Source organism: Pelecanus crispus, chromosome 18 (genome assembly GCF_030463565.1).
Source record: "Pelecanus crispus isolate bPelCri1 chromosome 18, bPelCri1.pri, whole genome shotgun sequence".
NCBI lineage: Eukaryota > Metazoa > Chordata > Aves > Pelecaniformes > Pelecanidae > Pelecanus > Pelecanus crispus.
The window spans coordinates 1,138,421-1,206,426 of NC_134660.1; the positions used below are offsets into that span (position 1 = coordinate 1,138,421).

The window sequence follows — 68,006 nt, forward strand, 5'->3', positions numbered from 1 at the left end:
GGATGCTGTGTGGTTTCTATGGCATGTGGTTACGACGCATATTTTGTTTTAAATAATAGTTTAATTTGGGCTGATGTTGAGAGCCTGCCAGGGCTGGAAGACGGAGCTGTTTTGCAGAAAGTACTCCCACCGATTTCCCTGACTCTCTCAGTTTTTTGAAAGTATTTCGCAATAATGAATCTCTGCCCTGTGTATGGCGCAGGGATCTGTTAATTTATTTGCTGGATTTTAAAGCAAAGATGCGCCAGGACCTCTTTCCGTTCGCTTTCCTGTTTAGGGGGTTGTGTATAGCGAATAGATAAAGCAACACTGGCGTTTAAAATATCTTCTGTTTTAACGATCCGAGATATGACCAAAAAATAAAACCAAACGGAACAAAAATCTGTTATGAAGCAGAGCCCTCCATTGCCATTAAAGGATGGGTAGCAGGATTAACAGTATCAATTATTAACAGCTTTCTTCCTCTTTAATATTTAATTCTGCATATTAGATCAAGTCAATTACATTAAGGAAATAGCCGTGCAAATTTGTAAGAGGCAGTACTTACAGGGGAAGATTAACCGGATTATTTTTTTTAAAAAATATTCAATATATTTCATTTTACGTAGAGGAAGCGTTCTGATGGCGCGCGCGTGTGTGTATGTATATATTTATAATGGTCCATTTAATTGGTGTAAAGGTTTATGGCTTCAGTCATAATTTCAGAGGAGGCAAAGGAAATAAAATAGAAGTACGTGGTCTGTCTATAAGCCTTCATTTTACTCTTTCCCGCCTCCCGGTTGCCCAACGGTCAGCTCCTATTTGCATGTGATTAGTAACTGCTCGATTATTTACCCGAAACCCACTTCACCTTTGGGTGCGACCTTCACCACTGGCGAGTCGCTGGGGGGGGGTCTGCTCCCCAAATGCTGCTTTGTCCCCCAGCCCCCCGCCAGCGGGCTAATTCCCGAAATGTCCCTTTTGTCAAAGATTCCCACGCAACTTCTCCCACACGCGAGGGTGACGGGCAGCCTGTTATTTATTTTTGGCTGCCTTTGCAGCCCTGCGAATGTCCACGTCTCTGGGTAACACTGTCCAGACCTCCGGCAGCAGAGTCCACCCAGCCCTCCGAGGATGTTTATTGTATCGCGACCGTTTCTTGCCACATAGCAAAAAATAGGCAGGATTTACGCAGAGGTTGCTCCAGACCTCCTCTCTCTGCTCTTTTCCTGCGCGACGTGTCTGTGGGAGTAAATCTGTAGCCACGTGGGAAAGCAGAGCTAAAAAAAACCCCAAACCAAACCCGAATATATCTAATTTTTGCATTGGTTTCTTTGTACACAGCGTGTGCAACGTGCAGCTGGGCGTTATGCAAATCTCTGGGTGCGTGTGGGTGCTCACCTGGCGTAGGTGGGCCCGGGGAGCCCTGCCAGGGGCACGTGTGCACCCAAACATACGTGTGCACAGGGTCGCGGGTGTGCGCACGGGCACGGGTGTGCACGCGGAATCGCGCGTCCAGGGGCGGGCGTGTGCACAGACACGCGTGTGCACACAGGCACACGTGTGCACACAGGCATGGGTGTGCAGAGACACAAGTCCGTGCACACAGGCATGCGTGTGCATGCAGACACGGGTGTGCACACAGGCATGGGTGTGCAGAGACACAAGTCCGTGCACACAGGCATGCGTGTGCATGCAGACACGGGTGTGCACACAGGCATGGGTGTGCAGAGACACAAGTCTGTGCACACAGACACGGGAGTGCAGGGACACAAACGCGTGCACACAGACACGCGTGTGCACACAGGCACGGGTGTGCACACAAGCACAGGCGTGCAGGGACACAAACCCGTGCACACAGACATGTGTGTGCACGCAGACACGGGTGTGCAGGGACACAAGTCCGTGCACACAGACACGCGTGTGCACACAGGCACGGGCGTGCAGGGACACAAGTCCGTGTGCACAGACACGCGTGTGCACACAGGCACGGGTGTGCACACAGGCACGGGTGTGCAGAGACACAAGTCCGTGCGCACAGACACGCGTGTGCACACAGGCACGGGTGTGCAGAGACACAAGTCCGTGCGCACAGACAGCGCGGGTCCGCGTGTCCCGGGACACCCCCACGCACACTCGGGAGGGACGGGGTGCGTGTGCGGCGGTATTTCGGGATCGCCCCCCCCCCCCCCAGCTGGACAGCCCTGACTATCCCGCAGGATTTTCCAATTTTCCTGCGGCCTCTGCTGCCCACTCCCGCGGTGGGCAGCGTTTGGCACCCGGGCGCGCACACGCGTGTGTATAATATAATCTTCATATTCGATGGCGTGATTAAAACCTTCTGAGAAACGCTCGCGCTGCACCGTATTGATCTTGCTGCTTTTCTTTCAGCCAACCCAGCTGCCAGCTGGCTCCACGCCCGCTCCTCCAGGAAAAAACGATGCCCTTACACCAAATACCAGACCCTGGAACTAGAGAAGGAGTTTTTATTCAATATGTACCTGACGAGGGACCGTAGACACGAAGTGGCCAGACTCCTCAACCTGAGTGAGAGACAAGTCAAAATCTGGTTTCAGAACCGAAGGATGAAAATGAAGAAAATGAACAAGGAACAGGGCAAAGAATGAAAAAAAAAAAACCAACAAAAAAAAAAACAACAAAAAACACCAACCCAACAAACCAACCCAACCCCAGAAAAGCAGCATCCCCCCCTTCCCCCAGCTCCCAGCCTCCGCGGCCGCGCACCCCCGCTGTAGTGCTGCCAGCTCCCCCAAACACGAGGGGAAAAAAAAAAACCCTCCCCGGTTCCCATCTCCGCCTGTGCATGCGAGATGTTGCTTATTCTTCTTTTTTATCTTCTTAGCATTGCCACATAGGAGGCAACTTGGCCAAAACTGCAGCTCCTTTTTGGAGACACATGCTGGGTTTTGTTTCTGTTCTCTTGTTTTCTTCCTCTATTTCCCCCCCCCCCCCGCCCCCTTCTCTTTTCTTCTCCCCACAGTGTAACGTAGACACAGGCTCCTGTCTGAGCAGCAGCTTTCTCCGCTTGCGTTTTCTCCATGGAAAGCAAGACGGCAAACACAACTGGCCACAAACACCCCTGGCCCGAGCCCCCCCAGACCCTCGCTGTCTTTCTTTCTCCACCTAAGGACAATGATTCTCTCCAACACGCGCAGCTCCCCGGCGCACACGCCGCACTCACACTCACACTCGCACGTCGAGGTGGCCAAGGAACCAGACGATTTAATTAAACCACTGCAAGACAGACACATTCGTAAGACTTGCGTTTAATTGCACCCAACAAATCATTTTCAATTCGCCAACTTTATACCGGGGTAGTCGCTTAATGACAACCCAACTCCCAACCGCGCTGGGTTTCTTTCTTTTTTTTTTTTTTTTTTTTTTCCTCCCTTTTTTTCCCCCCTCCCTAGTTTGTTTTATTATGCGGGATTTTTGTCTGAATCGTGCCATGGCAGATATGTGACTTTGACCTGAAAGTTTAGTAGGATCTTTACAGGCAAACCTCCTCATCTGGTAATTTTATACTGGGTCACTTGGAAGAGGAGAAAAGACGGGGAGGGAGGCGAGAGAGTGTGTGGGGGGCACTCTCAGAGCCGCATTGTAAATTATTTAGGAGAAAAAGGGGCGGAAGAACCCCTGCCAACTTATTCCTAACTTTTAGAGGAGAGGAAGAATGGGATTTTCTAGTTAAAAAACTACCTTAGTAGAGCTATAAGGGAGGGGAAGGTTGTGTTCTTAGTGCTAGCATATTTATAATTTATTGTGAATCGACTTTTCCTAAAGCAGTAGGCTGTTGCAGAGATGAAGTGCCAACCCTAGCCTGTGTGTATTCCTCCCCCCTCCCGTTCGCTGAGATGCTTTTAATACTTGAATGTCGGTGGGGTCTGCTCGGGGTGGGCTTGGGCTTTGGGGTTTGGGGGTTGGTTTTTTTGGGTTTGGTTTTTTTTTTTTTTTCCGCCTGCAGCGAGCTCCCGGCATGTTTTCCCTTTGCCACCCGCCTTCCCCCGGGCCCGGTGCCACGCCGGGGCCGGGCCCCGCCGCCTCCCCGGGGAAGGAGCCTCGTCCCGCGGGTGGCACCGGGGGACGCGGCGGCTCCGCGCTGCCCGCCCCTCCTCATCCTCAGCCCGAAGAAGCCTTTCCAGTAACAAATATAGAGCTTGCCGCTCCCACGTCATGCCGGCCGGAGCCGAGCCCTCATCTGACAGATCCCTGGAGCTTTCTCCAGCCCGCCCGTGCGGGACTGGTTTCCCTTTATCTCTGTAAGACTTAACTTTGTTTTGGGAAGGGGGGGGGGGGGGGGCGGGAGGGGGGGCCGGGGGGGTTTAGTACCAGTTGATTATATGGTGGGTATTGTAAACCGTGCTCGTGGTTGTGTTTCTGTGAATGTTGAAGCTCGTTTTCTGTTTCTACTGTGGCTTTTTAAGTATGCGAAGAGTTCTGCAGTTGATAGTGGATGGAAAATATCGAAATAAACCTCTCTCGTTTTCTTCGTGTGCAAATCTGTATATTTAGCTGCCAGGAGGCTTTCTAGGAACAAGGCGAGTGGAAGGTGGCTTATTTTAATAGGGTGGGGAAGAAAAAAAACAGAGAAAAGAAATTTATTTCTGCTGTATATCTGAACGAACCAGTGCAAATCTGATTTCAGAAGCGACTAAACCTGTGTATCCTGAGCGTTCGGGTTTGTGAGACCACTTTTATCTGCTGAACAGAGATTGCTCTGGGAAGAAGCGATAGGCAGATTTGCGTTTTTGGAAAGTGTTCCTGCTTTTTTTTTTTTTTCCCCCTGCCCCATGATCCAGAGATAAGAATCAAGTAGCTGCCCCTCGCTGCACTGAAATTTCCAGCACTTCGGTTCCTCTCGAAAGGGGTAAAAGAAAAAAAAATTTTCCACTGGACAAGAAACCAGACCTTAACAGTTTAAGACCATTCCTCAGAAAGTTTTGGGGGTTGTTGGGGTTTTTTTTTTAATGCCTAGACTTTCTCGTGTAAAACTTTCCATCACGAAGTAGCTCTTTGGGGGCTTCAAAATTTAACTGTTCTGTTGCTGGAGGGAGTTAACTGTAACTGAACCTCACCCTGTGTCAAAGCCCCTAATCTCCTTCCTCGAAACTCAATTAAGAAAAGCAGTTTCGGAGAGATTTTGAGCTGGGGAAAAAAAGTTGGTGGCAGCATATTTCTCTAAATCCGGATTTATTTAAAAAAAAAAAAAAAAAGATAGTGGGTTGAAAAAGGTGATTTAGCTGTGTTTATGCTGGGCAGTCAAATTTTTCAGTTTTGTTTGATTCTTCTCAAGGATGGATGAATTTCAAATCTGCTCCATGCTGAATTGATATATTCCTCATATCTCGAACTGAGTGCGGACTTGCCTAAATCCTCATTACTATATTTTTCAGAAGCGTATCCATGACTTAATTGATGTTTGCAACCCATCGGCCACTGGGATCTAGAAACGTTTTTCACTTCCCTTAGAATCGTGGTAAAGAGCGGATATTTTTAAGACGATGATATAAGGTTCTTTTTAAATAGAATTTAAAATGTTAGCTCATTTTATTAGGAAATATGCTTACTTTAAAAATGTTGGAAAAACTGTCTTCTGTAGCATCAGCCCGGATGTATTTTCCAGAGATGTTTAATGCTCCAGAATAAAAATCGATTTTAGAACAACAGCACCTATATGTCATTGTGTTATACTGCTTCATCTAAAATTTCAGAAATATTTTCATTGTGTTTTCCTGCGTTCTTTAGTGGCTCGTTAAGTGTATTATAAGAATCAATTTTTGCTTAGGTTTAAAAAAAAAAAATGTCCAGAGACAAATGGAGATCGTTCCTCTCCGGTGTAGCAAGTGCTTACTTGGTCCCACGCAAACTTGCTGCGTTTCCACTTTTTTTTTTTTAATTATTTTATTTTTTAAAATTGGAGATCGTCAGTCTCCGCTTACATTTACCGGTGGTTGCTTGGGTTTTATGTTCGTTCGCTTGTCTGTATGTCTGGGTTTGAGGGTTTAATCTTTACATTCCCGCACCAGCCTTAGGGGACCAGAAGTGCAGGCGCGGAGTGGACTGGCTTTATTTGACTTTCTTCGGTTTATTCCCCTACCGCCCGAGGAAAACGTGGCTAAAGAAAAATTAGAAACCCAAAACAAACAGTGGGAAACCCCACCCCGCTTTCCCTGCTTGGCATCGCCTCGGATTTGACACGCGGTTCCTTTTTCCAAGGGCTCAATGAGCGGTTCCTATAATTCCGTCTCTAAATTCGTTTGACATTTTATTGCTCGTGAAGAAATACAAGCGCTTGGAAAGTGTTTCTATCTCTATATTTAAAAAACAAACAAACCCTAAGACCTGCTCAGCCCTGCAGGAAGCAGGTAGTGAGAAACATAACCGAGAATCTCTTTCCACTAATTTTTAACATAATGGGCGCTCTAAAGGGCAATATTTCACTTCTTAAAAAAATCCTTTCTTTGGGGCAGCTCTGAAAAGAAAACAAAAGAAGAAGAAAGATATTTGGAGCTTACTGAGGGAAGAGAGAGAAAGGGAAGTAACTTGTCATAAAAAAAAAAGGAAAATTCAGTGCAGTGTGCTGCAATAAAAGAATATGACCGCTATAAAACTTTATAGGGTATAAATTTCTGAAGGTTAAGGAACTAAACGGCTGTAAAGCAAACAGTGCAAGAAAACTTTCAGGAACTCCTAAATTACTACAACGACTTGGGAATGTGGGGAAACCCAACGTGTAAATGCTCTTGTTTCTGCTTCAGGCACATACAAAGTTCCCTTTTTTTTTTTATTTTATTTTTTTGGCTAAGGGAGGGGGTAGTTAAAAGATTGGGGGGGGGGAGGAGGGAGAGAAAAGGTGGGGAGGGACTTTTGCTAATTTATTCTTCTCTTGCAGATGCCGTGAAAATCCAGCGCTCTGGATGATTCCCTTTGTTCTTTTTTTTTTTTTTTTTTTTTTTTTTCCTTTTTCCTTTAAAGCAATTCCAGGCTGCCAGAATGCTGAGCCATGCACACCACAACAACAACAACGCGCACACACACACGCGCGGGCACCCCCCACTCACACACTCGAAGTTCTGGCGAGACGTCTGGGCTTGGGAAGCTCTTTATCGGTTTACAGCCCCGGCCTTCCCCCTCCAGAGCAGAATGACCAATTGTTTAGTCTCGGAATTTGAAACAATAGCGGTTTTCAAAAGCAAACCCATTTTCCCTCTTTTATTGCGGGGCCGAGCGGCTGGATGGGGGCGCGGCCGCGCAGCCCCCGGCGCCGCGGGGCGGGGGGGAGGAGCCCGGCGCCCCCTCCCCCCCCTTTTTCTCGCTTTTGGCCCGTTTTATTTCCCCAGATCCGAAAGGGGGTACCCGTCCCGCTCCCCCTTTTTTTTGGTTTTTTTCCCCTGCCCCCCCCCGCCCCCGCGCGCCCTCAGCCCGGGCTGCGGCGCCGCGCCGCGCCGCTAGGTGGCGCCCTTGCTCCACGCTAGGCGCGCGCCTCCCGCGCCCGGCCGCGCGGCCCCGCGTAACACCTTGACTTCATCGCGGCGTCACCGGGCTGCCCCGCGGCGCGACATAGCGCGACAGGGGCAGCTCTGTCGCCGGGTTTCGAGGCCGCATCTTTTTTTTTTTTTTTAATTCTTTTTTTTTTTTTTTTCCCCCCCGCGGGGGTAAATTACGTCAGGCGGAGGGGGGGACCCCCAAAAACCAAAGAGTTAATCTGCCCGGCTCCGCGCTGGGATGCGCTGAGAGGTGGGACACGCATCTTTTTTAAATGTTCGTTTAAAGGGGAGGGGAAAAAAAAACCAACCCAACGCAGAAAGCGTGTTTTTTTGTCTGCTGGTCGTTGGGGTGGCGGTGGGAGGGCAGCTTAATTATCCCCAAAGAGGAGATTTGCGTCTGCAAGGGCTGGCAAGGAGCGTGGCTCACAGGTTTGGGGGAGAAGGGCGCGCACAGGACATTTTCCCCGGCTCCGTTAGGACGAGCTGCGCCTCCCCGCCCCTCCTCTCCCGTGCGGCAGACCCCCCCGCCGACCCCCCCGCAGCTGCCTTCTGCAAGTTGAACCGGTCATTCCCGTGTACTTGCTCCGTCTCTTGCAACGCCACTGCTCTTTGCCCAAGGTCTTCGCTTAATGTGCTGGGAAATATATTTAAACGCTACAAACCAGCGAATTAACCCGAAATGCTGTTATCTTACCGCGTTTTGTGATACGTATAAATGCTCCCCTGCTGCAGCAGCAGCAAAAATGTAAACTCCCAACTCCGTTAGCTCGCTTGTATTTTGGCCTTTGTTCCTTCAAAATTGCAAGACAAAAATTATTCAGACGTTGCGGTCCTTCAGCTACAAATTCGAGCTACAAACAAAATAGAAAGGAGCGGTGGCGGTAATTTCAATATAGGTTTTTCTTTCAAACTGTTACAAACAGGTATTTTCCGAATAAATGTTTCTCCGAAGTTAGGCAGGAAAATACGGCCGTGGCCCAATGAGCAGCATTCTGGGGAGGAATGTAACAAATTAAACGCATAGCCACAGCAGAACAGGATGCGATATGTTGTTTTAAAAAGCAAAGTCTAAGCGGCTCAAGACTCCCTTTAAATGCTATAAAATGAAATAGAAATGTAAACAGAAATAGATGGGGAAAATAAAGAAAAATCCTGCCCTCGTGCAGTCAGCAAAATGCAGAGTAGTGAAAAGTTAAGGTTTACCTAGGAAAGGATTTGGGGTTCTTTTTTTTTTTTTCTTTCGTGTGAATTCCTAATAAATCTTTCCTCCACTGGGTATTTATAAATTATCTTCTCTCTCACAGACACACGCGCGCTCGCACACACACACATCCCCACTTGTTTTTTCTTATAATAGAAACATTTTCCTTTCATCAGGAATCTGAGTACAGTATATGAATGATTTAAGATCCGCCATTGATTTCTGGTGCATTGGTGAGTTACCATCGCATCACGACCATAAAATTCGACTGCACTTGATAAAAATGTTAACTTCCAAGAACAACTTCACTCCCGCCTTCCTGGGGTCCACGTACGAACGGGAATTCCTGCTATTTTTTGCTTTACAAACTTGACTAGATGGGAGCCTACACCTCCAAATACACACGGAAGAAGATAGCTTCTTTTCTAGAAATACTTTAGTCGATTCTTCTTTTTTTTTTTTCTTTCTTTCTTGAAAATTCTAGCATCGAGCATCCCCACGCCGGGCTGCACAGCTCTATTTACTTATGTGCACCATTTCTGGGGGTTTATGTGCAAAGAGGAAACCAAAATCTGCTCAATCGACAATAAAAGTGTTGAGAAAAATAAAATGTTAACTTGTCTTTTAGGGGGAAAAAAGCCTTAATTATACCACTGCAAGTACTCCAACAACAATAATTACTTGAAAAGGCTCTTAGGCTCGACTGAAATTATCCCTATACAAAATAAAGGAAACGTATTTACTTAAATTATATCTCTAAGGATGGGTTTAAAGTTTTATTCCGTTACTATCTTCGTTTCCTTCCTTTCTTTCTCTCTCTCTTTCTTTCCGTCTTTCTTAATTCCCTGCCTATTCCCACTGCCAGCCTTAATTCCAGTTTGGTTTGGGGTTGTTTTTTTTTTTTTTCCCCAAAGCCCTGGGAAGACAGACTAACCGAAACATTTCAACTTTTTCCTCTTTTCCATGTTGTGAAGGTTGAAAATTGTCCCTCCGTTGAAGGCAGGCACGAGGGGAACCGTCTTTAATTCACCTTCCTCGCGTCCAAACCGCGCGGAGGGATGCAATGGGAAGCAGCAGAAATCTACCCAGGGCAAAGAGGGGGGAAAAAAAAAAATAACAGAGGTTTAAAAGAGTGTCTTTAACTCCTGTTGAAGGTTGGAAAATAGAGCTGGCATTGCGAGGGGCTCGGAGGGCGTCGTGGGCGTTAGGCAGGCTGGGGCAGCGCTGGGCTCGGGAGGGCTCGGTGGCGATATTAGCTGAAAAACGTCTCGGTAATATTTGCTGACTGCGATAAATGAATTTCAAAATCTACCCCCTGTGTGTTTAGATGGTGGAAAATTGCAGCGTTGGCATCTTAGGGGTAAGTTTGCTCCGTTGTTACCAAATGCCAATAAAACAGAAAGCCTCTCTGCCTTACCCCACCCCCTCGTCTCCCCAGTTTCCAGCAGAAGTATCGTGGAAAAAAAAAAAAAAAAAAAAAAAAATTGGAAGTTATTGAGGAGGGGGCGAGGTAGGGAACAGCCATCAGTTACCGACCATAAAGGTTCTGCTCGGGCTGCGATAAGGCGCACAATACTCGGAGTTCGCAATCATCCCCGACCACGTCTTGAGCAAGTCCTCGGCGGGGGAGGAGGCGGGGAGGGGGCTGCGGGAGAGACACAAAAAGTCAATGTTATATATGAAAAACTATCATCATTTTAATTCAATATTGACACCTCAACATCTCGCTGTAATGCGGACGGGTCCAATCGAAACCTCTGGTTTATAGCAGTAGAGGAACGAACTCGTAAAATCCTAACGGCTTTTATGTAGTGCGGTATAAACAACAACAACATCCCCGGCTTTATGGCGTTTTATAGTTTGTTAAACAGTTTACAGCCTTTTTTGGGGCTATTACAAATGCAATTCCCTTCATGTGATAGTTAAACCTTTATCAATAATAAGGAAATTGATCATTAAAATGTTAAATATGACTACCTCGTTTGTTTTAAAATATGTTTAGGGTAAGAAGCTGTATGATTTGATAACTTGTATTAAAATACCAATTACATTTATAGGACCTTTTAAAACTGGTAGCAATTAAATCGTGTTCTTTTACAGTTTTCCAAAGCGACCCTGACATTTAAAAAGGCTAAAACTGCCTCGTTAAAATTTTGAAATTAACGACTGCGAGCGCTTCTCTTTAATTTTCCAACACTCCCCAAAAATCAATCTTTTGGGTGGTCTAGGTATGTGATTTGTTGTGAGGCGAGCGATATCTCATTAATGTAGGTAGTTAAACATATTTAATCCGTATATTCACCCCACCTCCTTCTCCCTTCCCCTCTCGCTCCCTCTCTCTCTCTCTCTCTCGCTCCCTCTCCCTCTCTCGCTCCCCCTCGCTTGCTTTTCCTTCTTTATTCTCTCACACTCTTCCTTTCACAATCATGCAGTGCAGAGTCCGTGTGGAGTAAGGAGAAGCCAATAGGATGAGGTTTTGGTAATAGATGCAAATGATCATGAAAAGACACTGCAAAATATGAAACAACTCATTTGCGCTGAAGTAAATCACTGAAAACTGTTTATGAACTGGCATCTCTTCTTGGAAATGTAAAGCGAGAACTCTTTAAGTGGCGATTTTTTTTTTTTTTTTAGGGGTGGGGGGGGAGGAAAGAATTCAATATCATGCAGGCTTAGAGTTTTGATTATATCCTCCTTTTATATTCCTGGAAATCACAAACTGTCGTTGCTTAGCATCTTAGCGCTTTCTTTTTTTGCTAATAGATTCCCGTGGTCTGGTTTGGTTGGCTTCTTCTTTTTTTTTTTTTTTTTTTTTTTTTCCTTCTCCTTTTCTTCCTCCTCCAAACAAATATTCTTATTTAAATTAAAATGAGCTCTTATTTTGTCAACTCACTCTTCTCCAAATACAAAACCGGGGACTCCTTGCGTCCCAATTACTATGACTGTGGGTTCGCTCAGGATCTTGGGGGCAGACCCACGGTGGTGTACGGACCCAGCACGGGGGGCACCTTCCAGCATCCGACCCAAATCCAGGAGTTTTACCACGGAGCATCCTCACTCTCCAGCTCCCCTTACCAACAGAATCCCTGCGCCGTGGCGTGCCATGGGGACCCCAGCAACTTCTATGGCTACGACCCCTTGCAAAGGCAGAGCCTCTTCAGCGCCCAGGAGTCGGACTTGGTGCAGTACACGGACTGCAAGCTCGCTGCCAGCGGCCTTGGAGAGGAGGCGGAGAGCTCGGAGCAGAGCCCTTCTCCGACCCAGCTTTTCCCCTGGATGCGACCGCAAGGTGAGGCGAGATGGAGAGGACAGCGAGGAGGCATTTCCTGAGCCCATAAACAGCCCTCCTGCTTGCTTTCTGCCCCTCTCGCTCGCTTGCTTTCTTTCGCTCCCTTTTTCTTCCCCAGTGACTGTATTTTACTGCTTTATGGGGGTAAACTTTTGCACTTGTAAATTGCTTTATAGTTTAATTACCCTGAAGGAGACCTTTTCTTCTGGGGGCTGAGCGAGCCGGGCTTTCTGTGGAAGGAAGCGTCCTTAAAGTTTATGGCACTTTTATAGCCTTAAAAAGCCCCCTTCATTTTTGTTTTGCGTTTGATTTGGGATTTCGGTGGTGCTGCTGGCTCTCCCCGGGCTGCAGATCTTTTTTGTTGTTGTTGTTGTCCTTCCTTTCTTTTTTTCTTTCTTTTTTTTTTTTTTTTTTTCGGGATCCCAAAGAACCGGAGTCTGTTGTTGTTGTGGTGGTGGTGGTGGTTCGGGTAACACCCGGTGTGGAGGTGCAGGCTTTAGCTGGGCTGCTCGGAGTGGGCTGGTGGGTGACCCCCCTCCCCCCGCCACCATCACCCCTTTCCTTTATAACCATCTTCCCTTTTATAATATTCTACAGGAGCCTTTCCCTCTCCCTCTTTGCCTCCTGCCCTTGCTCCTGCGAGTCCTTTCTTCCTCCCCCTCCCGCGCCTGTGTGTGTGCGAGCGGGCGTGAGTGTGCGAGAGCGGGCGTGAGTGTGCGAGAGGGGGTGTGAGGGTGTGTGAGTGTGTGTGAGGGTGCGAGCGCGGCTGTGCGAGCGGCGGCGAGTGTGCGAGCGCCTGGCTGTGCCCACTGCCGAGCCTGGTTTATGTATCTTTCAACCTCCTTCTCTTCTTCCCCTCTTCCACCCAACCTTTGCAATTCCCCAGCAGCCGCTGGACGGAGGAGGGGGAGGCAAACCTACAGCCGCTACCAGACGCTGGAACTGGAGAAGGAATTTCTATTTAATCCCTACCTGACCCGCAAACGGAGGATCGAGGTCTCGCATGCCCTGGGATTGACAGAAAGGCAGGTCAAAATCTGGTTCCAGAACAGGAGGATGAAATGGAAAAAGGAAAACAACAAAGACAAGTTTCCCAGCAGCAAATGCGAGCAGGAAGAACTGGAAAAACAGAAAATGGAAAGAGCCCAGGAGGTGGACGAGGAAGGGGAAGCACAGAAGGCGGACAAGAAATAAAAGGATTTTTAAGGACTGAAAGGCAAGCGCTGCTGGGGTGGAAGAGCCCCCGAGCCCCACGTTAATGGCAGTTAATGTAAGGGAGGGGTGGGAAAAAAACCAACAATGCATAGAAAAGAGAAAGGAAAAAAAAAAACCCTTTTATTGCTGTAAAACAATATAGCTGTAAGCACCACTTCCCTGATTATCCTTTGATACAATGAACAGTATGCAAAAGTGATCGGGAGGTCTCTCCTGCCTTTTGCCAGTTATTAACTAGTGGTAGTGTAACGCAATAGCTTATGTAAAACATGACTGTGAAATTCTCTCTCTCTCTCTGTCTTTCTCTCTGTCTCTCTCTTCTTTCCTGGGGGGTGGGTTGGTTAACATAGCTTTCAATGCTATAGGAGTTACGTGAAATTACATTTGTGCACTTTTTTTTTTTATTTTCCACCTTTTTTGTTGTGGTTTATCTGTATGTACTGGAGGTAGCTATTGAAACAAACATCCCAACAACATGAAACTGCCTATTTATGCTATAGTTATCTCTCTCCTTCTCTCTCTTTCTCTCTTTACTTTCCTTACTTCTGTTCTTTCCTTTGGTTCGGGATTTTCTTTTTTTTTTTTTTTTTTTTTTACGATTTTTGAATGTCTCTTCCAAAAAAAGGGAAAAAAAAGAAAAAAAAGACAAGAAAAAAAAAAGCGTTTTTCTCTCCTTTAGTTAGCATGCGCACAGTGAAGCAAGTTGTAAAGTGATCTTTAGGTTAACTGTGAAAAAGAATGTATACTGTATACGTGAATTACTTTATTGGGGGAACTAATGATATATTTTGTTGTTCTTTCATCACTTTGTTCTATTGTCTAAACCTGGAAGCGGCGGAAGAAAGTTACAATAAAGTTTACAAGCGAGAATTCCGTGACATCATTCTTTTACCCTGCTCCGTTTCCTCCAGGACCACTTTGATAGAAAGGAAATAAAAGTCAATTGTGTCGGAGCTGCAGCCCCGGCCACCAAAGCCCCCCGTGCCCGGGGAGATGCGGGCGGGCCGGGCCGGGGCCGGGAGCTGCTGCGGGCGAGCGGCGGGGAAGGGGAGGGGGCCGGGGCAACTGCCATGGCTTCTGCTCTTCTTGTTGTTTCTAGCAGTTCCCGGGTGGTGACAGGTTGGGAGGCTGTGTGGAAATCCTTCCTGAAGGTAACGTCCGTGCGTTTATTCCCCCTCCTTTCTCTTTCCTCCTTTCTCCCTCCCTCCTCGCCCACCCCGCTGCCCCCGCAAGGCGAAGCCCAGCTCTGGGTCCCCCCCCTTTCCTTTCCTCCCGCTCATCTCGCTGAAAAAAAAAAAAAAAAAAAAAAATTGTCCGTCGCGCAGCTGAGCTGCTCTCTGCTCCTTGGCCGCCGAGCAGGGCCGCGGCCACCGGGGCTGCACCCCCGGCCCTCGCAGCGTAACCTTGGGGAAGGAGAAGCAGCACAGCCCCCAGATGCACAGCCACCATTGTCCGCGCTGCTTTTCCTGCCTGTAAGACTTTCTTTCTTTCTAAACCCTCCCCCCCCCCCTCTCCCCCCTAAACACAAAAATTGAGGCAGATCGCATTTTGGAAGGTCTCTCTGCTTCTCCAGCAGAAAGCAAATCAGCCAGCTGCTCAGGTTTTACTTCGAACTGTAATTGAGTCCCGCAGAACCGCTGACACGCTGAACAAGGGATCTGTACACTCTTTATTTTTCGCAACAAGAAAAGCAAATGCCAGCTCAATACGAAGCTCAAAGCCTGTGGCACTGGAATAAATTAGATATAGAGCTGAATGGCATTTGGGGGAAAAAAAAAAAAAAAGAACCCTGAAACTATTAGGTATCAATGAGACATTTGTCTTTTTTTTTTTTTTTTTTGGGGGGGGGGGGGGTGGCCGGGGAGGGGGAGAGGGTCAAGGGGGGCGGGGAGGGAATTATGTACAGTCTTGTGAAAAAGTACCTCGGAGCCGGGGAAATGGTGCGAAGGAGGGAATTTTAGAGGGGATCAATAAAGGCATAAATAGAGCTCCCTTCCTTTTCCTCCAGCAGAGAGAGACCGAGAGGGAGACGCTGGTTTATCAGCAACGTGCTTTTACCCCCCACCCCCCCTTTTCTCTTTCTCCCTCCGTCTGAGCTGAAAACTGATTACAGGTTGCTTATCGACTCCAGCACAATTTCACCCCTTCCAGCATAGATCTTGGAGGGTTTTATATCGCATCAATTATTTATCATATTTTATAAATCCAGCAGCACTACAATTTTTTGCCCCCGAGGAGGGAGCGGGCGGCGATTGGCGCCGCCGGAGCCACGTGCCCGCGCGTCACATGGGCCGGGAGGAAAAAGGGCTCCTTTTTGGTGTAAATCTGGACTCTAATTCCGTAATATATCACGGTACCTCGTAAAACCGACACTAAAACGTCCCGACCTACAAATCACCCGGCCAAATTATGAGTTCATTGTATTATGCGAATGCTTTATTTTCTAAATATCAAGCCGCAAGTTCGGTTTTCCCATCCGGAGTCTTTCCCGAGCAAACTTCTTGCGCTTTCGCCTCCAACACCCAGCGAGCGGGGTATGGGGCCGGATCCACGCCTCCCTTCGCCGCCTCCATGCCCGGGCTCTACTCCAGTGGCAGCGCCGTGCACCCCCAGCCCCCCAGCATGTACTCCTCGGGCTACGGCCTGGAGCCCGGCTCCTTCAACATGCACTGTTCCCCTTTCGAGCAAAACCTCTCCATGATGTGCCCGGGAGACGCTTCCAAGCAGAACTGCAGCAAAACGGACCAGAGGGACTCAGATTTGCAAAGCGACAGTAACTTCCGCATCTACCCCTGGATGAGGAGCACAGGTAAGCCCCAGCCTCCCGAAAGAGAGGAGCCCGGGGGGGGCGGGGGGCTGGGGGGAGTGTAAATTATTTGCTGGCGTGCGCGGGGGGTGGCGGAGGGGGAGGGGAGGGGGGAATTGTCCCCAACTCCTTTCATGACGTTTCACCGAAAACGCATCTTCAAAGGAGAGAGGGAGAGCGCGCACACACGCGCACCCACCCCCGCCATAAAGCCATCCTTTTAGCTTTAAATATTTATTGGTGTTGCCGGGGCTGTGTATGTGCCGTGCGAAAGGCAGTTTGTCTTAGGAAGGACAGACAGAGCTGCAGAAATAATGGCCAGCCCCTTCTTCTCCTATATTTACAGGATGGAGATTGTGCTACCCCCGTGTAGATATGGATTCTGAAAGAAACTGTTGATGGGAGGTGCTTGCAGGCTCGGTTTGTTTTCTGTTAGATTGCAAAACCTGCATTTGCCAGCCCCTCGCCACCGAGTCCCAGACACTGCAATTAGGCGCAGCGCGTTGCCATCAGAAACGGCAACACATCATCCCCCGTGCAATTAAAAGCCCCGCTCTCAAATCCGTGACACTCGGGCCGGAGTCCGGATGGATGGGTGGCTGGGTGGCTGGGTGGCTGGGCGGGTGGATGTGGGGGGCGGGGAGCACGTTTCTCCGTGTCACCTCCCGAAAAACATCCCCGCGGAGGGGTGCGGTGTGCTCCGCGCCTTGGGGAAGGCTCCTTGGGGACCCTGGGGTGCTGAGCCTGGCCCTGCTGGGGGGCTGGGGGGTCCCCGGGCCGCTGCCGCGGAAGGCCGCGCAGTGCTCCGCGCAGTGCTGCGCGCCAGCGGAGCGGGGGGGGACGCCCCACGCCGGGACGCGCACACGGGTGTCCGACCCAGCCCCGCCGAACGCGGGGCGGCCGCGCTGCCTTCAGGCACCGGCGCGAGGTATTAATGGCAATTAACGATTAATAAAGCCCCGGTCCGCCCGCTCGGAGCGGCCCCTGTGCACGCGTGGCCGTGTTTACACTGGTGGGGTCCCGCGAAGCGGGGGGGGGAAGGCGCTGCCGGCCCGGCGGGAGCGGGAGGAAGGCGCCAGTTCATCTTCCAGCCGCCCCGGCTTCGCCTCTGCCGTGCCAGGCTGCAACGTGAGAGCATCCCTGCAGCCAGCCTCCCTCCGCGGCCAAATATTCGGGAAGGGTCTTGTTAGGAGCCCTCGGGGGCGAGGGGAGTGCGGGCCAGGCTCCCTGCGAAGCAGAGGGGAAAGAAAACAGCGGGGCAGGCAGTGTGGAGCGGCTTATAAAGGCAGGAGTCACCCTCACGCTTATTTGGTGGTCAGTTCTTTCCATTACCTGCTCCATAATTCATTCACTTTTACAGTTGATTTATCAAAGACCAAATATTTCTGGTCGTAAACACTTCATCTCTGCTTTTATCTGACTTTAGACTTAAGAAGCCCCCCACTCCTTACCCCCCTTTTACCCTGTGATGCTGAGCATCAACATGAGAGAGGGGTTGGGAGCAGGGAAAGGCGCTCAAAAAACCCTGGATGCTCTGGGATCTGATGAGCCTAAAACCAGAGAAACTCGACCTCGGTCGTAAAAGCGGGGTCCTGTGTGTCCCGTCCCCCGTCCCCCCCCCGGTGCCCCATGCCCACTGTGCGATCGCTTGTGGAATTTCATCAGCGAGCAGAGATAGAGTTGTCATCCCTATTCAGCAGCAGTTTATGGCTCTCCCCTCAGCGGATTTTACAACCCACATTCCACGACCTGCACATTTTTACTTTACAGCTAGCCTGGCTATTTTGCTTTTTTTTTTTTTTCCCCCCCTCCTCCATTTAATGACTGGATCTTTTCTTCTTTTAAAAAGAAAGAGGGGGGGTGGGTGGGGGGAAAAGGAAGAAGAAGAGGAGTCTGGAGGAATGTGTGGAGGAGAGGCCGAGGGCTGCTGTTCGCCATCCCCAGCACTCTGGGAAAGCATACGTTATGCTATAGATATACATAGCATTTACACAGAAAAGCCAGGCAGGATCACAAACACCATATTGCAGAATTATTTCCAATCAGGCGGCGGGGAGTGCCGGGTGGAAGGCAGGATTAGGAGCTGGGCCCTCTCCAAAGCCCGCTCGCAGGCAGCTGGGGGGGGGGGGGGGGGCCTGGGGGAAGGGGTGAGGCGCTTCTCGTGTGCGGAGCCCCCCACAAGCACAGCCGGGGGGTAGCAGCCCCCCCGTCAGCCCCAGAAGTGGCTGCTGGGCCCAAAACAGCCCCTTGAAACAATTAAGAGCATCACACACCTTCCGAGCAGGCGCCCTGATGACAGCTTTGAGAGGACAAATAGTTGGATTTGCGTAGGCAGCAGGCGCCTCTCCCGCTCGACTGTATTTCTGTATTTATTCCCCAAACATCCGACATTTCTGGTGTCTAAACACAAACTAAAGCAGGAGCTCAGGGGCTGAGCGCTGCTACGAGGGCAGGAAACTTTCTGAAGTTCGCTGTTCACTCGGAGGCACGCAGAGGCACACGCACAAAAAGCAGCGCAAGCTCTTCCTAGAGGAAGGGGAATTGCAGCTGGGGTGGGCTGGGGGCTGCGAAGGGGCAGGGGGAGGTAGGGAAAGCCTCCAGCAGGATGAGGTGACCTTGCAAAGAAAAAGAAGGGCTGTCCCAGGTTGTGCAGTTCCTCCGAGGACTTTGTCCCCCCGTGGGACTGCGGTGGCTGGGTGCTCGCTGGGCTGCACCCAAAGACAAAAGCGAGGGAGCAAACCACGCCAGCACCCCCAAAACATCTCCCCCAAAGCAGCAAACCACGCCAGCACCCCCAGAACATCTCCCCCAAAGCCCCAGCTGCTCTAAAGCCGCATTTATTCCCCAGGCACCGACAGAAAACGCGGCCGCCAGACCTACACCAGGTACCAGACCCTGGAGCTGGAGAAGGAGTTCCACTACAACCGCTACCTGACGAGGAGGAGACGCATCGAGATCGCCCACGCCCTGTGTCTCACCGAGAGACAGATCAAAATCTGGTTCCAGAACAGGCGCATGAAGTGGAAAAAAGAGAATAAAACTGCCTGCTCCGGCTCCAGCAGCCAGGAAAAACCAGACGCGGAGGACGACGAGGAGGAATGAAAGGGGCGAGAGGTGGATGCAGGAAACGTGGAAACCCACGCGAGAAGAAAAGGGGGGGGAAAACACACAGAAAAAGACTATATATTAAAATAGATAAATGATAAGTGCATAAATAATTAAAAACCCTAGGAATGATACATTGTGTTTCCTGACACTGAAAAAAATACTACCTATATTAAAGTCTTTTTTTTTTTTTTTTGTACAATAGAATGACTATCTACCTATTAAATGTGGCTTTAGAGTCAGAATAGACACATTTTTCTATGTGAGTCTTCCTATAGTACAGGTAATTTGTAAATCTCCGTTTGTACTTCGCTGTGTACTTTTTGGTATGAAGTAACGTGGTCGTGATTAGCACCTTTAATTTAGAAAATGTGACCTGAAAGTCTGAATGCAAATTATACTTAGCGTATATAGTCCTGTACATAATGCGAATGATTATTACGCCTTCTCCCTGTAACCTCTGTGGTTCTTTTCTCCTTGCTATGCTCTTTTGTCTGTGTATATTTTTACCTGGATTTCTTCCTTGTTCAAGTCTCTACGAAAAAAAGAAGAGGAATTAATATTGTGCTACGTAAAATGTTGTATATCAAAGTAGCAAATTATTTAATGGCGGCGCGTTGCTTTTTTTTTTTTTTTCTCCCCTTGTCTGTGATTATTATTCTTCAAAATAAAAAGGAAATCTCCAATAATCTACCATCGCGTTGGGTTCCTTCCCCTTTTCTTATTAAAAATAACACACGGGCTTTTGGAATTGCTTTTTCCCATGTAAAATAAATATACTAAAAGATGCTTTTAGATTAATACGTGCCCCGACCTATCATCCTGAACGTCTCTCTCTTTTTTTCGGACAGTCACTCCTTTCGAAATTTGAGTCGCTTTGCAATAGATTTGGCGAATTCCCCCAGATATATTTGATATTCGGGGCTCTGGAGATGCGGGCCGCTCTCCCGCCCCTCCCCGGCCGTTGCGCTGGGCTCTTCCCGAAGGAGGTGGGAGCGTCAAGGAGGAGCGCGGCGGAGCCCGCACCAGCCCAAACACTCTGCGCGCCCCTTCATTTAATTCTCTTCTTCTTGTAACTAATTTGCAGAAACCCAATCTATATCGCCGTGCCTTTAGTATATATATATATATGTTTTTTTTTTTTTTTTAGATTCTCCCTCCGCCCTTCAATTACTTTACTACGGACTGGAACTCTTTCATTAGCACCAAATAATGTTTAGCATCAAAGCGCGCATAAAATAAATTAAAGCAATTAAACGCGGGGGGAAAAAAAAAATCAACAATGCAAAACAAAAGGCGAGTAAATTTAAGCACTTGCGCGGGGGCGCATCCTCCGCCGCCCTCACCCCCTCCCGCCCCTGCCTGTTTATTTACATTGCCAGGCTGCGCAGTAAAGCCGCGGATTCCTCCCGCGGAGGCTCCACGTAATTCACTCCACAAATGCGTTGCGCAAGATGCACAGGGAAGGGGGAAAAAAAAAAAAAAAAATGCAGCCAGCTTTGGAAGGACTTGGCGGTGGCAGCTTCCCACCTTCTCCCCTTCCCTCCCTCCCTGCTTTTCCGCCCCCCACCACCGCAGGGACCTCAGGTCCTAAGCCGGGGCGCGCAGGGCACCCTGCAGCAGGTTTTAGCCAAAATAAGGTGACACGTCAAGCATCTGCGCGCCCACGTCCATAATCCGGATTTGCTGCATATACTCATCACGGGAAGCCCATTAGGAAAGGCAGCCGCTGTTACGGCTTTCGCACACAAATTCCCACTTGAAGGGAAGGGGGAAGAGAGGGAAATCTTCCTTTTTTTCCTTGGTGAACCCCCTTGGTGCAATCTCTTTGCAGGAGCTCTCTGTGCGTGGCGGGGATGGGGGGGAGGAAAAAAAAAAAAAAAAAAAAAAGCAGAGGTTCCAGAAATTTCCCCCCCCCCCCCGCGCCTGGCGCGGCCGCCCCCCTGGCACGGCCCTCTGCGGCCGGGGGGCACGCAGGGACTGAGGAGAATTCCATGGGAAAAAAAGAAAAAAAAAAAATTAAAAAAGGCAACGCAAGCCCCAGCGACGCCTCCGTGCGCCCCACGGGCAGCGGCTCAGCGGCGGGGGCCCCACCTTGCCCCGGCGCCCCCCGCCCGCGCTGCAGGGGGCCCGGCGGCTCCGGGGGGCCGTGGCCGTGGGGAGCGCGGCAGGCAGGGACCCCGCCGGCTCGGCTCTGCCCGGGGCATGGGCACCCCGGCCACGCTTTTATTGCCTTTATTTGCCTCTTTTGCTTTTTTTATTTTTTTTCCTCTCCCCCCGCCCCCCCCCCCCCCGCCCCGAAATCTGCTAATCGCCCCTTTCAGCAGAAAGGATCCCAATGGCGTAAAAAAAAAGGCATCAAAAATCCCACCCGAACCCCACTGTTTTACTGTGCCTTCCCCCATTTAAAAGCCAACCCCAAGCTCTTTATTCTGGGGGGGCCGTTATTGTTCGCAGCCCAACGTGTGAGGCGTTACTCGATTATTTCTCTCCAACACCCCCCCCACTCGCAACCACGGAGCGGGGAAAAAATTCCCTGAACCCGCTTTCATATTCTTTTATTTTTGTTTAAAAAAAAGATGGCGGCTAAGAAAAAGACTGCTGTTAAACCGGTCATGAAGAAATGCAATAAATTCCTTGTTGTTTTATGAAAATTTACAACTTTGTGATAGAACTTTATGAGTGGCTGGGTTCTGGGATTGGCCAGAGCCGGTCATGTGGACTGCTAACCGTGAACATGAACTTTTTATTATTTCCCATGTGGTTATATTGCACCATTCTTCTGTCCGCTGCACCTTGGGTCGGATCAGTGTCCTCTATAGGGCTCTCGCCTCTTTACATTTTTTTACTTTTGTGTATAAGCTCGATAGGGCTAAAACAGGGGAGAGGGGCGGGGGGGACGCCTGTGCACACATCCACACGCACACATAGGCACCCACCTCCGCGCACACACGTAGCAAAAGAGTTATATGATTTTTTAAATTTTTTTTTTTTTTTAAATTCCTCTGTTAATTTGCCTGCTGATTTGGAGTCTCAGTAGTAATGGAGGGGCAGAGGAGATTCTGGACCGAGTGGAGGCTATCATTTTTCAAAGAGGGAAGTTACTCCATTTTCTATGCAAATGACAGAAATGCAAGAAGCTCTCACAAGTCAGAGAGGCAATCGACGGCTATCAGGTTGGGACAATATTTGTCAGCTAACAGATAAGCAAACGCTGTCTCTCTCTCCCTATATATTTTACTTATACCACAGAAATGGACGTCAAAAGGTAAGGGAATAATATCTGTTTCTCTTAATTTAATTTTTTCTTTGAGAAAATGCATTTGTCAAGCTGCCTTTTCTATTCCATTCCCCATCTCCCTCTCCTTTCTACCCGGGAGGGGGTAAAGAGAAAGAGAAGGGTGGGGTGATGAAGAAGGGAGGCACTGCAAGAAATCAGGGGTGGTGGAAATCTGTTTAAGTGACAATTTCCCGGAAAAAGTGTGGCGTAAAGGTGAGGAAAAGAGAGAAAAGGAGAGGGGAAGAAGAATGCAAAAAAGGTAAAGAAAGAAATTGAGCGAAGAAAGAAATAGAGAAAGAAAATTGAGAAAAGATGTGAGAAAGCGAGAGAGGGAAAGAGAGGAAGAAAATAAGAAAGGGAATAAGAAGGAGAAAGAAAAATGGAATAAGGGAATAAGGGGAAAATAAAGCCTGTAAAGGTCACCTGGAGATAGTAGACTTGGAATGAAGGATTTTGCAGTAGCTCGGTGACGGAGGCTTTTAGATACTGCCTTTAAAAAAATACCAAACCCTTTGTGGGTAGTTGTCGTGTTTTATTTTTTTCCCCCTCGCAGAATCTCTTGCCAGTTTGCCTGTCTTCAGGCGAGCCCCGTAATTTGGCGAAGTTTGTGTGGAAGCCGGTTGGGTTTTGCGTTGCTCTCCAGGGTCATTATTATGTGGGTGGTTTCTTCGGAGAGGGCACTTCGCGGCAGTCCTCGGAAATAAGGTTCTGGAAATTAGTTAAAAAAAGAAAAGGGGGGGGGAAGAACAAAAAAAGAAAAGAGAGAAAAAAAAAAAAGATAATAAGAACGAAGCCAACCCAGAGCGCAGCGCTCTCATTGTATTTTTTTTTTTTTTTCCCCCTCGTGAAACTCCCAAATGAAGCTGACGTTGCGGTGCAATAAACCTCCCTGTATTTAATTGCGCTCTGCAGTGGCACCGGGGCTGCGCGGCGCTCCCGGCCGGAATCCCGGCTGGGGCTGCAGCCCCACGGCCGGGGCGCAGCCGGGGGGCGAGCGAAGCCCCCTCCCCTCTCCCCGCGCTCCCCGAACGCTTGCCTTCGCGCCGGGAAAGTGTTTGTCCGGAGCTGCCCGTCCTTTGAAATGTGTCTTTTTCAAAATTTTCGGGGGTGGGAGGGGGGGCAGGGGGTGAAATACAGTGCTAATTGCTGCTGTTACGAGGTGCTTTTTAAAGCAGATAATGTAAGAGCCTGTGTGCGCGAAGCGGGATTGAGTAAGAGATTCATTACTTAAGCATAAACCATTTTATGACGTGACGATTTATCTCACCTAAACTGACTGTGCCTGAATATTGTGTGGACACGAGTAAACGATCGCATAGCCGTGGAAATAATAAACAGAAAGTCATTTTTAAAAGCTATTTCTTCCCGAACCTGTTACATTTTTCATAAATCACGGGGGGTGGGGGGGGCACCGCTAATGTCGGATCAAACGCCTCTTCTCCCTTTCCCCCAAGTCTCTCCGCGCTCGCTTTTTTTTTTTTTTTTGCTGTTCGTAAAGAAAAAAAAAAATTGTAAAAAAATGGATTTAATTTAGCAACTTTGCTGCAAAACGCTTTTCTGCCGCTTTTTCCACATCCTGCGTGGGCAACCACTTGTGGGCAGAGCTTTGGAACCATTTCAGCCCGGTCCGGCGTGCGGGGACCGGGAGACCCCCGCAGCGGGGGTGCCGGAGGGGTTGGGGGTGGGTGTCCGCGCTGCTGCCGGCGGGGCTCCCCTCCCGGCCCCCTCCCCTGCCTGTTTATTGGGGAGAAGCGGCTGGAGCGGCACAAAGCGCGGGCGGCCCCCCGCCGCGCAGCCCCCCCGGGGCCGCCGCCGCCGGCTCGCCCATTCCCCGCCGTCTGCTGCCATCTACCGTCGGCGGCGGCGGGCGGCGGCTCCCGGGGGGCTCCCCGCAGCCGGTGCCCCGGCGGGGGGGGGGTCCCGTGCCCCGCCTGCCCTCCCCTCTCCCCGGCCGGGCCCCGCCGGCGAAGCCGCTCCGGGGGGTGCCCCGCGGCGGGGCGCGGGCGGTGGGTGCGCCTATAGACACCCAGCTATAGGGCGCGCTCGGGCGCGTTCGTGCCCCCCGCCTGCGAGCTGCGGCCGCCCCAGATGCGCCTATGGATCTATACATCCCCCGCCTGCGCCTATGGATCCGTGCATCCCCCGCCGGCGCCCCAGGGGCGTGCGCAGCTGCCGCCTGTGCGCAACCCTATGGGCGCGGGCACCTATAGAGCCCCGCGTCCGTCTGTCCGCAGGCGGGCGGGGGGCGGGGGGTGGCTGGGTGCGGGCAGAGCGGGGGTGTCGCCAAACGCGGTGCGCGAATGACGCGCGAGGCGCGGGGGTCTGAGCTCCGGCCCGTGTCTCCGCATTGCTCGGGGTGGTCGTTCCGGGGGGGTCTGCAGGAGGTGTCAGGCCCTGCACACCGGGGGGCTGCTGGGGAAGGAGCGGGCGACGAATCACTTTTAAGTTACTGTAGGCTTCGGAGGGACAATGCGTGTCTGTTATTTTAAAAGGTTTCGCTCGCCCCCTCCCTCCCTCTCGCTTTCTCCCTCTCGTTTTCCTCCTTCTACCACACAGTTTCCTGGCAACTGTTTACGTCTAGACTAGGGACATTTTCTGGAAGAAAGTGAGGTGCCCGGGGACTATGTTAAAAAAAAAAAAAAAAAAGAAGGGGAAAAAAAAAAAAAGAAGGGGGAAAAAAAAAAAGTTTCTCTCTTTCGACCAGCAACAGCCGTGATTAACTTGTTCCATGCTGTAATTCCCAGCACCCCCCAGCATTCGCTTTCCGCATTACAGGATCCGTCTCGCCTTCCCCTCTCCTTCTCCCCGCGTCCCCAGTATGAGCTGACCAGCAGCCCCCCCTTCCCCTCCCCGGGGCTTGCGGACACACCTCGGGCTGGATGCATTTGGACTCCCCCCGTGCCCCGCTCCCCCTCTGCCCTCCCCTCCTCCCCCCTCCCCTTCTTTTTTTTTTTTTTTGTTAATAATTAGCTGCACTCTTTAATGGAACAATGGCAGATTATTATTGCTTCTTTTCAAAGATCCCATTAACAAGGTTATTATGCACTGCACGGGAAGTCAGGTAAATTAAACTTAAATTGCTGGAAATTAAGTTTCAGGCGGTTGTGCGCGGGGAGAGCGGGGATTTTTTTACACCTTCAGGGATCATTGTTTTAAATACTCCAACCCTGGAGCCGCACACGGCTCTGTCGGGGTTTTTTTCCGATGCGATGCTGGGTGTGCATGAGCGTTACAGGGGAGGCTTCTCTGCTGCCAGCGGCTTTCTATGTCTGACTCCAGGAACAAGGGGTTTTTTCAAGTGTTTTCGTGGTGTTGGCTTGACTTTATGGCTGCAATAAGTCCCTCGGTAGGGAAACCCCCGCTGTGTTCTCACTTCAGAAGGATCGGGAATTCCAGCTCCACATGAAAAAAAGAGAGTTTCATTTTTTATTGGAACCAACTGCACTGAACTTTCTACCAAGTTCTTAGCGGGTTTAGCTTTCACACAAGCAACGCTCTGTTCTGTTTGCATTTCGAAATATTTGGGTGTTGTTTTAATCCCCTCATCTATCTGCCTGGCTCTGCTCGGTGGGGTTGGCGTTCGCCGGCCAGAAAGGCAAAGCGGCGCAAAGTGGGACCTTCCTGGGCAGAGAGCTGGGCTCGGACACGCTGTAAATACTTCTCTTTATCTGTATTTATACCCTGCCCCGTGAGCGATGCCTGCCAGGAGGGGAAAGCCGGCTGCCCCGCGCAGCTAAACGCGCCACACCACCTCCCGCACCTTCCCCGCCTGCTTGAGCAAACCCCGCGCCGGTTTTTGCGGAGATGCGGCCAAGGGCTAAGGGAAGGAAGATGTGCCCGTCGGTGCCCCACGGCCGGGCGGCCCTACAGAAACATGTGCCCGTCGGTGCCCCACGGCCGGGCGGCCCTGGGGGCTGCTGCCCGCGCTCCCCTCGCCGCCGCCCCGGCCGCCCCTGGGTCCCTCCCGGCGGGGCTGGCGCTGGAGGCGTCCAAAGCAAATATATTCGCAAAAAGGGTCTCAGATTTACCTCCGGACTTCAGCGGGGAAGGCAGGAGAGCGTCTGTTAAACAGCTACACTAATAAGCCAACATTTAAATTTTTTTTTTCATTCAATTTTTTTTTTTCTTAAAGCTATTGAACTGGGAATAGAAACCGCCTCCGTGCTAAACATTCACCGCCCCGAGATTTAGTGCGGTTTGAGACCTCTGCTCGTATTTACATGTATTATAGGTGGCAAATCAATTAGACCGCGGGCCTGACCCTCCGGAAGATGAAAACTATGACAGGCGTTGGGGCTTTTTTCACGCTGGCAACCAAGTTTTCCTCTCTTCTGTTCCTCCCCCAAATGCCCATCCATAGGGTCATCCTTCTTCTAAGAGGCAAGACGTATTATTTTTTATCTATAGCGCGTCTAAAATGTCAGCAATAAGCAATTAGCAAGCGGCCAGCTTCAATTAGTGCGTTTTAATTTTCTTTTAAAATGTCGACTGCCAAACTACGTTACAAGCCCGCTTTAGCCACAAAGGTGCTCGGATAAGCGGTATTCTACCACCGTAAAGCTCGGGGGAGAGGGATTTTTTTTTTTTTTTTTCCCAAAACTATTTCGAGGGATTTATTTGCAGAGCAATCACGAGAAGTGAGAGAAAGCATCAGAGCAAACATTTTCAGCAGATGTACTCACGCATTGAATTATCAGGACATCCCATGTCTTAGCCCCAAATTTGCATGCGGAGCTGATCATGCCAGATAATCGCTGGTTTTGCAGAGCTACAAATATTGCGTAACTCTCTAATCAAATGTATGAGCTGTTCGGCTCCTGCAAAGCAGTTAACTTCAGGCTCTCATCCGATTTTTTTTTTTCCTCCCCTCTCTTTCTTTCTCTAGTCACCGTTCCCTTTCAATCTCACTTTTTTTTTTTTTTTTTAAACTTGCATACCAATAAAGCAGATCTACGTAAGTTTGGGTCCATTCCATACACAAAGGGAAACTCTGCAAGAACAAGTATAAGAGATATCAGTCAGAGAGGGGGTGGAGGATGGAAAACGACTTCCTTTGCATGTTATTTCCTTGAATTATAAGGATTACGTTTCAGTCGAAATGTTCATTGCAGCCGTGGCATGAAACAATCTTGGCTTCGCTGCTGTAAACACGATGTTTAAAATAAATTAGCTCGTAATAAGATACCAGATTCGTAGATACTTAAAGCTCCGTCAGAGAGAGCCGCATTGGCAGCTCCGCAGCCACCATGTAATATATGTAATTCTAGATTTGTAGCGCCCACATTCACAGATTCAAGTACAGGGAGTGTGCATTGCAAGGCGTGTCATTTCGCTGCATATAAGCCCCGACAGACAGATGGCTACAAATTCGGACAGGAAACAAATCCTTGATAAAACGCGAATGATCGGGGGACAGTCCTGGCTTGAATTTAGTTGTTGGTTGGGTTTTTTTTTTTTTTTCCCCCGTGAGATCGCTCTGATTTTCCCATTGGAAAGAAGGGAAGGCGGCGGTCGGAGATCCAACTCTACCTTGAGCAAACAGGGCTCTGAGGGGGGATGCACCAGGTAGAGCAGAGCGCATCTCTGGCGAGGAAACCCGGGCAAAACCGAGAGAGGCAAAGCCCAGAGCCAAGGGCAGCTTTTAGGGTGACCGGGAATTGCTTGAGACTTTCGGAGTTATCCCTTCCAGCCTTTTAACTTTGCAAAAATAGGTATTTTGCAGCGGGGACTGGCTCAAGGCGGGGGGTGGGGGTGTGGGATGCAAACCAGCGGGGTCTCTGCGCACCTCCAAGGCTGCAGCCCCATCGCAACGCCAGCTTTCCTCTCCTTAAAAAAAAAAAACAACACAACATCTGGATCCGTAACAATCAATAAACTCGGCTTTTGACCGTAACCTAAGGCTTCCTTTTGGCCATAAAAGGTCGGGCATAGATTTGGTATTAACAAAAAAACGCAAGAGGGCACAATGCGGTACCGGACTCCGGAGGAGATCGGGATTTAGCAAGGGATAAAGGAAATAACTTCGATTTTCCATTTATCTCCCGAATACGGAGCTTTTGCAGGGGAAAAGGAAAAGAAAAAAAAAAAAAAAAAGAAAGGAAAAAGATGCAATATGTGAAAAGCGAAGGTTTGGTTCAAGCGAGCGCGGCTTTTTCTGAACAGGGAATGCTAATCTATGGTAATTAGATAATCATGAACCGAAATAAGTTGTCAAAACCGATTTCTTCTGCTATAGCAAATCTAAGTTAATCAAGGCGGCGGGATCTCCTGCTTGCAAACTTCACACACACCCACACAAAACTTTTTTTTTTTCTTTTTTCTTTTTTTTTTTTTTTTTTTCTTTCACTGTAGCGAAGTGCCCAGACATTTCAGGACGATTTGCAAACACCAGGGGTTAAAGTTTTCCGAATGCGAGTAATTAACTTCCCCCCCCCCCCCCCCACTTGCAGCGGGTGTTTGTATACGTTCCGTGTGTGTAAGTGCATATAGGCGCGCACACGGCCGCCCGCGCAGACGGGCTCCGCACACCCCCGCGCTGAGCGCCGGGGGAGGGGGGGGACGGGGCCGCGTTTATTTATTTATGAAGCCGCGAGCGCGCCGGGAATGTTTCTTTCGGCAGATATTATATATTTGGTTAAGGGGGTGCGTTTCTGTTGTTTAAAAGGGAGGGAAAAGGGGGTGGATGGTTTGTTCTTGGGGTCCCTGGTGCAATCTCAGCTCCTCATGGGTGCTATTTTGCAACCTCAGGCGCCTGCTATTGGTCAGCCCATGATCAGATGGTTGTATTTCCTTGTGTCCCTCGCTGGCACCACGCCATCTCCCTTCAGCTAAAACCCAATCTCCGATATACTACTAATAGCTAAACCACTTGGACTATAAAACACAACAAATCATAAAGCCGGGAAAGGACGGCAGGCTCCTTCCAATGAGTTCTTATTTTGTCAACTCGACCTTCCCGGTGAGTCTGGCGGCGGGGCAGGAGCCCTTCCTGGGACAGATCCCGCTATATCCCTCGGGCTATGCGGATCCTTTGAGGCACTACCCCTCCACCTATGGAGCCACGGGCGTCCAGGAGAAGGGCTATACCTCCTCTCCTTACTACCAGCAAAGCAACGGAGCCTACAGCCGCAGCTCCGCCTGTGACTATGGGGCCGGCGGGTTTTTCCGGGAGAAGGACCCAGCCTGCGCCCCCCCCACCCTGGACGAGGTGCCCTTCGCCCCCGAGCCGCGCAAGTCGGACTGCGCGCAGAGCAAAACTGTGTTCGGAGAGAGCGAGGAGCAAAAGTGTTCCGCCCCGGTTTACCCCTGGATGCAGCGGATGAACTCTTGCAATAGTGAGTTTACTCTTTTACAGAAATAAATACATCAATCTCCTCCCCCCCTTTCTTATTTGTTACCGCCAGAGAGAGAGAGCGAGCGAGCGAGGGAAGCAGGAATAAGGTTCACTTCGGAGCCCAAACTTCCAGCGGGGAAGTTGGGCGGCACGAGAGGCTCCAACTTGCTCCTGACACGCACCAAAACTTCACGCCGCTGAAGTATTTTCTCCCAGCGCCCCCCCCCAGCTAAAAAGTCGGCCCCGTATTTAAACCCCAATACAGTATTTCTCCGTGTGTCCCCCCCCCCGCCTCCCTTTTCTTTCTTTTTTTTTTTTTTTTTTTTTTTGCACATTCCAGTTTGCGTGTCACTCAGCTACAACGATTTGTCTCTGTCTTTCCCCCACACGCACAGGGAGATATCTTTTCTAAATCAGATCTGGATGACTTTACACGCGCACGGACCCGCACCCCCACGCAGCTCCCTCTCTCGCTGGCTAGCCGATCTGGAGTTAAATAATATAAAAGTGTTTAAATATTTGAAAGGAGAGGGTTACATTTTTAATGAAACTCGCACGTAATGAAAAGTCTGCCTGGGGAGAATTTTTTTCCCCCTGGTGATATATGACTTCTTTAAGTGCTGTTTCCTCAATCAGGGGGAGAAAAAAAAAAAAAGGGGGGGGGGGTGGGAAGAAAAATAATAGAGGCTCACCACCCTCCTTCCCATGTTTAGATGCATTTGTTGCCTTTTAAGTTCCAAATTGATGTCCATTAGCGCAGGGACATAAAGTGTTGTGTCCTCTTTAATGCAGAGTTTGGGCAGATCGATTCACTTCATTATTGCTTAAATGCTCAGATCTATTACAGTTGCCGGTAGGGTGGAAAATAGCGGGGGCGGGCGGGGGGGCGAGCACACCTTGCGATTTTTCATCCCGGAATAAGATAGATCTTGCCCTGTCTCCCCAGCGCTGCCTGCAGCCTGGCAAGCCCAGCCTTAACCCCTCTGCCCTGCTGCCTGCAGCGCGGCCGCGGAGCCTCCGCGGGTGCGGCCCGGCCGCGGAGCCTCCCCGCGCGCGGAGGGGGGTCGCGGCGCTGGGGTTCATTTTGGGCTTGGCCAAAGCCCTCGGCGGCGAGGGGAGCGGGCACGCACCCCTCCGCACGCAGCCGCGGTGCGGGGCGTAGCATCCGCGCGGGTTAGCCAGCATCTCCGCGGCTCCGCTAAACCTGAGGGCGTTCCCCTCTTTTTTCCCTTTCCTCTCTTTTTATTTTTTCCCCTTTTTTCTCCCCCTTTTTCCCCCTATTTTTTTCCCCTATTTTTTCCCCTATTTTTTTCCTATTTTTTTGCGGGTGTCACAGGTTCCTCCTTCGGGCCCAGCGGCCGCAGAGGCCGCCAGACCTACACCCGCTACCAGACGCTGGAGCTGGAGAAGGAATTTCACTTCAACCGCTACCTGACCCGGCGCCGGCGGATCGAGATCGCCCATTCCCTCTGCCTGACGGAGCGGCAGATCAAAATCTGGTTCCAGAACCGCAGGATGAAGTGGAAAAAAGAGAATAAATTGCTCAACTCCTCGCAACTGAGCGCGGAGGAGGAGGAGGAGAAAACGGCGGAGTGAAAGTAGTATTTAAAACACACACAAAAAAAAAAAAAAAAGAGAGAGAGGGAGTGAGTGAGTGTGTGTGAGAGCCGAGAGGATGAGGGGGGTGTGGGCTGGCTGCGAGGACAGGGAAAACCTGCACATTGGTGGGACAAGCCCTCTGCAGCAGCGGCAACAGCTAGAAAGTTTGGGCCACCAATGCCATGGACTCGCGTTCCCAGTGATCTGTCGTGTCCAGGAAAAAAAAAAAGAAAAAAAAAAAATCAGGCTTCTAGTTGCGTTTTTTAATTTTTTTTTTCCTTCCTAGACCTTCCTCCCCTCCCACTCCACCCCCCGAAAGGAAATAATAATAATAAAAAAGCGAAGAGATAGAGAAGGAGGAAAAGAAAGGGAAAGAGAAAAGACAAAAAAAAAAAAAAAAAAAGGACTCCTACCCGTGTTTCTACCCTTGGTGTCACTGTTAGTAATCTGCTAACTCTTGTATTTAATGGAAGTGCTGCAATATATGTCATTTGGGGTGTTTATTGTCTTAATTTTGTAAAAATGTTTCATGCACGGTTGACATAGGGGGTTTTTGTTCATTTTTCTTTTTTTTTTTTTTTTTTTTTTTTCACCTTTGGTAAATTAATCAAGCCCTGGGGTCTTTGTAATTAGTTTTTTGGGTTTTGTTTTGGTTGGTTTGGTTTGTTTTGTTTTGTTTTAAAAAGGAAAATCTACTGAAAGAACGAGTACTACCTAAAAGGATGCGAAAGCAACAACAGCAAGAACAAAAAGTTATATTTTATTAATTTTTGTACGTGTTGTGTTTGAAGTTTGTCTTAGGTATGAACATGGAATTCTCTAATAAAAACAAAGTCTTCGATCTCGCGCACACCACCCTGTCATTATTATTGCTGTTATCTTTCCCTTCTCCAGGGGAACTTGCCGTTCTTAAGGAGCAGAGTTGCACAGCCAGCCTTGCTCCTCTCTGTCTGACACTGTCTCCTAATCTGCAAGGACAAGCAACTCCAGGCACACGGAAGTTACAGTGGAGAGATAAATCTGGTTTTCCCTCTTTTTGTCTAATCTTAAATGGAAGACCTTTCACCAATAGTATTTCCTCGCTGACATTCTGCTTTAGTATCGCTCTTTTTTATTGTTACAGTACAAAGAGTTATGACGAAACGCTCTCCATATACATAATAAATCAAGGAAACAGGCAAAAATATGCTCTCATTTATCTACCAAAGATACCTAACATTTGCCTAGCATCTTTCAAACATCTGGTCCCTCGCTTCATATCCCCAAATCAAAGTGAAGTGTATTGCAAAAAAGTCCAGATTTCAAGGGAATTTGCCCGGCGAAACGAGGAGCTTCCCAGCTCCAGGAATACAGCCTCCACTTGGGGAGGGGGGGAAGGTGGAGAAAACCTACCCTAGGTCTAACGAGCTCTTTTTAAAGAGCAGATTTTTATTTTCGCTTGAAAGCGCTTGCAGAGGCTCCCTGCGAGCGCTGGCCGTGCTCGGGGTGGGATGGGGAAGGTTTCTGCTCCGCACCAAAGAGGAATCTCGTGCATGCAAAGCGCAAACTTTTCCTGGGTTTGGGAATTAAACGAAAGGAAGTGCATTTTCTGCTGGGGATTTAGGACTGGAAGCAAGCGACCAGCCCAGCCTGTGTCGGATACCGTTTTCTGCTGCTTCGCAGGGGGAAAACGCGATGTAACCCTGTCTCGTGCCTGCCGTCCCTTGCCCCGCTGCCCCCCAGAAATACCTATGTATGAATGCAGCCCCGTGCCACAAGCTGGTTTAATGTCAGTCACTTTTAAAATCAATTCATGCAGAAGCTTCGCAGCTGTAGGACATTTACTATTATTGCCACGCTTTTCATTGCCCGTAATTATTATAATTATATGTCACTTTCAATATGGCGCATAATTTCCAATGAGTTGCAGACAAGCATATGAAATTCCTAAACTGCCTTGGAGGAGAGGAAAAAAAAAAAAGAGAGAGAGAGAGAAAAGAGAAGAAGAAGAAGGAGAAGAAAAAGAAAGTAATGCTTAACAAAGCAGAGCTCTTTCACACCGTTTTTACCAATTTCAGAGTGCTTTTGCTCCCCAATATTCCTTGCAGGTTAGCAAATGGAAAGGAAAAACAACGTAGCACAGCGCTGTGTTCAAAGAGGAGGCGAAGCGCTGGGGAGCGAGGATGTCCTAAAAGCAGCGCTGCCGACCCGTTCCACGCCGGACTTGCCCTCCTTTCCCTTTATTCCCCCCCCCTCCCCTTTATTTCCCCCCCCACCTTCCAGAATTAAGGTGCGACCGCATCGCTGGCTCCGCGCTCAGCGTGCAAGAAAGCGTGACTTTCCTGACAATAACCACGCGAAATCGTGCCAAGCGGCCACGCTGCCCCCCCCACGCCGCAGCTTCGCCTCGCCCCCCCCCCCCCGAAGAGAAGAGCGCCCTGCCCGGCCCCCCCGGCCCCCCGGCACCTCACCCCGCGCCGCCTCGCCAGCTTCCCCGGCGGCGTGAGGAAGGAAGAAATTCAGAGTTTAGTAAAGAAAAGGAGCCGGAGGAGACCCACGCGGGGGGCGCGGACACGCGGGCGGCGGCGCGACCCCCCCACCCCGCCCCCCGCCTCGCTTTTTAGGGAGGACGAGGACGATCGCAAAGCGGGGGAGGGGGGGGGGCGCGGGGCCGGCGGGGGCGGGTTTGGGGGTGCGGGGGTCCCCGTGTGCCCCCCACCCCCGTGTCCGTGTTCCTCCCCGCCCCCCCCCGCCCCCGGGCACCGGGCGCCGTGCGTGTCCCCGCGCGGCCGGCAGGTGGCGCGCTCCGCCAAGGTGGGGCGCGAGCGCGGCGCCGGCGCGCGCGGGGGGTTCGGGGCGCCGCGCGCCGACTTGGGCCTAACCGGCTCCGCGCTCGTCATTATTTGTAACCATAGAGCATGAATTACCTCTTGAGGTCATCAGTGAGAATTTACGACTGGTCAACAAAAGCACGTGATTCCCAAACGCACCCACACCCTCCCCCCATATTTGGCCGCGTACATAGCAAAAACGAAGTACAGTGCATCGCTATAATTCATTAATACATCATAAATCGTCAAGCACAGGGTTATAACGACCACGAGCCACAAATCAAGCCCTCCAAAATAACCCAAATGAGCTCTTACTTTGTAAACTCGTTCTCAGGGCGCTACCCAAATGGCCCCGACTATCAGTTACTAAATTATGGGACCAGCAGTTCCATGAACGGTTCTTACAGAGATTCAAGCACCATGCATTCCAGCTCTTATGGCTACAACTACAATGGGATGGACCTTAGCATCAACCGCTCAGCCTCCTCTAGTCACTTTGGGGCTGTGGGGGAGAGCTCCCGCGGTTTCCCTTCTCCAGCTCAGGAGAGCAGGTTTAGGCAGGCGTCTAGCTGCTCCTTATCTTCTCCCGACTCCCTGCCCTGCTCCAACAGCGAGAGCCATGGAGGCAAACCCGCCCCGTCCCCCTCCGAGCAAGCTACTTCTGCCAGCACCACCAACACAAATTTCACAGAACTAGACGAGACCAGCGCGTCCTCGGGAGCCGACGAGGGCACTCCAATAAGCAGCAGCATCCCCCGAGCGCAGGCAGAGCCCATCGCGACCTCCACGGCAGCAACAGAAGGGCAGGCACCTCAGATATTCCCTTGGATGAGGAAACTTCACATTAGCCATGGTACAGCTACTTCTTTTTCCGTCCTTGTCGTTGTTGTTGTTTATTTTCGCACACCCCCCCCCACCCCTCTTTTTCTCCTCCGTTCCTTTTTTTCCCCCCCTTTTTCCCTCCCCACCCCCCCACCCCGCTCCCTTTTTTTCTCCCGTTCCCTTTATTCGGCGGAGGCGCTTGGAGCAGAAACGCAGCTATTTATTGCTTTTGTATTTCTTGCTCTGATCGCTGCCTTAAAGCTGCCTCTGGCGCCTGGAGGGGGGGCGATTTTATTTTAGTTTCGCTATTCTTGCCGCGAAACGTGCGCTTATTTCGAGCTCTTAGCTCTATGCGGATGGTGGGAGAAGGTAATTTAAAAATTGAGGGAAGGGGGTGTTCCTTGGGGGGGGGGGGAGAGGAAAGGAAAGAATTGACCATTAAAATGGCATTATATGCACAGATGGGTCTCTCAGCCCTTTCCTACTCTTATTTTGCTGGGTGTATTCTTGACAATCTGTTCTTGACAAAACCAAAATTGCGAGGAGACACACGGGGAATAGCGGCCCCCCGCCCCCGGTTTTCTCCTGGAGAAAAGAAAGCAGCGTTAAACCCCTTGCCCCTGCAAACAGACCCAGAAACACCCAGGCAGAGGCGAAAAAGGGAGATTTCAAGTTAAATTATGGATCTCGAGTTGCGAATGTCGGTTCTGGAGGGGCCGAGGGTGGGGGGTTTTACACGTGTCTGGGGGTGTGCGAGAAAGAGGAGGGGGGGGCTGTTATTTGGGGAATAAGCAGCTTTCCTAGCTGCTGGAAGGCGGCGAATGTTTTTACCTCGGTATTAAAAAAAAAAAAAAAAAAAAAAAAAGAAATAGCCTTAAGGATAACAAAAACCCTAGCAGAAAGCAAAAACCCAAACCCCGCTGTTGTCCGTGTTATTCAGACATGACTGGACCAGACGGTAAGAGGGCGAGGACAGCGTACACTCGCTACCAGACCCTGGAGTTGGAAAAGGAATTCCACTTCAATAGATATCTCACCCGCAGGAGGAGAATAGAGATCGCTCACGCTCTCTGCCTCTCCGAGCGCCAGATCAAAATCTGGTTCCAGAACAGGAGGATGAAATGGAAGAAGGATAATAAACTGAAAAGCATGAGCTTAGCCTCGGCGGGCAGCGCCTTTCAGCCATAAATTCTAGAGGAGGAATACCGAGGAAAGAAGAGGAGACGAGGAAGAAATACGTAAATAAATAAATAAAGCGCCGCAGATCTTAGTTTCGGAGTACTGTACAGTGAGGCACCTTCTTTTCGGCATGTTGTTGATATTCTAAAACAGCGCGTATGGTACCGTTATCCCAGGACTGAGTTCATGTCGTGTTCTGTTTGGTTTGGGGTTTTTTTAATTTTTTTTTTTTTTAATTAAATTTTATTTCCAGATGCTCCTCATGCTCTTGTTGTTCTTATAAATGTATGTGTCCGTGCTCTCTTGATGCTTTCTGGAAAGCTAGCATGTTTTATGTGAGCCCTTTAAATGTTATAACTTATTTATAAATTGAGAACAGATACGATTGTTTGTTTATTTGTTGGGTTTTTTTTTCCCTCCCCCTTTCCTGAGTTTACTGCTTTTGGGTGAGTTTTTCTCTGCCTAAGCTAAAATCGGGGGTTCCTGCACTACAGTCGCAGAAAAAAAAAAAATCTAAAAAACCAAACAAAAATGTAAAAAAAAAAAAAGAAAAAAAAAAAAAAAGAAAAAGCTCTTGTATCTTTCTGTCTTAAAATTGTCCAGTCTGTGTTTTAGTTCAAACTTCAGGCCAGGATTTCTAGTCCCAGGCTAATTCCGAGACGTACTCTTAGACGTGGGTAAACTTCACTATTAAAAAAAAAAAATATATAAAATCGGACCAACAATAGAGTGCTCTAATGTTTGTAAATACTAGAAATATTTCTGATGTGACTAATAGACGGTTCGTAGTGGGCAGAGTGAATGCAATGTTATGTGTAAAAATGGCATCTGTCATGTCTAGCTGCCTGTTAGTACTTTGCCAATAAGCTTTTTGTATTTGTTTGTAGCTTTACTTGAAGTCAAATAAACGTTTCTCCTACCCACCAAGGCTCCCAGCCGCACTTTATGCACCACCTCGGGGACTCCAGCACACGCTGCAGCCGCCGCGACGCCTGGCACGGAGCGGAGCTGTGCGGGGAGCCCCCCGCAGAGCCGCGGCCTCCCGGGCAGCGCCCGGGGAGTGCGGGGAGCCCCCCGCAGAGCCGCGGCCTCCCGGGCAGCGCCCGGGGAGTGCGGGGAGCCCCCCGCAGAGCCGCGGCCTCGCGGGCAGCGCCCGGGGAGCCGGGCAGCGCCGAGTGCCCGCAGCGCCCCGCACCCGGCACCGCACGGCAGCCACGCCGCTCCCCAAAACCCGCGCCACCCCCCCCCTCCCCCCGCCCCGCCGCGTCGGACAAACTGGTTTCAAGTCGCGATAAGGCGGTGTGAACGCTGCCCCGGCGGCTTGTCGCGCCTGTCGGGAGATGCACGGGCAGCGCTGCGAAGCCGGCGCTGCCGGTACCCGCGGCCACGTCCACGCGCGCCCGTGTCCCCCAGGGCGGCGGGGGGGGTGGGCTCGTGCGGCAATATTTGCGGCAGGGAGGTGGCGGGGGGCACCCCCAGCGCCCCCCCCCCGGCTCCCCGCGCTCCGCCACCGCCCGTCCTGGGCTGCGGCGCTCGCTGCGCGCCCGCCCCGGCTCCGCTCGGCTCCGCTCGGCTCCGCTCGGCTCCGCGCCTCAAGACCCAGCGCGCAGCTCCGCGCCCGCCGCCGGCGGGCTCGCCCGCGGGCCACTTGCCATCGGCCGAGGTGTCACACCTGGCCGCGCGCTGCCCCGGGCTTGCCACGCCGCTCGCCTTGGCCAGGCGCCGCCGGCACCGCCGCAGCCCGGGCGTTTTGTCTCGTAGCAAGGAAAGTTGGAGCTTCGAACTTACCAAACTTAATCTCCCACTGTTTAGGTACTTCTTAAGTGATTTTGAGAGGGATGTGAAGTGGACTGTCAGATCCCAAACCATTTGCTCGCCTTCCCTTGATTTTTTTTTTTTTTTTTTTTTTTTTTTACCAATAGCAAACTATACCAAAAGTGGGTATGACATTTAGATGTCAAATGGATAGGGTTTTATCTAGAAGTTAGATCGTAAAAATCGCCCAGACCTCAGACAGATACCCCTCACTGGCTCTCAAAAGTCACGTGAGGTCCATAAAGTTAGTTTTATGGTTTTGGGGAGTTGACAATGTACAATATATTTCACATTCTCTAGAATGTTAAGTGACACTTTAACTGCTTGGTTTGGCTTGTAAGGGGCAGCAATGGGTGAGCACTTTTCCAGATGAGATAAACGTTGCAATTGCAGGGAACATGTTTTGCGGGTCCAGTTTTCAGTCCAGAGAGCCAATAGACTGGAGTCCTGAAAGTAAGTTCTTCTGAAATATTATCTGCTTAAACTATTTTAAAGGGTTGATGTGGCTAAAGGCTGAGCGGGGAGGAAAGAGGGTCTGCCTCTCTTTCAGAGCTTTATTTCTCACTTTTAGAAGCTCCTAATTCTTACCCTCCCGAGAGCTGGGATTGCATTACGTTTCCATCACAGCTTCGAGGCCCGCGAGTAAACTTTGTGGAAGCGGGAGAAATAGCAAAACCTGGAAAGATTCATTGCCCACGCCAGGCAAACTCCGTCCTGCCCGGGCCGGGGGACATGTGTACTTCAGACAAAGTTTGCGTTTGTCCTTCGCCATGGGACGAGGCTGTTGCTGCTTTGCTGGAGGTGTTTCGGTGCGGGTTACGCTGCTCGCGAGTAGCCACAAATCGGGCCCACGCCTTTGCATTCCAATTAGCTATATTCTGTCTGCGCTCTTCAGGTCCTTAACACCTTTCCATTTTACTTATTTTCACCTGCTTGCCAAAGAAATGTGTGCACCTTTTTTTTTTTTTTCTTCCCCTTTCGGCCTGTGTAGAGACTGGTTTGTTTTTGGGTTTTTTTTTGCCCCGGGGCTTTTTATTTTTTTTTTCTTCCCCTCTCTCCCTTTTTTATTTTCTCTTGGGTTTCGTTTTTTTCCAGTAATACGAACGAGTGTCCTCATATTTCCGTAGTTCCTTTCTGCCATATGGAGACACTGAATGACCGCTGTTATGTCTCCAGCCTGTCTTGAAGTGCTACAGAAAAATAATCAGAGAGGCTGCAGTTTGCATACGGACCCTCCAAACCTTACTGAACCCACCGATATCTCACAGATTTCCTTCTCCCCCCTTCTAAGGGGGACATCGTGCTGGAAAAGGCAGGCAGCAGCCTTTTTCTTTGGGAAAATAAACAAGTTGGCGGGGAAGGGCAGGGAGCAGAGCCTGCCGCGGCGAGGGCGAGGGGCTGCGGCGGGGGCTGCGGGGCGCGCAGGTGGCCCCGGCCGGAGGCTGCGGCTCCGTGGCCGCGCAGAGAGCGCAGGACAGGGCAAAAGAAGGCAAACCAGAGCAAAATAGAGCGGGAGAGCCAAATGGGGAGGGGGGGAACCCTGGGGAGGCTGCTTCTTTTGAAAGCCAAGTCGCCAGGGCTGCAGCAGAGGTGGGGGGACACTCTGTCCACACCTGAACCAACTCACATCTATCCCCCCCCTCCGCTCCCTGCTCCTTAAAAAATAATGCTAATAAAAAAGTTCAAAGCGGAGGTGCTGGGGGGATGGGGATTTCTAGAATTTGGAGCAGTCACAAGCTGCTTTTTTTTTTTTTTTCCCTCCCTCCTTTTTACGGTAAGACAACATTTGGTGGACACATGTCCGTCTCTCTTACACAAAGCAGAATGTCCCCCTTTAGCACACTTTGGAGATTGCTTTTCCTTCCTTGGGCTGTTTTTCCTGTCCTGCTCCATGTGTCTCCTAATATCTTTGCTATCATCATCTGAACTTCTGGCTTCTCCCTGAGCAGTCAGAGGGTGGCCAGTGCAATCCTGAAAAACCTCTGCTCTGAAAACCTGTAAACACAAACGCAAAAGCTGGGAATGCGAGGGAGGGAAGCGGGGTGCGGGGAGCCTTTGCTACCCAGCCGCCCGGCGTTGTGCGAGCAGCCTCTCCCGGGGCTCTGAGCAAGCTGGGCGCCTGCTTTGCAGTGGGTAATAAAGATATTTTATGGGATCCTAAAGGGCTTCGACGGCACGGTCTTTAAAGGTGAATTTAGCCGCACAAACACGAGGGGCTGCAGGAGGTTTGTCCGCCCGGGGTTAGGAACGCTCGGGGGCGAGGGGATGCGGGGAGGGGTGCGTGACCGCGCTGGGGTCCGGCCAAGTGACGGCCTGCTAATTCTGTACCCTTCCGATCTGTGCTGGCGACTAGAAATAACTTCTACCGAGTCACACGATTCGAGCGGTTTAGGCAAGAAAAGTGACATCCCTTCGCCGTGATGTACGTTTGAAAATGTTACCATACGGTCAATGCACGCATGTACCCACAAACACCGTGTTCCCAAAATATATTCACCCGTCCGTATATCCATAGACCCGTCCATCCGCCTCTTCCCCATCCATCATCTGCATCACTGTCCGATCCCCGCTCAAAGATACTCATTTTTTTTATACAGTCCCGGGCAAACTTTCCTCCCAATCTCACTCCCATCACAGGAGACACAAGGCTTTTTTTTTTTTTTTTTTTTTTTTTTCCCTGAAGTACCACCATTTCTAACCACTTGCTGCACGCAACATGTTCTCTTAAGGGGAACGGCGCGCAGAGCAAGCTAGCCGGAGCGAGGGGGATTTGCAGCGCGGTTTGGGTGCGGGGCGCTGGGGCGAGGAGGGGGTGCCGGTCGGGGTGACAGCGGGTACAGCCCCCTGCCCCCCCGGCTTTAGCAGCCCCCGCACAGGGGTGGCACCGGGCCTGGCTCCCAGCAGAGGAGCAGGGACGGGATTTTGTGGCTGGAGTAGTAATACCACCCCCTCCCCTCCCCATCGCTCACAAGAACCCCCCGCTCCCTGTCCGCGGGGTCTGCTCTCTACCTGCAGCACCTAGCAGGGGGTTGGGATCTGGGTTTGGTTGGGGTTTGTTGGGGTTTTTTTTGTCCTTTTTTTTTACAAGCTGGGTTTTGGGGCTTTTAGAGGTGCCCCCCCCCCCCCCCCCCCGCCTTCATGGTGTTAACCTCCAGTTCCTGTGAGGCATAAGGAGGTACCACTGCTACCAGTTTACAGCCTGGAAGGGGTCACAGGCTTAGCACAGGGTGCCCCCCCCCCCCCCATCTTTTAAAGGAAAAAAAAAAAAAATCTCCCTGTTGCTGGTGAAAAGGAAGTATAAGGAGAGTAAACAGGAAAACGGAGCTCTGACCGTGCAGGTAGGCGGGGATTTTCCTTTGCATTTTTCATCGTTTCTCTCACTTTAATGGCATACATCAGACATGGGACAATTAGTTCTTCTGCAGCTGTAGAAGACAGAATAAACACGAAATGCTTTAATATCGGGTCTAAGAATACGGAGAATCTCTAGGACATGATTACTACTTAGGAAGGGGGAAAAAAAAAAGTATCTTTTTTTTAAAAAACCCTGTAGTTGTGCAGACCTTTATGCCACGACTGGGTGCAGATGGGGAGAAGCTCTGACTTAGGGACCCTCCCAGCGGGCTCCGTGGTGGCCCGGGCAGGCTGGGGCCGTTCGCCCCAGACGTGCCAAGCTCGCCACAGCCCAGAGGAGCCTCCCTGAGAGCTCACCTGGCTCCCAGCACCTCGCACCTACTAAAAATGCGTGCAACCATATCCACTTTTACCTTTTTTTTTTTTTTTTGCCCCTTGTCATGCCTCTTTAGCCTCTCCCCATCCCTGAAGGTTTCCTATTTCGCTTAGTAAACAGTATCTAAACCTCGCTGGCACTTTTTGGGGAACCCCCCCCCAATGCCCAAAGCGGTTATTGCTCACCCAAGACCCATCCCAGGCTCCCTGGACTGGGAGAGAAGAGCTGAGCACCAGCGACAGCCCCCCTCCAAGCTGCCTTTTGGGGGATCTCCCCGGGGCCCTGTGCCAGGGCGGCCGTGGGACCCCCGTGCCCAGGCTGCTGCTGAAGGGCGAAAAGGAGGAAATTTCACCCCTAAAATGCCCATTTGTTTCCCAGGGTGGTTCAGCAATAAAGCGGGGGGGTGTTTGTAGGCGGCACAGAGCGGTTTGGGGAGCGCCTCAAAGCAAAAGGCAGCTCGGCGGTGCGATGCCGCTGTCAGGCGGTCTTGAATGTCCCGGCTTTATTTATTTTTATTTGGTTTTTTTAGGATTTTTTTTTTAAGCCTTTGTGCATTTCAGAGCTGCTTTGCTCACTGGCTACGGCGTAACACGGAATAAAATTTCCTTCCACCCGGGTTTTAAAAACTCAGCCAAAACAAGCCAGCAGACCAAACCAAAAACAAAACCAAAACAAAGAAACCCCACCAAAAACAAACTTCGCCAAGGTAACCTAGTTGCAGATGTGCATGATGTCTTATTTTATTCAACAAAAAGTGATTAAAATCTGTTAAAGGATTTAATTAAGAGAATTAAATGAAAAGGAAGGGGCACAAATGAGTTGGAAAAAAGCAAAGCTATTCTAAACGATTAAATCGCCATTTTAACAGTATAATGGGGTTTGCATACTGAAAAGAGAAATCAGAGCTCATATCTCATCAATAATTCATAGGCAAGAGGGATCATCCCGAGGTCAGCAGACTTGGGCAGCCCCGGCTCCTCTCTCGGAGGAGAGGGCAGCACCCTACGGCAGCGCAGGCGGGCCCCGGCTGCCGGGTCACCTTTTTAGGGGAAACATAGGCTCCGGGGGGTTTGGTGCTGGTGGTGGTGTTGTTTCTTTCCTTTTTTTTTTTTTTTTTTTCCCTCTTCCCTTTTTTTTTTTTTTTTAATTCACCGAGACCCACTGCCCGGGCGTGCTGGGGGCTGGCAGGCAGAGAGGGGGAGGGCTGGAGAAGGACTGGATGCGGTTCATATTGCTCCAATACAGACACACACCAACAATGTGGTGATTATGCTTTTGAGAAGCCAAAGGGATCTCCTTTTTTCTTTGTCCCCCCCCCCCCTTGGCCGCAAAAATGGAGGTTGGGAGGCTGCGGGTCCTCCTCTGCCTCGGCGGGGCTGGGCTGGCGGCAGGGACTGGGAATCGCCCTGCTCGGGCTGCAATTCTTGTCTTTCATTCTATTTAAGGGAAGAATCCGGTTATTCACCTATTTTTTTGGCACGGGTCCTGTACGTTACTCCGGCCTACGCCGCGACCTCCCCAAGAAGGGGAGGCTTTCGGAGGACCCAGCCCCTTCCCTTCAGCGCCGCTCCCCAAACCCCCTTCCCTCCCCCACAGCTGAATTTCAGGCTGAGAAATGGCTCCTTCTGTCCCCCAGCCCCAACCTCTTCCTTTTTTTATTACACGTCCGACCTGAAGGGAAGGAGCTGACGGGATTATTTAAAATCCTCTTGATAAAGGTCCCTCCTCAATTAGGGAACCCGAAAAGGACTGTTCTGGGGCTTGGCTCCTCCTCTGGGGTCTCTTTCCAGCCCCAGAATGGATTTAAGAATGACATTTTCTTTCAGAGCGTGGCTATTTCGGTGTCTGAGATGATTTTCCCCATTCTCCTCTCGTAATATTAAATAAATGGTAGTTGGAAGGAGGTTGATAACTTAACTCGAGAGGTGTCCACCCTGCGTAGTTTTTCCGTGTTCTGTTACCCTAAATAGCTTTAAAAAGAAACTATTTTGACAGCGAGCGTTGAAAGAATAAGACTAGTACGAGGCGGTTTTTCCCCCTTTGATTTATCTCTTTTTAACATGTGTATGTGCGCCTATGTGTATACACACACATATATACATACCCTTCAAGTCAAAACAAATGACAGCGCCGGGCTTTTTGGGGGGGAGGGCGTTCGCTGGGTGGCAAAGCGGGGCTGTGTTTGTGCAGGGAGGCTTCGCAGAGCCGGGGCGGGAGGGGTTGGGGATGGAGCGGGGGGAACCGGAGACCCCCGGCCAGGGGGGGAACCGGAGACCCCCGGCCAGGGGGGAAGAGGAGACCCCGGGCAGGGGACCCGGCGCGGCCGCTCGCCTGTAACGCCCCCGAGCAGCCAGCAGAGCTCGCTTCAGACCAAGTTCACTGCCAGCAGCGGCGGGCCGGGCCGGGCCGGGCTGGGCTGGAGCGGGACCGGGCGCCCCGCAGCCCCGCGGCCCCCCCGGCGCCGGCCCCGGCTCCCCCCGGGCGGCCGCGGCGCTGCTCGGCGCCGGGCTCCGGTGCTCCAGAACCCATCGGAGGCACTCCTCATGCCCCCCAAAGCCTCCTCATCCCCCCCAAAGCCTCCTCATCCCCCCCAAAGCCTCCTCATCCCCCCAAAGCCTCCTCATCCCCCCAAAACCTGCGTGTGTGGCAAGCGGAGCGGGGCTAATCGCCGCGGTCACAACTCACCTAGGTGAAATCCCAAATAAGAGAGAAATAACGCAGCTGTGGTTTAAGGCATTCCCCCCCGCCCCCGTTCATTTAAATATAAAAATGAGGGAGAGCAAAAGGAACAAAAAAAAAAAAAATCAGCGATCTAAGACAGCAATGGGTGAGCTGGAGATAAACATCTCATGTTTGCAAAGCTCTGATTTTGTGTTCTCCCCTGGAGGGTAAAAGAAAAAAAAAGTCACGAAGAAATATCCAGGGTGGGTTGTTCCCCCCCCCCCCCTTTTCTTTTTGAAGTAAAGTAAATGAAATAGGGAAATCAGCGCCGCGTTAGTTGCTTGGGACGTAGACGGGAACTCTGGTCTTGGGGGGCTTGTTAGTACAGCATTATAGCTCGAGGGGTCAAAAAGTTGAGGGTCAAAAGTTTACGCCGTGCGTGACTCAGTGCTGTGTATAACCCTGATAGACTGATGTCAGTGTGCAGAGAAAAACCGAGGGAGAGAAAGAAAGCGGGGAGGGGGCGAGGTGGGAGGAAGACTCTGCTTGTGGGCAGCGGCGGCGGAGGGTGGCGAGGAGGGGGCGACCCTCGGCCGCAAGCGGAGGGGCAGGGCGAGAGCCGGGGGTCTGCGGTGGGACGGCAGAAAATAAGGCAGATTGATTTGGGGCTCCCGGGAGGAAACGCCGGGCCACTTCTTAGTATTTTTCTAAGATAACCCCTGAAACGCTGTTTGGAGTCGAATTAACAGAATATAGGGGGAAATGCATTTATTAAATCCAATTAGGTGGAGGTCCCTCTAGGATATTAACTCGAGCAGTTAAAAAATAATTTTCATTCCGGCGTCATTTTGTTTGGATAGGGTTTAAATTATACTGGAGGAAAAAGAAGGAAAAAAAAAAAAAAAAAAGAAAAAAAGTCTGACACGGCGGGTGAAAATGTGTTCTAACATCTTTCCTTGGAAAGGCTTCCAAAGCCCTTGGAGAGGTGCCTGCCTCCCGCCTCCCTGGGCGCCGGAACCCCAGCGCCAAACATTTTTTAATACGTCCTCGGTATGAGTGCGAATACTCATCCAAAAAAATAAAAGAATCGCACGAAATAATGCCCATGATTTACTGTTTGCATTTCTACCTTAATCGCAGGGAATCTAGAGTAATGATATATAGGCAAAATCGATGGACTGATGGCTTTAAGAAACCCAGCGTGTGTATTTAAAGGCGCTTTTAAGTGCCCGTTTCGTCGCTCGGTCCGGTTAAAGTAGCTAATTTTGTTTTGCAGCACGCTTTCCGTCGGAATTTGAATGAAATGTTTTATATTTCTTGCTTGAAATGTGACTCCACTCTGGTCATTGCAACAGTTTAATGAACTGATATAATAAATATTTCCCTTGGCATTTCAAAGTTATTTCTACACTGCCAGACTTTGAACCCTCCAAACTCTAAATATTATTTGCACTGGGACTGGGGAAGATCTTTTCAATAGCTTCTTAAGCAAACAGTTGTAGCAAGGCAAACTCTTCTGAAAAAAAAAAAAAAGAAAGAAAGAAAGAAGAAAAAAAAAAAAAGCCCTGCAAATTTGCTTTTTTTCCCCCCTCGGCTTTTAAATATTTTCGGTGACTAAATACTTATAACAAGGGTCATTTTTCTTGGAAGAGAAAGAGAGAATATTAGAGCCCTGGGAAAGGCATTCTGGAAAATCCATTTGCTTTCCCGATGCGGATATATTCATGGAGTAGGTGAAATTCAAGAGAACGTAAAGCGTTTTGTTTCGCGTGATAAGGCTCGGCTTTAATTAATTGCCATGAATTTGCTTGGTATTTATAAAATATCACTATATAAGGGCTACCGTTTAGTTGTAACTTGGGTGATCCATCTCCTCGCCCTTGTAATTACTATACTTATCTCTCTAGAACAGTCATTTCTACTCCAGGTTTATAGAACAGGTAATGGATAATAAAGGCCATTTGTTTTCGGGATATTAAAACAAGCAGGTATAATTTCACGGCAATAAAAAAACCCAAACCAAAACAGAAGCCAAGCCCACCGCCTCGCAACTTCCCTCTGCCACCCGCCCCGGCGCCGCAGCGGTTGACTCGCGATTTAGGGGCGCGGGGCTGCGTGCTCGTGGGGAGCGGGGTCGTGGGGAGGTGTGAGGAGGGGGAGGGGGAGGAAAGGCAGGGCAGCGCTGGGGGATATTTCGGATTTATCCCCCTCGCTCGGGACGGGGCCGGCTTGGCCCCGGGGGTCTCCCGGTGCGGGCCAGCCGCTGCAAACACAATTCAGGGTGGGTTTGCCTCCGGATTTTTTTTTTCTTCTTCTTCTTCTTCTTCTTCTTCTTCCCCCCTACCGGAGAATCAATTTAATTCGCTTTTTAATCCCGGTTTAATTTCCAACTGGCCGCGTTATGGCGGGGAGAAGCGCGGGGGCGGCGGTGGAGCCCCGCAGCCCCCTCGCAGCGCCGCTCCCCCCCGCGCCGCTCCGCGGCCTTTAGGTGCCAAGATGATTTTTTTTTTTTTTTTTCCCCATTAGAAATAAGAAGGATAGAGGCGGCTGGCTGGGAAAGGCACGGCTTAAATCTGCGTTTCGCTCTCGCAAAGCAGGTGCGGGCTCCTCCGCGCCTGCCCGCGCAGCCGCCCCCGCGCTCCCCGTTTGCGGGAGGGGGGGATCCCAGTTTAGCGCTAAAACACAAACCCGAAAGGTCCGCGCCTCCGAAAGGGGGAAAAAAATAAAATTAAAATTAAAAAAATCCCCATCCTCGTTGCTGCCAGGCTCCAGAGAGCGATCTCCGGGGGGAGAGGGGAATATACCGGGGGGAAACAAAAAAATACAAAAAAAAAAAAAAAAATCCCTGGAGCGGCCGGCGCGGAGCGGCGCGGGGTGAACCGCGGGTCAGCGCGGCTCTCGGCGGCCGCCGCTGCGGACACGCCTCGCTGTTTAACAAAGACTGACAAACTATGAGATTAATACCAAAACTTGCGGGTTTCCCACCCCAAAATGCTCAGAGGGCCTCCTGGCGCTGCCAGCAGCAGTTCCGCTCGCCCTGCGGGACGGTACTGGGTTATACTGGGGGGTGGGGGGTGTGCGGGGGAGGGGGCACCAACAAACCCCACAAAAAAAAAAAAAAAAAAAAAGAAAAAAGGAAAAAAGAGAGAGAAGAAGGAGAGAGAGAAATTGGTGTTCTTACCGAGAAATAATCTCATTGAAAAAGCAACCCGGGGGAGAGAAGAGCCCGGGCTGGACTGGGGGGGGCAGGGGGGTCTGCGGGATTCCGCTGCAAAGCCTCCCCAAGTTTGGAGGCAGCGTCCCACCCCCGGGGTCCCTCCGAGGGAAGGAGCCGCGTTTTGCCGAGGTAGGTCCGGCTGGCGGGGGGGCGGCCGGGCGGGGGGGGGCACCCCCCGCTTGCTGCCCCCTCCTCGGGGGGCAGAGGCGGCCGAAGCGGCGCTCGGCCCCGCAGCGGTCCCGCAGCCCCTGCGCTGGCAGGTGGGGGCTTTGGGGGGGCTTGGAGGGGTCCCCCGGCCCCCCTTGGGGTGGGGGGGGACAGGCCAGGCCGGGGAGCCCCGGGGGACACCCCCCCCCCGGGCCTGAGGTTGCTTTGAAATGGAAAATAAGAGCCCGGGTGAAATTTGCGGTGAGGAATTTCCGCGACGTGGGGCGGTTTCCCAGCGAAAGGGAGAAAGGTGGGCAGGGGGGCAGCGAGGGGCTGCCTTTAATTTGGGATCAGAGGCGGCGAGGGGGGGATCCCTTGGAGGTGTGGTGGGGGGAAGATTTCTGGTAAACGCTAGGGGTGCTGGTTTGCTAGCGCCAAACCCCTCGTGTCATTGGGAAGGAAAATTAAAACGGATTTTTTTTTTTTTTTTTAAAAAAGGATGTGGGAGGGGGTTAAAAATACGGAATAGGCCTAGTTATTGCTCCTGAGGCTGCTCTGCTCGGTTAGGAGATCGCCGCGGTACCGGCTGCGGGGAAATGCAATAAAATAAATCAGAGAAGGGGCTTGGAAAGGAGGAATAAAATTTAAGAGGGGGGGAGAAAAAAGGAAAAAAAAAAAAAAGCAAAAGCTCGCTCTAATGGGATTGGTTCTGTAGAATTATTTTCTGGCACCCATCTACACGTCGAGCAAGCAGATTTGGTTTGGCCGCGGGCTTTGATGGGGGGTCTTGGGGGGCAAATGCGGGAGCTGCTGCCCGCTGCCGGCACGGCGCGGGCGGGGGCCGGGGGACCCCCGCGCCCTGGCTTGGCTCTGCTGGCGCCCAGGCGCGGAGGGGCTCGGGGGCTGCCCGGGGGCGTCTGCGCCTCGTTCCTAAGAGCTGTCTTCGGGGTTTTTTCGGTTTAGCTGGGAATTATACGTTTTATCAGGAAAACCGACTATTCACCTGAAAGTACCTGAAAAATCTCCGGGCATGTCTGTCCGGGAAAACTACGGGACGGTCGTTCTTGGCTGTAACTATTTTTAGTAGGGGAAAAAAAAGAAAAAAAATGCAGGAGTTTGTGAAACATATTTAAGATATTTGTCAGGAATTTTAATGTGGGGGGGAAACGCAGCTTTTCTCTGATAGCCTCTTTGCTGTGGCATTTAAATGCAATTAATTCGGGAGATGCTTGACCAAAAAAATGTTCTGCCTTTTGAAATACAAAAAAAAAAAAAAAAAAAAAAAAAAAAAGCGGGGGGAGAGGATGCTATACTTTTAATCTCTTGGGCAACTGTAATTTTAAACGAAATCTCAACATGATGCTACCCTCATTAGTTCCGAATGAAGGTTCATTACCTAGACAGTATGAATATTTTATTGCTTTATATCCCTTTTTCGGAAATGAAACGCCTTTGATCTTTTTCTCGGGTTGTAAAAAGAATTGCCTGTCATTAAAAAAAAAACCTGTCGTCCCATCTGCCTTTACATTCTGTATTTCTTTTCATCTGTTTCTTTCCTTTTTTTTATATAATTTATCCGCACACGCACGTATAAACCCAAACCTTGGTTGACCTCCAAGAACGAAAAATGGAAGAAATCTCGGCGCTGCGTGTGGAGAGTGATTGGGTTTTCGGGGTGGAGGGACGGAGCTGTGGCATTTTGCTTTTAAACGACGATTATTGGGATTCCAGGCTCGTTGTGCGTCTATACTCATCTATTCAGCCCAGGGGCTGATTTTTTTTTTTTTTTTTTTTTAAGCACAGCGGTAAACTAATGCAGGAGGTATGGAGGAGGAGGTAGAAAAGTTTCGGTTTTCTCTAATCGAGTATCGGCTATTCGGATACTGAGTTGGCGCTTTAATTAATCGTCTTTCCTCCGAAGGGTGAATCTTTTAGCCGTCTTTAGATTAATTCTCGATCTCTCGAGTCACAAAACTTTACCCCCCTGCCCCAGAAGATAATTATGGCGGTAGGCGAAGATCTCTGACCGAGGAGGATGCATCTGTCTTCTATATGTACCCTGTAGATCCGAATTTGTGTAAAGGAAGTTGGGTCACAAATTCGTATCTAGGGGAATATGTAGTTGACACAAACACTACAGGTCACAGTCCCAGAAGGCATTAAACCCAACCCAACCCCCCCAAAAGCCACCCCCCCAGATCCCTGACTAAAAGGGTGAAAACAAGGGCTTAACCAGAAAACCGTTTTATAGCTGAAAAGAAATACTTCGGATTTGACCTTAGCTCAACTCCAGAGCTCCTGCGATAAACTTTATCATCACTTCGAGATAAAATCGGAGCTGAGAAGGCGGGGGGGGGGGGGGGGGGTGTTGGGGGTGGTCAGGGGCGTTATTTCTGCGATTTGAGAGCCAGAATCCCACTATTGCTTTAGTTTGTGCAATCTCAGCGCCGACACCGAAAAAAAAAAAAAATTACTTGCTTTCTTTCCTGCCGCTTGTGAGGAGCTGATTGCGCTTTCGGGTTTAAACACGAATTTGAGGAATTAGGGGGGGCTTTGGGAGGGCTGCTGCTCTGCCCGGGCTTTTAAAGCGTCTTTATTACAAGAACGGCGAGGCGAGGGTGCATTAGGACTTGGGCTAATTCGCTTTTGTAATTGTTCACCAAGTCCTTGATTTCTTGCTTGGAGGACGGGCTGCTTTTTTTCCATCGCTGCGTGGGAAAAGAGTCAATCCCAGAGCCGAGCTAAATGTCATTTAGGAGAGCGGGTACCCCGAATTAGCTGATGAATTTCCTATCGATCCCCGGCAAGCCCTATTCATCTCTGCCAGGCTCGGGCGCGATGTCCCTTCCCGGATCACCTTGGGGGGGGTCGGGACGCAGCCACCACCCTGGGGACCGCCGCGGATCGTGCGCGGGGCCCGCGGCTGCCACCCGCAGCCCCAACCCCCCGAAAAAACAGTTTTACCCTCTATTTTAATTTTTTTTTTTTTTTTTTTTTTTCTCCTTTCGGGGGGATCTCTGTTTTTCCCAGCCTCCCTTCCCCCGGCTCCCCCCGCCCCGGGCCAGGACACACCCCCGAGGGGGGTGGCCGGGGGGGCCGGTTCTCGCCCGCGGGGCGCAGCGGAGCCCGGGGCCGGCGGGGCCCGGGGCCGGCGGGGCCGGGGGCGGCCGGCGGGGAGCGGGGGGCCCCGGCCGGCTCCCCGGGGATGCTCGGGGCCCCGGGAGAGCCCGGGCTGGGCAGATTTCCTTATCCGGGGATCGCAGGGCACCTCGCCATTGGCCCGCGCTGTCACATGGACTCCAACTTTGTTCACTTGACAGTAAGTAGGAGGGTTTCACGAAACAGGAAAACGAGTAAAGGGGGGGACAGGAATAAATTTTAGGAGAGAGATATATTTTTTTTTTTTCCGTGTGTGCAATTCTAAGAAATTAATGGCCATGAGCTCGTTTTTGATCAACTCCAACTATGTGGACCCCAAGTTCCCACCCTGTGAAGAGTATTCCCACAGCGATTACCTTCCCAATCACTCGCCGGAATATTACAGCAGCCAGAGGCGAGAGAGCACTTTCCAACATGAAGCGATGTACCAGCCGCGGTCAGCCTGCAAGGAGCAGCTCTACTCGTCCTGCCAGAGCTCCGGCCACCAAGCAGCGGTGTTATCCCCCCGGGGTCATGTCCATCCTCCGGCCGGACTGCAGAGCCACCTCTCTGAGCCGAGCCAGCCCTGCGAGCCGGGCACCCCCAGCCCACCGCCCTCCTGCAGCCAAAACTCTCTGCACCAAAGCCCTTCCGATTCCTCCTGCAAGGAGCCGGTAGTTTACCCCTGGATGAAAAAAGTCCATGTAAGCACGGGTAAGTGAACTAAAGTGGCTTTGCTTTATACTAAGTAGCACCTCAAAGTCTTGTAGAAATCTTATTGCACCAGTTGTAAAATAACCATTCGTGGAGATTTACGATCGCCTGTTTGCAGAGCGGTATAATTACATCCTCCATAAATTTTTATTGCTCTGCTTGGCCATGTGCCTTTGAAGTCTCTGTTACCATCCTCCTCCAATTTCTTGCAGGCTACTTTTTTTTATGGCTGTTGAATCTTCATAAGTTAAGTTTTATGTTTTCGTAATTTGTATTTAAGTGGCGGGTTGAGTCAACTTTTACTATTTTCCCTTCCCCCCCCCTTTTCTTTTTTTTTTTTTTTTTTTTTTTTTTTTTAGTGTGATATTTATTAAAAAGGAGTGTCTGTGTTTGCCTGCTTGCATGTGTGCAGGGGGAGCTTTAAAGCTCGGGGTAGCCGAGTGATGCTGGAGCAGAGGTGTGTGCCTGTGTACACACACGCGGAGGGCACGGAAAACGCGTCCAGGGGACCTTGTAAAAACGTTTGGACAGGAATACACGTCAGGCAACGAGGATGGAGGTGGAGATTTGGAGTTAGGTTCTGGGGGTATTTTTAGAAGGTTTGCGGTGTATTTTTTGGAGTGTATCCCCCCACCAAAAGAATGTGTGATGCTTTTTTTTGGGGGGAAAGGACCCGTTAAAGGAACAGCTCAGTAATTCTTCTTCTGCTCTTTTTTTTTTTTTCCCTCCCCCCCCCCCCCCTTTTTTTTTCTCCTTTTTCTTTCTCCTCCTTTGTGTTTGTTCAGTAAACCCCAATTACTCAGGAGGGGAACCGAAACGCTCCCGCACAGCCTACACCAGGCAGCAAGTCCTGGAGCTGGAGAAGGAATTTCACTATAACCGCTATCTCACCCGGCGGCGCAGGGTCGAGATCGCCCATTCCCTCTGCCTCTCCGAGCGCCAGATCAAAATCTGGTTCCAGAACAGGAGGATGAAATGGAAAAAAGATCACAAGTTACCAAATACCAAGATCAGGTCTAATCCTTCCAGCTCCTCTGCCAGCCTGCAGATCCCCCAAGGAGGATCTCAAACCCGATCCCATGGACCAGCCACCAGCCTATAACTATTCCTGGGATGGATGGAGTGTGCGTGTTTGTGGGTGTGAGTTTGTGTGTGTGTAGGGAACACATGATTTTTTTTTTTTTTTTTTAAACGCTCCCAGAAGCGAGGGAAGGAGGGGTGCTCTTTATTTATAGGGGGAACAGAGGGAGACTCAGCTGCAACAAAGCAGAGCCGTGCTGTTGTGCCTCTCTTCCATTAAAGGGAGGCTGTAGATAGTAGTTTTCAGATTTGGCTAAGATGGATCCTTGTTTCATCTTTAATCACGCCAAGCTCTGCCCCATTTGTCATGTTTACTCTCCCGTACAAAGGATGGACCTTATGTCTGCTATTACCTCGACAACCAGCGCTCACTTTAATAAATGAGGCTCAGTTTCTTCAAGACGAACTGGATTTTCTCTTCCACCCCCCCCCCCCGGTTTTTTTTTTTTTCCTCCTCTTTTTCTTTTCTCGCCTACCAGCCACAAACGGAAAGTTTCTGCCCCGCCATCCCAAAGACGCGGCGATTCTAGCACAGCCCTGCGATGGAGAAAAAAACCAAACCCAGCAAACACAACCAAAATCCCCGCCGGGCACGGACCGTGGGGAGCGGGGGGGCTCCGGGGGGCTGCGCTGGTCGTGCGTGGCAGTGGCGGGGCGGGGGGGGGGGGCTGGAGAAAAAAAGGAAAATTAGGTCAAATGGGCGGTGGGCAAAGAAAGAGAGAGGAGGGAGAGGGAGGTAGGACCCCCCGGCAGTGTTCTGAGGCCGGCAGGTTAATTGTGAGGCGGGGGGGGTCAGTTAGGACCCGGGCACTGAACTCCCCCGGCCCGGGGGGGGGGGGCCTCTCCCGCTGTCCGGCCCGGTTTTGTACCGAAAATGTGAATTACGGGCGGAGGGGCGAGCACGGGGCGAGGCGGGGGTTGGGGAGGCCCCCCCGGCCCCCCCGCCCCCCCCGGCCCCGCCGCCTCGCCCCCTCCCTTTGTCCTTCGTGGCGTGCAGCGATACCTGTAATGGCAGAGGAAAGGAGCAGCGCCAACAAAAAAAGCGCAATTGGAAATAAATTTTTTTTTCATTGTGAATCTGACCCTGTGTGGTTTTGTTGGTGGTTTGGGTTTGTTGTTTTTTTTTTTTTTCTCGGGGGGGGTGGGGGAGTTGTCTTTTTGTTCCGGTGAGAAAAAAAATCTATTTTAAAGACATTAATTAAACAGCACGTTTCTTTTTTACAGGGATTTCTGTTGTCCATGGCACAGCCTCCACTCCCTAATGAAAACAAAAGATGTTTGACTATAGGGTATATCAGCCTTAAGTACTGCTAAGCCTTACATATTATGATTTATTTGTTCTAAGCATATATTAATATGCTCTTCCCAAACTGGTCTCAGACAAAACAGGGGTAGTCATTAGCGCTTTGCTTTGCTGTAAGGAATGGATGTAGCGTTGTATTTCTCTAGAGAGACTTCTCGATTTAAAAAAAAAAAAACAAAAAACCTCCTTCTCCAAGGTAGTTAATGCATTAATGAGTCTAATTTTTGCACAGATGTTTCTCGGTGTTTGCAGGTTTTCTGTGTATTTTTATATTACAAAGGAGCTGGCTCCTGCGATAGCTCATAGCCTGACAAGCAAATAGATAATCAAGAAGACAAATGGCTTCTTTTGTGAGCCGCAGCTCTTGTATTAATTTTCATTTTCTTTCTCATAGAAAGTATCGAAAATACTGTTCAGGACGAAATAACATTCCAGTTCTAAGTTACAAATATATATATATATATATATATATATATATATATATATATAAAAGCTATTGTGCGCAGGGGGGTCCGCAGGGGGAGGAAGCCTCCGCACCAGCTGAAGAAAATAATCATTTTCTTATACTTGCTTTAAAAAAAAAAAAAAAAGGCTTTTGCTTATTTGTTCAATGTTCACGGAATTCTCTGAGACCCCCCAGCAGGACCGAAATATTCCCCCGCATTATTCAGAAACAAAGGCAGGGCTTGAAATATTTAAAGCCGGAGTGTGTTTGTGTGTTATTCCTTCAGTCGCAGGAAGTCACCGCACGACCACCTTGCCAATAAAGTGTCCCCAAAAGTCTCCCTGCCCCCAGCTCAAACAAAGGGCCGTTAGATTTTTTTTTTCTAATGACATTTTAATACTTTAAAATAATATTAATGTAGTCACATGATACAGGTCTCTTGCACGCTCTGATGTTGAAAAAATGGATTTATGGATGTATTTTGGGTTAACTATCGCAATTTTAGAGGTAGCAACTGCAAACCTTTAAAGTTTCTTTCTTTTTCTTTTTTTTTTTTTTCCTCCCAGGGAGGGTGCCAAGGGCTGTATTTTATTGTAATGCCTGAGGTTGGGGTGTTTTGTTGTTGCATTTTATTTTACTGTTTCTCTCTTTGATCTGCTGGGGTTGTAAAGAGGGTGTTATTTTCAAGATAGTGCTTCTAAGAATGGCAAAAAATCGTTCTTTAAAAAAAAAAAAAAAAAGCATATGCTTCCAGGAATGCGGGGGTCTATAGAAGCAAATCAAAGCTGGAAAGTATGAATAGAATAGAAGGGGGAGAAAAGAAGATTTCTATAGGACCTAAAAGTTCACAGCCATTATAAGCAGACAGAAGCCAAGAAAAATGCGAGAATTATACAGAAAATCATTAATCACTTCTTTTCTTTAAATACTTATCCTTTTCCCATTGTTATTCAACAGCAAATCTCCGCAGACCGTCTGTTGGGAAAAAAGCACCCGGAGTTCTACAAGAATCTTCAGGGGAAATAATAATATTAGTAATAAAATCTGGATCGTAAAGGTGAAAGCTTTCTTTTTGGGGGAGAAAAACAAAAACCAAAAACCCCCCAAGCCACCCCCTCCCCCAGACCTCTCACTTTGGAAGAAACCACCCAAACCATGAGGGCCGACTCTGGGGCGTTGGAAAAAGGATGTGGGAGCGAACCAGGTAACAGAGCTGCTCGCTTGGCATGCATTTCTGATCGGTTTATTGCCTCCTTTCACGAGAAAGCCGGGGGAAAGCAAAAGAAAAAAGGAGCTAAAAAAAGAAAAAAGGGCAGAAAGAAAAACAAGACGTGAATCCTTGTGCGGGGTTTTCCTTCTGTTTTCTCGGTTTATTTTGACCGATGTGAGCGAGGGGAGCGGGCAGAGAAAGTTTGCAGGCCGGTTGCTTGTGGCGAGAGGGTTTTTTGTTGGTTTTGGTTTTTTTTTTTTTAACTCCTCGATTTGGGGCTGTGCTTGTTTGGGGCTCGGCCCCGCGGAGCTTGGCTGCGGGCCCCCGGCTAGGAGCGTTGGGGGGGTTCCCCCGCGTGGTTTCTTTTTAAATTTTTTTTTTTTTTCTCTTTTTTTTTTTTTAATTTTTTTAAATTTTTTGTTCCGAGCGAGATCTCCCTGCCGGTGCCACGGGCCGGTTTGGGGAGGGGTTGGCAGTGTCCCAGAGGGGACTGAGCGCCGGGGGTGCGGGGGTCCCGGGGCGTGCGGGGGTCCCGGGGGTGTCTGTGCCCCGCGAGTGTCGGTGTCCTGGGGGTGCTGGCGGTGCGGGGGGGGGGGGGGTGCTGCCCCGTCCCGGGAGCGTTGCGGGAACACCGTGGCGAAGGAAAGGGGTGCAAATCGGGGAGACAAAGCCCAGCGCTGGCAAGCCCCGATCGGGGCACAGAGTTCACGCAGAGGCCACGTTTTCTAGGCGATTAGCTGTGTATCGCGGCCGGGACTGACCTCGCAAACCCCTTGACCTCTCCGAGGCTGGACATCGCGCTGGGCAACAGCTCAGCCCCCGCCACAGCGAAACTCCGCGTGTGCGGGGCCCCGCCGGCCTCCCCGCGCCCCGCGGCCGCCGGAGCGGGAAGCGGCACCGGCAGGAAAAGGTGGGGGAAGAAGGGAGCGGAGAAGGGACGTAGGAGGGGGTTTATTTCTGCTTTTCTCACGGTTTAATCGTTCTGTTTCCGAGCCCCGGGCCCGACAGGCGCTTTCCCCTCTAATTTCACTTCAAAAGCCCGCGGTGCGCGCCGGTTTGTTCGCTGCTTTGTAAGAAAGAAAGAGAGGGGAGAGGGGAGAGGGGAGAGGGGAGAGGGGAGAGGAGAGGGGGGAGGGGAGAAGGGAGAGGGGAGAGGGGAGAGGGGAGAAGGGAGAGGGGAGGAGAGAAGGAAAAGGGAGAGGGGAGAGGGGAGAGGGGAGAAGGGAGAGGGAAGAGGGGAGAGGGGAGAGGAGAGGGGAGAGGGGAGAGGGGAGAGGGGAGAGGGGAGAGGGGAGAGGAGAGGGGAGAGGGGAGGGGAGAGGGGAGAGGGGAGAGGGGAGAGGAGAGGGGAGAGGGGAGAGGGGAGAGGGGAGAGGGGAGAGGAGAGGGGAGAGGGGAGAGGGGAGAGGGGAGAAGGGAGAGGGGAGAGGGGAGAGGGGAGAGGGGAGAGGGGAGAAGGGAGAGGAGAGAGGGGAGAGGGGAGGAGAGAAGGAGAAGGGAGAGGGGAGAGGAGAGAAGAGGAGAGAGCAGAGAAGGAAAAGGGAGAGGGGAGAGGGGAGAGGGGAGAAGGGAGAGGGGAGAAGGGAGAGGGAAGAGGGGAGAGGGGAGAGGGGAGAGGGGAGAGGGGAGAGGGGAGAGGGGAGAGGGGAGAGGGGAGAGGGGAGAGGGGAGAAGGGAGAGGGGAGGGGAGAGGGGAGAGGGGAGAGGGGAGAGGGGAGAAGGGAGAGGGGAGAGGGGAGAGGGGAGAAGGGAGAGGAGAGAGGCGAGAGGGGAGGAGAGAAGGAGAAGGGAGAGGGGAGAGGAGAGAAGAGGAGAGAGCAGAGAAGGAAAAGGGAGAGGGGAGAGAGGGAGAGGGGAGAGGGGAGAGGAGAGGAGAGGAGAGGAGAGGAGAGGAGAGGAGAGGAGAGGAGAGGAGAGGAGAGGAGAGGAGAGGAGAGGAGAGGAGAGGAGAGGAGAGGAGAGGAGAGGAGAGGAGAGGAGAGGAGAGGAGAGGAGAGGAGAGGAGAGGAGAGGAGAGGAGAGGAGAGGAGAGGAGAGGAGAGGAGAGGAGAGGAGAGGAGAGGAGGGGAGAGGAGGGGAGAGGAGGGGAGAGGAGGGGAGAGGGGAGAGGGGAGAGGGAGAGGGAGAGGAGAGGAGAGGAGAGGAGAGGAGAGGAGAGGAGAGGAGAGGAGAGGAGAGGAGAGGAGAGGAGAGGAGAGGAGAGGAGAGGAGAGGAGAGGAGAGGAGAGGAGAGGAGAGGAGAGGAGAGGAGAGGAGAGGAGAGGAGAGGAGAGGAGAGGAGAGGAGAGGAGAGGGGAGAGGGAGAGGGAGAGGGCGGGGGCCCTGCCCCGGCTCCCCTTTGCGGGGCAGGCCGTTCGCTATTTGCTTTACAAACAGAAATTCGGGGAGAACCAACCCCAGGCCGGAGCCGGAGGCGCAGAGCCCCCAGCCCGCCGCCTCCCTCGTCCCGCGTCTCATCTCGCCTCTTATTTTCAGAAATTCCTTTGTTTCCGAGAGTCCCCCTCCATCCTCCCCCCTCCCTCCCCCCCGCACCTCCTCCCACTTCGCCCCTGCCCACGGCGCTCTCAAAAGCCTCTCTGTGCCCAGCTGCCTGCGCGGAGCGGCGCGGAGCGGCGCGGAGAGGCGCGGAGGAGCCCACCGGGCCCAGGGGTGCTCGGGCGGGCTCTCCCCGGGCCCCCCGAGCAGGGACCCCCATGCCAGCCCCCCCCCCCCCCCCCGCCAGGCCCCGGTCCCACCCGGGCTGCTGAACCCCTTTGTTTCCTCTCGGTCCCAAAATTGGACAAAAAAAAAAAAAAAAAAAGGGATTCTTGTGTCAGAGCGAAATCTGCCCCAGCCCCACTGAGATGTGGTTACTGGAGAGAAGGGGTATGGAGGAAGTAAAAATAAATATATATATGTCTCTCTATCTGTATATGGGGGGGGTCTGCCCAGGACAGGGCCCTGGGGGGGCCGCCCCAGTACAGCGCTGGGTCGCTCTCCAGGCGGCTGGGCTGGGCGAGCGGGTTGGGAGTTTCTCAGCCCCGGTGACAGATTTATGATCCGCAATAAGACCGGCGTGTTTAAATCCGTAAATCAATCTCGCTTTCTCACTATATAAACGTTCATTTTATCTTTAGAAAGAAAACGGCTTTGATCACGGCACCTCGGAGGGCGAAGCCGCTGTTTATGGCCGCGTTTCCGACCCTTTGAACTGGGGGCTTTAAAAAAAAAAAAAACCACCCGAAATGGGTGCTTCTTTTGCATGAAACAAACCCAAAAATGCCAGCGGAGGTGCAGAGGGGGGTATCTGTCCCGTTTGCTGCCTGGGATGGCTCTGTTCCTTTTTTTTTCCTTTCTTCCCCCCCCCCCCCCTCTTTTTTTTTAATTTTTTTTTTTTTTATTTGCCCGGCTCCATTCACAGGGACACTTCGTTTTATGACTAAGGGGAAAAAAAAAAAAAAAAAAAAAAAAGAAGTGGTTGTGCGAAGCGAAAGTTGCGGCTTCTGAATTGACCTGAAGTTCCCATAAAGGCCCCCACCAAGTTTCCTCCCTCGTGGGACCCCCCCCCCCCCAGCCACGGGAGCCTCTTTTAATCGGATTTTTCCCCCGCTTCCTCCCACACCTTGACCAAACGTCTCTCTTCCGACAGCCACTTTCACTCGATAAAATCGATTCAGAAATAATCGAGAGCTTTTGAGAACGGAGCGCTTCCCCGCTCGCTCCTTCCTGGCCGGGGGGAGCCCAGCCCCCCCCCCCCCCCCCAGCCCCCTAGGCTCGGCTGAAAGGGGGGGGAAACCCCCGGGTTTGGGCTTTTTTAAATTAATTTTTACGTTTAATACGAGCTCCCTCCAGGCTCTACACGAGTGGGGGGCACTGTGGTTCCCGGTGCAGCCGCCCCTAGGCGGGTGGGGAGGCTGGGGGGCTTGGGGGGGTGGGGAGAGGCTCTGCCCTGGGCCCCCCCCGCACCTGGGGGAGCCGGGGGCGCTGGGACACGGTCCTGGGGCTTTCAGGCTCTACTCGCTGCCTTCCCCGGGTGACAGTTTTTCCCCCGTGGACGCGGGGAGCCGGCTGCCTGCTCGGTGCCTGCTCCGCGGCCTTTCCCAGCGGCTCCCTTTGTTGCTGAGCCTTTTCTTTTTGTCAGCATCCCTGTCCTTGGCAGCTCTCTTCAGAGACAAAATTTGATTTTTTTGTTTTTTTTAAATGCAATAAAGGCTGGCCAAACAATAACAGCAGCGGGGAGAAAAGGCCTGGAAGTGAGGCGAAGGGCGGGCAGAGCTCTTTAAAACGGGGAGTATAAATATTCTCAGCTGGTTTCGACTCTAAAACAGTTGCGCCATTCAGTACCAGATTGTAATAAAAATGTCAGTGTGGAGGGGGGGGAGGAAAAAAGGCACGCTGTGGCTCAGCTGAACCAAGGTCCAGCACCGCCACCCTCCAGGCAAGGTTTAGAGAAGGGTTTGGATGCTCCAGGGCCGGGGCTGGGGAAGCGAAGCTCAGGCCGGGAGCGGGGGGCTGGGGCCAGGGCCCCCCCCAGCCCCGCGCCGCAGCCCGGCCCTGGCGAGGGCATCGCTGCCCGGCTAGAAAAGCTTCGCTCAGTTCGAAACTTCTTTAAAAAAATACTGTTCCGGTGGAAGGTCACAGTGGTCCTTTGAGTACGAAACGGAGAGACCCCCTTCCCCCTTCCCCATCACGTGATTCATTAAATAATTAATGCAGAGGTTGCAGAATAGATATGTATTCGTCAGGAAAATCGCAGACATGGTCTCCTTGTGTCTGACGTGAAATTCAACTGTCCTTTAAAAAACAAGCCTATAGCTGAGGGAAAAAAAGAGAGAAAGAGCGAGAGGGAGAGCGAGAAAGGGGGAGAGGAGGAGAGGGAGAGGGAGAGGGAGAGGAGGCTGCAATAAAACAATTCTCAGGAACCACGAAGCCACGCCGAGGGCTGGATTATTGTAAGTAGCAGGGGCTTCCCAATTCCTAGCGTGTCTATATGTCCATGTAAATTTATTGTTTGTTATTAATGTTATTGTCGTAAAATGTGACAAATAGCCGTCTTCATTTCCTCCCATTTCTCTTCACACGGTGGTATGTGTGTTTATACCCATCGAGGCATTTCATTGATATTTTTAGGAATATTCCTCTCTCTCCCTCTCCCTCTCTCTCCTCGCAACCTTTTTTTTTTTCTTCCTTCCCCCCTTTCTTGATTTATTACAATAAACATGTCAGCAGCAGTGCGGCTGCCATTGTGTGTGTGTTTGTGAGAGAGTTGTGTTGTTTATAGTGGTGTCCAAGATAAATCATTTCTCGAGTGAAAATGATGTGCAAGCGATGATATTTTAGAGCGAGGATCTCTCTCTACCCCACTCCCTGGAGTTGATTATTTCAGACGATTTACAGTAATAGATCAGCAGCTAATATGAAAGCTCTGTAGCTGGGGGTCTTAAATTACAGCATCTGTGATTACCAATTAAGGAGAGATTTGTATAAATTTGGTAAACCGGGAACGCCTCATTGGCATATAAACCTAGTAAAAGAGCACGACCTTAATATAAAAATTACAGCTCGGAGTCCTGCGCTGCAGCATCCCTTTATCAACGATAACTCATTTTCTCCCCAGTTCCCACCCCCCGGCAGGACTCCTCGCCAGAGAAGGGGCACAGGTTGCTTTAGCAAAGCAAGGTAGTTGCTGGAGGTGCCCCATTTTAAACCAGACACAGAAATCGGACTGAAAACGGGAAAATAAAAAAAAAAGAGAAAGGAATAAAGTAGAGGATGCAGCAGGAGGGCTGCAAGGTAGCTGCCCCGGAGAGGCACGGCTCCGCTCCCGGGCGGGGGGGGGGGGGTTGCCCACCAGACCCAGAACAAAGCGGGGCTGCGGGAAGCGGGGCGCTGCCGGGGGACCCCAGCAGCCGCGGGTCCCCGCCGGTGGCCGCCGGCCGCAGCAGGGAGCGGGGGGGACCCTCCGGGCGGGCGATGGGGTGGGCTTTTCCAGCGGGAAGACCGCTTTGCTTGCCTTCCTAGCGCCCGGCTCTGGCTCGGGCGGCGGTGCCGGAGGGCGGGGGGCGCGGGACGGGTCCTCACGACGGAGGTGGGCGAAGGGGCTCTAAGGAATGTTTTTCTGCTCAGGAGCCCGGGCCTGTTCACCTCGGGAAAAACGGCGCTGCGAGGAGAAACGGCGCCGAAAATAGGCTTAAAGAGTAGCGGAACCTGGCCGGCCGCCGTTACCTTTTCAGTGATTCCTATGGAAAAGGCAGGAGAGCTTTAGCGGGGACATTCCTTCCCCCACCGAGGCAGGGCAGCGAGGCGGAAGCTTTGGGGACGAGGTGCGTGTCCCAAACGGGCAGCACCGCGCCCTGCCTCGGCGGAGCGCGGGGAGCGCATCCTCCGCGCAAAGCGGGAGGTCAGGAGGCTGCCCTCCCCTCCCGTCTCCAAACTGGACCAAATTGGTCCTAAGCGGGAGTGTTGAAAGGGAAGGAGGAAGTGGGAGATCGCGTTTTTAAATATTTTACAAGCTCCAACATGCGAGGAGTCAATAAAACTGACAACAGGAGCAAAGATTAAATGTTCGCACCGGATTCTCGGGTGAGAATTCACCGCTTTTCCCCCCTTCCATTCCCTTCCCTCCCCTCTGCTCGCCAGCCAAGCCTCGCACCGCGCGGGCGGGGAGATTTAACTCTGTCTGCTAGTGTAAACCTTTATGTAGCAAAATTAGAGCAACTCAGCGACTTTCATTAAATATTAAGGGAGATCCAGGGACGGTGACTGAGCCAGAAATAGAGCATCACTCTCTGTCAAGCCCCGTATTAATTTAAGTTGTCGGCTTCAAATGGATGCAGACCCCCACCTCTCTTCTCTCTCCCCCCCCCCCCCAATTTTATTCGGTGTTATTTTGTTTTATTTTATTGTATTCTTGCTTTTCCTGTCAGTTTGGGATGTTGAGCGTGAGAAATGGCCCTTGGCGGGGGGCGGCTGCGGGCTCGGTGCGGGGCAGCCACCCCGCAGCCCCCGCCCTGGGCGGCAGCCCCCTTTAAATCAATACCGGGTCTTTATTTATCCCCGCTCCAGACGCCTTTGTGCGATTGTCGCCCTCTCATAATCAGATGTCAGGCGGAGATGGGGTGGCCGAGGGCTCCCGGGTCGCTCTGGCCGAGCCTTGGCGCTGGGGACACAGCCCCGACCCCGGGGCGCTGCCGGCCCGGCCCGGGAGGGGAGCCCCGACCCGAGGGGGGGCTCCGGACCCGAAATGTGTCCCTGGATTGAGGGGGTCAGACCCCTCAGACCGCGATTAAGAGCCACAGAGCCGGGATAGGGTGTCGGATGCTGGATAAGAGCCCCTCACCGCCGTTAGGAGACCCAGACGACGATTAGGATCCCCAGACCCAGGAGGGCATCCCATAACAGGGGTAGGACCCCAAAGCTCAGGAGAAGAGCTTCCAATCTTGGAGGGGACCCCACACCCAGGACAGGAGCCAGACCTGGCAGGGGACCCCAGAGCCGGGAGGGGACCCCAGAGCCGGGCTGGAGCCGGGCCGGGCGCTGGCAGGCGGAGGGGGCTGCCGGGGGCTGCGGGAGGGGGCCGGGGCCGAGAGGCCTCGGGGGGTGCAGAACTGGGGGGTGCAGGACCCCCGTCCGCGCAGGCTCGGGGCGGGGGGGGCCCGGCACCCCCGGGGCAGCGCCTCGGTCCTCGGCTCGGCTCGGAGCCGCGGGGCTCTGCTCGCCCCACCCGCGCCGGCTCCATCCTCCCCAAACCCCAAATTTGTCCCCTCTGCGGTTAGCGGTGCCCCGAGGGAAAGCGCTCGGCTTCGGCCGGGGCTGGGAGGGCAAGTCCGGAGCAGAAGCCCCCGCTTCTGCGCGCAGCCCCCGCGCAGCCCCCGCGCAGCCCCCGCGCAGCCGCCCAACAGCTTCGCTGCTCTCCCAGACCCGCTAAAAATAACGAGCAAATCGTCCCTTACCATTTTTTAAAGCTGTATTTCTTTACTAACTCGTTGAAACCGAGTTTTTGGAGAAACCAGCTATTGTGCCTTAGAGTTACAAATGGCAGAAATAACGTTCGAGAGGCGGGAGGCGGCAATAAGCTATTTCGAGTAGCTCGAGCAAGTGCTATTTCATTAATTCCTGTGCAATAAGCCTTTCTCCTTGACTGTCATCTCGTCAGAAGTTCCTGGTCTATCGGCGCAGCGAATCCGTGTTTATCACAGCTCATCCCCAAAGAAATCTCCCTCCCTTTCCCTCTCGGCCAGCCATCCCCTGTCTTTTCCCAAAGAGGAAGCGATTAAAGCTGTAAATATGAGTCAACAGCACCTTAATTCATAATTTATTGCAGGCGGTAGGAGAGAGTTATTTAAGATCAAAGCATCGCGGAGGGCGAGAGCTGCAAGGCGTGGAGACCAGGGAGCGGAGCAATAGAGGAGGATAACGCGGAAACCTGTGGCTTAGGCGCGGAGAGGCGCGCAGCGGCCGCGGCGGCGGGGCGTGGAGGCAGCTTTTCCCCCCGCTTTTCCTTTTTTTTTTTTTTTTTTTTTTTTTTTCTTTTTTGTTTGCTGTCCCCCTGCAAGGGGGGTTCGGGCAGTGTCTGCCCTGCCCGGCCCCCAGCATCGCCCCGGACCCGCCCGCCGCAGGCCCGAGCCGGTGCCGCCGCTGCCGCTTCATTTTCCTATTTAAAAAGGGAGGCGAGCGCCAGTCGCGGGCAGGCGAGACAAAAGGGAAGAGCTCGGCCGCTTTCCAGTTAAACAGGCAAAAGTTTGGAAACGGTGCCGGGTTTCTTTGAAGTTTTCTGCTTTTTTTTTTGGTCGGGAGGAGGGAGCGGAGAGGAGGGGGGAGACGAAAGAAATAAAGGGCAATAACCACATTTCAACACTTCCCCGCGCGTAACCATCCCAGTTGAAAAGGAAGGCTATAAATCAGAGGCGATGGTGGAGATTTGACTCCTTATTTTTTTTTTTTTAGCGTAGCTAGGAGGGGAGGGGTTAAGGAGAAATCCCCACTCGTTGCTCTTTCGTCTCCTTTTGATGTCCGACTCAATGCGAAATATATCAGCGCTTTATTGGCAGCGGTATCTAGAGGTCAGGAGAGAAGCCTGAAAAACTTCGGGTCAAATTCTCTCCGAGCATGTCCCGGTGAAATCAATAGGGAAGGGCGGCCCGCAGCCCCTGGGGCTGGGGGGCACGGGGAGGGGGACCGGCCGCCCCCCCGAGCCCCCTCCCATGCCCGGGGCCGGTGCCAGCGCTGCGCCCCGGAGCCCGGAGCCCGGAGCCCGCCCGCTCTGCCCGGCTCGGGGTGGGCTGGGGTTCGCTGTTTTTCGGTGGGGAGGGTTCGCCCCCCGCCCCCGGCACTTCCCTCCCGGTTTTTGGGAGCCGACGCCGCGCCATGGCACGCTTCGCCCTTTCACCAGCATCCAGATCCGTATTTTCTCTCCCCGCGCTGAGGTCAGCTCCAGCAATGCCGAGTCTAAAAATAACCTCCAGGATCTGGTTTGTTGCCACTGTGCTTCAAAGGCGAGAGCCCAAAATATTCCCTGAAAAAGGGCAAGATGCAATGGCAGGGTATTTACCCGGGGCTACTGGGAAGGGCGGGGGGGTGAAAGAAGGAAAGAAACCCGGTGGGCTTTGCGTAACTTGTATTTCCCCCCTTCCTTTCTCCCTCTTTCCTTCTTTCTTTCTTTCCTTCGGTTTTTCCCCTTTCTCCGGACGAGACATATGGAATCAATTTTGCATCCTGACATTGAAGGCTGGCCAATTCCTACTGGCTCTAAGAACCAGAATCCATTTGGTTCCCTTCTCTCCAGCACCCCTTGTCACTCAGTATTATAACCGTCTTGCAACATTTTAAGTCTTTATAAAGAGAAACAGCTTTCCAGATAGATACCAAGGACTGGGGAGTGGGGGAGGTTTTTGGGGGCTTTTAAAAATTTTTTTAAAGGGAAACGTGCGCGGCCCCCCCCCCCCCCCCCGACACCCCCGTCGCGTCCCCCTCCGCTCGGTGTCTCTCCGCGAAGGGGGCCGCAGCCCTGCGATACTTTCAGCTGGTTTGGAAGAGTTTCTGGTTTTCTGCACGTCAAGCCAGTTCCGTTTGAGTCGAGCGAGTCCGCAAAAATCAAAGACGCTTTGGGGGGGTGGGGGGGATCCAAACCGTCCGAGAGAGCTGTCAGCAAGATCCACCGGGGTGCAATAAAGTAGTTTCTTCTCCTTAATTTGCCTGCTCCAGTTGCGAACGCGCACCACCCCGATCCGGCTTCGCTCCTTCTTCTCGAAGTCCTGGGTCGGCCAGTACACAGGTAAGAAGTTAAAATAAATAAATAAACGAACGATGCGGCTCTGCCTTTCCTACCTTCTCAGCTCCGGCGCTGTGAGATATAATTAATTGCTCCGAAAGCTTTGACAGGCTTCTCCACCGGTCACCGTGAGCTATAGCTGCCTTTCTCCTGGTAACAAATTAAGAGCTCTGCCTCGGGAGCAGGATCGGGGAAGCTGAAGAGGAGCAAAAATTATCTCGCAGGGTCCATAACCGAGACCGGCCGCAACCCGCTGCTTTCCAAGAGCGTGTTCCCCCGCGAAGTTTGTCTGGGACGCATTTGCTAAAGGTTTAGCACCTCTCTCTTGTTTGAAAAAGAAACTACAAAAGCCCGTTGCAAAAGCGGGGTGTTAAACTGAAGAATGTATGTGATGGTGATTTATGGCCCTACAAAGTTTTTTGTTTACTTGAAGCAGACCCTAATTACAAGGGCTTCTAAAAAAAAAAAAATTCCCAAGCTCTGGGTATGTCCATAGCGGGTTTTCCCTCCCCAGGTCTGGGTGTAGTGGCCAGATGTGGCTAACAAACATCTGGCTAGATGAGCTGCTTTTCCTTGCAGTCGGCCAGTGCCTTTGACCGAAATGGGTAAGACGGAGGCTCCAAGCGTTCGGCGCAAAAGTGGTGGCTGCTGCGGGAGGCCGAGCCTGAAAATAGCAGGCTTTTGAAAAGGTCCAAGGTTTTTGGGGGCTGCGGGAGGGGGGGTGTCCTCGAAAACGGGACATTTCGCTCAAATGCAGTTTCTGGGAGTGGAAGGGGAACGGCCGGGAGGGTGAGATTTCGCGTGGGAATATCGGATGCGTTATTTTCCATGGAGTTGCGCTATTCATTTCTGGCTCAAAAAAAATCCACCCCCCCCTTCCATCCTCTCTCGTGAACGCCCGATGTATATTTTAAGAGCGAGACAGGAAAATCGTTTGTACGGAGGGGAAAAAAACCTCCGAGAAATCGAATTAAACCCGGAAAGTTTATATATATATATATATATATATATATATATATATATATATATCTCCTCTCTGTTCTCCTTTGGTTCCTTTCCCTTTAGAGCGAGATAATGACTCAGTCCCCGGGACAAGTTGCCAGTTCTAAAAATGTCCTCATACATTGTGAAACTGGAAAAGTTTTGACTCAGTGTCTAATATTTCCCGAGGCGACCTGGTATATTGGCAGAGAGCAGGAGCTCGGATACACAAGCGTCTGGTTTTTTGCTGAAAATTGCTTTGCATTAAATTTCCTCAGCCTCAGAATTATCTTTACTCGCCTCCAGCTAAACTTGAAATTTTTTACCAAGCGCTTGATCTGTTGGCGAATGAAATCTGAGAAGAAACCGCAGGCCCTAAGTGGCCGTAATTTAATTGATTTTATCATAAATCATCAACTTCATGAAGAACCAAAGTTTTCACTGAAGTAAATTGATATTAATGGACACTTTCTGAAATTTAACCGTATGGATCTATGTGGTGCTGGTGCTCCCACTTCTGCTCTTTTGGGACAGGAGATTTTAGGGGGGAGGTATTTTTCCATCCTCCTCGTTTTCGTTTCTCCCACCCTCCCCAAAACCTGACTTTTTTTTTTTTTTTTTTCCCCCAGCGTGGGGAATCTGATCCCGGCTGTGGAGGGGGGATCGCAGAGCTCAGCTCCTCTGTGGCACCGCAGCAGCGGTAAATCCAGGAGCACCGAGATGAGGCTTTTTGGGGTGGGTGAGAGGGAAGAGTGGGGTTTCCCCGGGTTGTTCCCCTAGGCAGGGTATCCCCGCTGCCCGGGGGCTCCGTGGGCGTAGGGATGGGGTAGCCCTGGCAAAACCACGCGTGTTGCAGCGAGGCGCGTCCGGCTCGGCCAGCGCCAGCACCGCCTTGCTCGCATCCGTGCTGAAAGCAGAAATCGGATTTAAAACCCCCGCTTCCATCTACGTGTCCTCTGCTGCGTGAAACGCTGCCGTTCCCAAAGCTTTCCCGCCTAATTAAAAATTAACTAAGAGCCCGGGATGGGTGGGAGCCCTTTGATATGGTGATGAGGGTGACAGAGCGAACACCCTGGCAGAAATAGAGGATTTTAGCAAAGGGCAGCGGCTCGGGGCCGTGCCTGCGCCTGTGGGGTGTTGGCAGCGATGCGCTGTGCGGGGGCATGCGGGGCTCGCCGCTACCCGCACGG

At 51.4% G+C, this 68,006-nt stretch overlaps 6 protein-coding genes across 7 annotated transcripts in view; all 6 read left to right on the forward strand.

Moving 5' to 3' along the window:
- Nucleotides 1-2,606, forward strand: part of HOXB9 (homeobox B9) — a 4,799-nt gene extending 2,193 nt beyond the window's left edge. Inside the window, exon 2 of the mRNA XM_075722882.1 lies at nucleotides 2,371-2,606. Coding sequence (XP_075578997.1) covers nucleotides 2,371-2,606 — 236 coding nt within the window. The remainder of the gene's footprint in view (nucleotides 1-2,370) is intronic.
- An 8,950-nt stretch (nucleotides 2,607-11,556) lies between these two features.
- On the forward strand, nucleotides 11,557-13,171 carry HOXB8 (homeobox B8). 2 transcript variants are annotated; one of them, XM_009477900.2, is made up of 2 exons: nucleotides 11,557-11,977; nucleotides 12,864-13,171. In XM_009477900.2, exons 1-2 carry the CDS (start codon nucleotides 11,557-11,559, stop codon nucleotides 13,169-13,171), a joined length of 729 nt encoding a protein of 242 aa, XP_009476175.1. The 2 variants fall into 2 exon arrangements, with proteins under 2 accessions (XP_009476175.1, XP_009476176.1); XM_009477901.2 differs by having other exon boundaries at nucleotides 12,867-13,171.
- A 2,430-nt stretch (nucleotides 13,172-15,601) lies between these two features.
- On the forward strand, nucleotides 15,602-19,100 carry HOXB7 (homeobox B7). The gene is made up of 2 exons (XM_075722883.1): nucleotides 15,602-16,001; nucleotides 18,847-19,100. The coding sequence occupies exons 1-2, from the start codon at nucleotides 15,602-15,604 to the stop codon at nucleotides 19,098-19,100; spliced, it is 654 nt and encodes a 217-aa protein (XP_075578998.1).
- Nucleotides 19,101-29,308: 10,208 nt separating this feature from the next.
- Nucleotides 29,309-31,312, forward strand: HOXB6 (homeobox B6). The gene is made up of 2 exons (XM_075722876.1): nucleotides 29,309-29,717; nucleotides 31,053-31,312. Exons 1-2 carry the CDS (start codon nucleotides 29,309-29,311, stop codon nucleotides 31,310-31,312), a joined length of 669 nt encoding a protein of 222 aa, XP_075578991.1.
- Nucleotides 31,313-34,428: 3,116 nt separating this feature from the next.
- Nucleotides 34,429-36,135, forward strand: HOXB5 (homeobox B5). The gene is made up of 2 exons (XM_075722929.1): nucleotides 34,429-34,978; nucleotides 35,888-36,135. The coding sequence occupies exons 1-2, from the start codon at nucleotides 34,429-34,431 to the stop codon at nucleotides 36,133-36,135; spliced, it is 798 nt and encodes a 265-aa protein (XP_075579044.1).
- A 14,766-nt stretch (nucleotides 36,136-50,901) lies between these two features.
- Nucleotides 50,902-52,650, forward strand: HOXB4 (homeobox B4). The gene is made up of 3 exons (XM_009490022.2): nucleotides 50,902-51,015; nucleotides 51,122-51,548; nucleotides 52,334-52,650. Exons 1-3 carry the CDS (start codon nucleotides 50,902-50,904, stop codon nucleotides 52,648-52,650), a joined length of 858 nt encoding a protein of 285 aa, XP_009488297.2.
- Nucleotides 52,651-68,006: the final 15,356 nt, after the last annotated feature.

Coding starts and splice junctions, on each gene's coding strand:
- HOXB8 (XM_009477900.2), top strand. CDS start 11,557: ATGAGCTCTTATTTTGTCAACTCACTCTTCTCCAAATACAAAACCGGG. Junction 11,978..12,863: donor CCCCTGGATGCGACCGCAAG/GTGAGGCGAGAT, acceptor GCAATTCCCCAG/CAGCCGCTGGACGGAGGAGG.
- HOXB7 (XM_075722883.1), top strand. CDS start 15,602: ATGAGTTCATTGTATTATGCGAATGCTTTATTTTCTAAATATCAAGCC. Junction 16,002..18,846: donor CCCCTGGATGAGGAGCACAG/GTAAGCCCCAGC, acceptor TTTATTCCCCAG/GCACCGACAGAAAACGCGGC.
- HOXB6 (XM_075722876.1), top strand. CDS start 29,309: ATGAGTTCTTATTTTGTCAACTCGACCTTCCCGGTGAGTCTGGCGGCG. Junction 29,718..31,052: donor GCGGATGAACTCTTGCAATA/GTGAGTTTACTC, acceptor CGGGTGTCACAG/GTTCCTCCTTCGGGCCCAGC.
- HOXB5 (XM_075722929.1), top strand. CDS start 34,429: ATGAGCTCTTACTTTGTAAACTCGTTCTCAGGGCGCTACCCAAATGGC. Junction 34,979..35,887: donor GAAACTTCACATTAGCCATG/GTACAGCTACTT, acceptor CGTGTTATTCAG/ACATGACTGGACCAGACGGT.
- HOXB4 (XM_009490022.2), top strand. CDS start 50,902: ATGCTCGGGGCCCCGGGAGAGCCCGGGCTGGGCAGATTTCCTTATCCG. Junction 51,016..51,121: donor CCAACTTTGTTCACTTGACA/GTAAGTAGGAGG, acceptor TGCAATTCTAAG/AAATTAATGGCCATGAGCTC. Junction 51,549..52,333: donor AAAAGTCCATGTAAGCACGG/GTAAGTGAACTA, acceptor GTGTTTGTTCAG/TAAACCCCAATTACTCAGGA.